Raw genomic sequence first — 72,089 nt, forward strand, 5'->3', positions numbered from 1 at the left:
TAAATGCTTCTGGATGGCAAATGCTCTGTTCAGTACACACGTTTTACTTTGAACACATAGGTATGCAGCATGCACACAACATGCATTCATCCTTTTTGGTTGAGTCCATGGTGATGGCCTGTGTCTTTCCGAGTTCTCCTCAAACACTTTGGCTTCCCTCTACAATGTTAGGCCTCTTATTAACCTTTGTCATGTCATGCACACATTGCTCAAGAGCTGTTGCCATATTGGATGTGATAACCTGTAGCGATCACATCCAATAACTCATGTGTTGTTTACATACAAATGATCACTGCTTTTTTTTTCACTGCTGTGCTGCTGGTTGCAGCAATCACCAGGGATAGAGAATCTTTTTTGTTGCCTTTCAGGTGATTTGGATAGAAGAGGAGCATCACATAAATGGTACTATCAGTTCTAAATTATTTGAAATTCAAGTATCTGTTTCAAACAATATTTGACTGTGAGGCTTGGTTACCGGTTGTTGCTGGTTCTCACTGGTTGTCACTAGTTGTTACCGCTTGCTGCTGGTGCAGCAGCACTGACAGCTAACATGGCGGTTAAATCGACACATTTTGCTGCACCCATTTTTAGTTTTAATTGTTTTATGTCAGCTTTTCAGCTCCACCTTCTCCACTTCTTCCACACTAAACTTTTTCTACAAGCTGCGTGAGCGCACACCAAAGGTAGGGGAGGTGCTCAGGTTCACTGTCATTGATCATAATCGATCGATAGTGAAAAGTCCCCGCTCAATGCACAAATATATACAATTATGAGATATTCATGAAGTATTTTTATTTTATTTTGCCATTTATATATGTTGGCACTAACAGTGCTCAAGACAATACTTAAGTCTCAAGACTGGTTCATTTGTCTAGAAGGAGACTATCTTACAGAAGCACGGTTCCTATAGTAGTGATGGGATTTCCGGCTCTTTCAGTTAGGCTCACTAAAAAGAGCCGGCTCTTTCGGCTCCGAACCGGCTCTTCAAGTTGTTTTGTTGCTTTAACCCTGATGCACCCGCCAGGGGGAGAGCGGCGGGGTCGGGGGGATGCGGGTCCCCCACGGAGGGAGGGAGGGAGGGAGGGAGGAGGTTGGGGTCGCGAGATCCCCCCCGATGGGATGGGGATGGGATGGGATGGCGGGCTCGGGGGATGCGGGTCCCCCGCGGAGGGAGGGAGGAGGTTGGGGTCGCGAGATCCCCCCCGATGGGATGGGGATGGGATGGGATAGGATGGGATGGGATGGCGGGGTCGGGGGATGCGGGTCCCCCGCGGAGGGAGGGAGGGAGGGAGGGAGGAGGTTGGGGTCGCGAGATCCCCCCCGATGGGATGGGGATGGGATGGGATGGGATGGCGGGCTCGGGGGATGCGGGTCCCCCGCCGAGGGAGGGAGGGAGGGAGGAGGTTGGGGTCGCGAGATCCCCCCCCCCCGATGGGATGGGGATGGGATGGGATGGGGATTGGATGGGATTGGAGAGAGAGAGAGAGAGAGAGAGAGAGAGAGAGAGAGAGAGAGAGAGAGAGAGAGAGAGAGAGATATATAAAGTCTTGTAAAAAGGTGGTCGAGAAACACCCCGGCGAAAGCAGAAGAAGACGAAGAAGAAGAAGAAGAAGATAATGTCACGCACTAGACCGTGGGAGCCAAAGAGCACTAAGGTCGGTACAGGCGGATCGCAATCGCCAGCGGTGTCCTCCTCCTCCTCCTCCTCCCGCTCACCATCACCGTCGCCATCGCCATCGCATTTGGCGTACGCTGCGCGGTCGGCTCCAGTGGCTCCGTTGTTGCGACCGGCCACGTTTCGCTATCGAGGGCTAGGGGTCGAGGAAGACCAAGAGCAGCGGCAGCAGCGGCAGCAGCGGCAGCAGCAGCAGCAGCAGCAGCAGCAGCAGCAGCAGCTACAGGAGAACTTGGAGGAGGACGAGAGCAAGGAAGAGGAGCAAGAGGCCGAGGGGGACGACAACGACGACCCGACGGCCCGAACGCTCGCAGACGAGGAGGAGGAGGAGAGCCACTCGGAGGATCAGGAGGACGAAAACGATGGGGTGGGTAGTTGCGAGGAAGACGATCGCGGTTACGAAATGGCGTCGCAACTCTGCCAGGACGGCGGCTCGCAAGGCGAGTCGAACCGCCGAGAGGGAGAGGAAGAAGAAGCAGGCGCCGACCCACCGGGGCGGGGGACTCGGGAGATTTGGCAAGAGGACGACGCCGGCCGCGCTGCAGGTGGCGTTCATGATCCTGGGCGCGATCGCGGCCGCGGCGCTGTCGGTGAAACTCGCGACGCTGATGTAGCCGACGATTACGACTACGACGATGACGAAGAAGACAAAGACTATGAAGAAGAAGAAGAAGAAGAGGAAGAAGAAGAAGAAGAAGAAGAAGACGTCCTCGCCGATGATGATGATGATGAAGAAGAAGAAAAAGAAGAAGACAAAGACTATGAAGAAGAAGAAGAAGACATCCTCGCCAATGATGATGAAGAAGAAGACAAAGACAATGAAGAAGAAGAAGAAGAAGAAGAAGAAAAAGAAGACATCCTCGCCAATGATGATGAAGAAGAAGAAGAAAAAGAAGAAGAAGAAGAAGAAGACAAAGACAAAGACTATGAAGAAGAAAAAGAAGACATCCTCGCCAATGATGATGAAGAAGAAGAAGAAGAAGAAGACGTCCTCGCTGATGATTATAACGATGACGATGAAGAAGACAAAGACTATGAAGAAGAAGAAGAAGAAGAAGAAGAAGAAGAAGAATTAGAATTAGAAGAAGAAGACGACGACCTCGACCCGCCGGGACGAGGCCCCACCGAAGAGGCCGTGGCGGCGGCGCGAGACGAGGCCTCCGCGTTCATGGCCTACTTCCCGCCGGAGATAGAGGACTCGGTGATCGCCATGACCAACCTGGAAGCGGGCAGGCGCAGGCCCGCCATCGACGGATGGAAGCCCATGGGCCGCGTCGAGTTCCGAGCCTACCTGGGGCTGCTCGTGCTCGCCGGCGTGTACAGGTCCCGGGGAGAGGCCTGCGAGAGCCTGTGGGACGCCGAGAGCGGCAGGTCCGTGTTCAGAGCCACGATGCCGCTCAAGACCTTTCGAGCCTACTCGAGCGCGCTGCGCTTCGACGACAGGGAGACCAGAAGGGCCGGGCGAGGCGAAGGCGAAGGCGAGGGCGATAGCTGCTACGACAAACTGGCCCCCATCAGAGCCGTGTGGGACGAGTGGTGCGCGAGGTTGCCCGCCATGTACCGCCCGGGACCGGAGGTCACCGTCGACGAGAGACTGGTGCCGTTCAGAGGTACGTACGTACGTACTATGTGGTGTGTGTGTGTGTGTGTGTGTGTGTGTGTGTGTGTGTGTGTGACTGGGGGAAGAGAGGAGGAATAGGAGCGGGAATGACGAAAACGGGCTAGCTCGCTGCTCTGTTGCATACTCGTGTTGGGTTCCGCGTTTGTGCTGCTTTCGCATGACTCTTTATGTCTATGAAGCTATGAAGCTATGAAGTCTATGACTCTTTATGTCTTTATGTCTATGAAGCTATGAAGCTATGAAGTCTATGACTCTTTATGTCTTTGTATCATCTATGAAGCGCCTTGAGGCGACTTTTGTTGTGATTTGGCGCTATATAAATAAAATTGAATTGAATTGAATGTCTTCTCCTTGCGTTTCTGCCCCAATCTCCCCCCACACTTTCCCACATCTCTCTCTCTCTCTCTCTCTCTCTCTCTCTCTCTCTCTCTCTCTCTCTCTCTCTCTCTCTCTCTCTCTCATCTCTCTCTCTCTCCATCCATCCATCAGGACGGTGTCCGTTCAGACAGTACATGCCCAGCAAGCCGGCCAGGTACGGGATCAAGATATGGGTGGCGTGCGACGCGCGTTCCAGCTACGCGTGGAAGATGCAAGTCTACACCGGCAAGCCCGACAAGCGCGGCCCTCCCGAAAAGCACCTGGCCACTCGAGTGGTCGTGGACCTCACCGAGGGACTGACTCCGGGACGCAACGTCACGTGCGACAACTTTTTCACCTCGCGCGAGCTCGCCGATAGGCTCTATCGCGAGAGAGGCCACACCGTGCTGGGCACTCTGCGGTCGAACAGACCCGAGATCCCCAGAGAGCTGCGCTGCGTCAAGGGCAGGGCCGTGGGCTCCGTCGAATCCGTGGTACTCGGCGGCTCCGCGGGACGAGGGGGAGGAAGAGGAGGACGAGAAGGAGGAGGAGGAGGAGGAGGAGGAGGAGGAGGGCCCGACACGATCATCCTCTCCTACGTGGCCAAGAAGAACAAGAACGTGCTGCTCCTCACCACAGCTCCTCGTTATTACCACCATCGCTCCGGCCCCGAGCCCCGGCCTAGCCGCCGCATCAGCAACAGCAGCAGCAACAGCAGCAGCAACAGCAGCGGCGGCAGCAGCAACAGAAGCGGCGCGAAACCGCCCTTGGTGCTGCATTACAACCGCACCAAGGGAGGAGTGGACAACCTGGACAAGGTCGTGAGCACGTACAGCTGCAGGAGAAAGACCCGCAGGTGGCCCGTGGCCCTTTTCCACAACATGGTCGACGTGACGGCCTACAACGCGTTCGTGCTGTGGAGGGAAATTCACCCCGACTGGATGCCGGGCAAGCTCAACAGACGACGGCTCTTCCTCGAGCGACTGGGCAAAGCGCTCGCGCGCCCCATGCTCGAAGCCAGGGCGGCTTTAGCGCGAGGACCGGGAGGAGGAGGAGGAGGAGGAGGAGGAGGAGGAGGAGGAGGCAGAGTCGCGGCCCGAGGCGCTACCGCCGAGGCAGCCTCTAACAACAACGCTACGCCACGCGACTCCTCTCCGGTCAAGAGGCGCAGGTGCCGCGTGTGTCCCAGGAGCAAAGACGTCAAGACCAAGATCCTGTGCCGCGAGTGCCGAGCGCACGTGTGTACAAACTGCGCCGTCACGTACTGTCCCAACTGCGCCGCTTCTTCTTCTTCTTCTTCCCGCGACGCCGCTCCCCGGACGCCACCGACGCCGTGATAACACAAGCGCCCCAACGGTGGTCCCCTAGCGACCCCACCCCACCTTATCATCATCATCATCATCATCATCATCATCATCATCATCATCATCATCATCACACAATATATGCCCCCGGGGGGGTCCTAGTGACCCCAAACTCATCATCATCATCATCATCATCATCACATATACCCCCCCGGGGGGGTCCTAGTGACCCCAAACCTATCATCATCATCATCATCATCATCATCATCATCATCATCATCATCACCACATATGCCCCCCCGGGGGGGTCCTAGTGACCCCAAACCTATCATCATCATCATCATCATCATCATCATCATCATCACATATGCCCCCCCGGGGGGGTCCTAGTGACCCCAAACCTATCATCATCATCATCATCACATATGCCCCCCCCGGGGGGGTCCTAGTGACCCCAAACCTATCATCATCATCATCATCATCACATATGCCCGAGGGGGTCGCTAGGACCCCCACCCTAATCATCATAAAACACACATACCCCCCCAGGGGGGTTACCAAGACCCCCCATCGCCACCACCACCATCATCAGGATCATCATCATCATCATCACACACACACACACACACACACACACACACACACACACACACACACACACACACACACACACTCATCATCATCATCACACACACACACACACACACACACACACACACACCTCGGGGGGTCACCACGACCCACGCCCCGAGAACAGGCGGGCGCACAAGGGTTAAGCGGAAACAAGCGCCTCGACGCCAAAGCTTTCCTCACGCTGTAAAAAAATATACAGCCACAGGGGGGCGTTTTAAAAACGCACCCCCCTGTCGTGGGCGGCCCTAATGGCATTACCCGCGCGAGCCTCGCCTTTCCTTCCAGGCAGAGATCCTCCTAGTTGAAATACCTGCGTTTTCGCGCAGGCTCTATGGCGCGCGGCCAGCGGAGGCCGCCTTTTTTCCGTCTCCGGGTATGTTGATATGATGCACGGCCGGCAGAGGCCGCCCTTACATCCTAGGGTATGTTGAATGTACACACTAACACAACGTACACAGAAGAAGGGACTAATGCAAGTGTGTATCAGCAACGCCGCGGAATGACAAATATAACATCTTACCATGTTTCCTATGTACTACGATTGCCGCTTTGTACATTGTGCCACAATAAACATGAATCACAAGAAACTTTCTATGTCATATATTGGCCATTGCTTCGCAGATAACACTTCTCTCGGTGACAGAGGCCCGCCAGATCCACTTCGTACTACTTCTGTTTGATTTGTAATATAAATAAATTACTTTAGACGTATTTGATTTCAATGTTTTTATTGTTATATTGGTTTATATTGGTTACACATTGATTATACATTGGTTACACATTTGGTTACACATTTGGTTACACATTTGGTTACACTGGGTTTAAGGGCGCCAGGTGTGCTTCTTGTAGATAGCTTCAGTGTTAAACAGAGTGTGTCCGGTTTCAGCTGTGTACCAGACGGAAACTTCAATTTCCATACGAACATCAGTAATGTCGACGGCTAGTGTACTCATAAGACGATCGCATTCATCGTTGATGTCCACGGTAAGTCCAGTTGCGGGGCCATTGATGGAATGTAGATCACTCCAATCCCCTAGGACAGATCTGATGCGGTATTTATAAGTGACATCCTTGCCGTCGATTAAACGCTCGTGAGATCGGGCTTCGAAAACACAAGTTCCAATTTCACAGCTGACGGTGGGGGCATCAGTTACAATTGCACAAGAAGGCTTGAACACGCCGCTGTATTTCACTCCTTCGCAGTCTATCTCAACATTGTACTTTTGAAAACTTTGAAAAACGTATGTTGAGCCATCATCGTCCTTGTAAGGGCATTTCTCCTTGTCGACAAATCACAGAATGAGCCTCTGAAGAGCCGTGTGTTCACATGTCACGGGTAACCCATACTCACATATTTAGTATGGTTAATACCATCTGTTAATACGATCTGTCAATGAGATATATTCGTAAGGTAATTATTGTCATTTTAGTGGTTTGTACTACATACACAGTCGGAGGTCAGAGACCGTGTGCAACATAGACACCAGGATTGTGCACTGTCTACTAGCGTGACAATGAACGCAGATGTGATCGATCGATTGTGTTCATGTGTGTGGAAACACAAACAATCTGTGGTTATTTCCAAGTGTTTATTTCAAACAGTTATACAGTATATTGTACACCGTGCATTGACAGGAGCATGCTTTACTTTCATTTAGTAGCACAAGCAAAATGTTAGTAACTTTTGTTGCAAAAGCATGATATCTTGTTGATACAAATCAAATGGTATCACGCCTGTATAGACTGCTTTAGTATTACCCTAAACTACAGCTCTGTCATCTGCCTAAAACCTTGGGTGGTTTGATATTGACGTTTTCATAGTTGCACATTAGATGGAGATTGTGCCCTTGTCCGCTTCTGCGTAGTTGAACAGCACCGCAACGTGACACTGTGTAGTACCCAGAAGGTCTCCGGTGGAAAATTCCGCCGTGCACTCCAGACCTTGCTGTGTAGACTTCATCGTACACCGACGGACTTCAGTCCCGCATGTGACCTTCAGTCTCGAAAGAGTGTCCTGTGTGGGTGGAAAGCATCGATACACACAGTGGATTCCACTACGGGCATCCCTGTGACATTGGAAACGTACAGGGTGTGTACAGGCCGCAGACCGAGATAGAACCCTGCTCCACTCGCTCCATAGTATGCCTGTGGTGTTCTGTTGCTGTCGGACGCGTGCTCTAATGGTGTAGTTTGAGGTCACAAGGTCTTGAATGTGAGCTACACAAAGCTTGCCATTCTCACATTGGACGGTATTCACCCCACTCGGCTCATCGGCACCTGTGACGGTCCATTCAATCTCCGCAGTGTAGTCCGCAGTCCAAATCGTGGAAAATGTGCTCAAAGTCACTTCGTCGAAACTCACGGACAGAGTGGGGCTGGCCATCTTTACTCCACATTGCGGATTCACGTGGCTGTTTGATTCTCGTATGCCACCTATATTAAGACGTACCTTGCAATTGTGTTGTAACGCATCAGGGCTCGTGAGTTGCACATCACACTTCACAGCCCCATAACGCCAGCTACTACTCCATCGGGTCCCATCGTCTTTGTCAAATTCAGGTATACATTGGTGCTCTTCCGTTCCACATATAACCTCCGATATCACTTTAGCCTGTGGCCTGTAGTCCAGATGATCTTGGGCATACCGGTGTATCACTGTTAGCCGCCTGCTACCATCCGTGATCAGATGAGACAACACAGGAGGCCTGCAGTTCAGTGGTGGACACGGAGATTTCCATGCGGTTTGAGCCAACACAGGTCCCACTAGGACAAGGCCAAGAGTAGCAATCACAGTAAACCAACGCATTGTATTGACAGTCGGTCGTAAGTGTGTGTAAGTTGGTGTAAAGACAAGGCTTATATCCTTGAGGAGTGTAGTACAGCAGAAGAGTATCCACCGACCTGCAGCACCGAGCCAGCCGACCTGCAGCACCGGAGCCGCCGACCTGCAGCACCGGAGCCACCGACCTGCAGCACCGAGCCAGCCGACCCAGAGCAGGAGCTTTTTTAACAGAACAGCACAGGGTAGCAGACTTGTGTTGTGTCTACAGTCATGTCCTTGGCAAATAAGCACATCGTAGCCGGTATTGTACGCCCCACAACCCCGGACGCCAAGCGGGCACTACCGCGGGCCGTGTACATGAAGCGTTTCCATGTAAGCAAATGGAAATGCGTACAGGATCAGCGAACCAAGACGCTGGCGGTGGTGCACGCATTGCTATGTATGGAGTACGTGTGCTGTGTAATACCAAAACGTTCACAGACTCGGTTTATAGTACGTACAAGACAAACTTTATTTGGTTTCATGTACAGTCTGGGGTAGTAACAACAGATGTGATCTTTCCGTGACCAACAGTGTACAATTATGTTCGGGAGATCACATTGACAAAATGGAGACATTCACTCAAACACAACCACCGTTCTGACTCCAGGGCTCTCCTGATCGGTGCTAGTACCAACGTGCACCCACACAGGTCCGTTAAGGTGAACCATGCCTGTTGCCGTTATGAAGACAGATGCATCTCCTCTGCATATCGTCAGCCCCCCACGGACCTGATCGGGGCTTCCCGCCCTGCGCGTCTTCACATTAGCTGGAGGTTGAAACCATTGTTCGCTCACAGGGTTAAGAGAAAACCAAAACTTGTCATATTGTAAATCCGGGGCGATGGGGCGTATGTAAAAGTCCACTATCATGGAGCCATCTACCTCATTGTTCACCCCAGTCTGTGGTTCGAGTTTCGTGTACCCAGGCCTTTCCATCACCTCTAGTTCTTCGGCCACCAATCTACCATTCGGTTCTATGAAGTTAGAGGCGATAATGCATACGCCGTGGTCGCGCCGATCGGGGTCCGCGCCGGCAGTGTAGACGACACAGGAGCGTTCGTCCTTGTTAAGGTGCACTCGCAGTTCATCACGTTTAGCTGGGCCTTTTGCAAGCGAGTCCAGGTTGTCGTTCACCACAACGTCGCCTTTTGCCGTAATGTGGTACGTGTCTCCCAAACGCACACTCCCACTGCATGTGGACACTACAATGTCGGTCGGCAATGAGGTGAGGTCACACCCGAGTGAACATGGGTAGGCTTCCGATTTACAGAGGTCGAGGTGGATTCCAAGCTCCACGCGTCCCTTGACGTTAATGTCATCTATAGGAGTATTGCAACCCGTACCTCTCGGGCATACTTTAACGAGGAACACATCACCATCGTATGTCTTGACAGGTACCGCGACCTTCGTGCCCATGGTTTCAGAACAATAGTAGCACTCACACAGGTCAGCAGCTGGCTTTATTCTTCATCGGCAACACAGCTGTGGGTCGGTGAGAACCAGATTTGCTGTGTGTGTGTGTGTGTGTGTGTGTGTGTGTGTGTGTGTGTGTGTGTAACATTGGCATTTGTTTACTCAGATCCAAGGCAGGCCAAACGTCTGTGTTACAACCTACATGCAAAAGACACACATTCACAATATACGGGTACACACGTCTGTTTTATTTCCAAGTGTTTCAGACTTTACAGCGTTTGCAGACCCAGTATCCATCATCCCTGCATTTGGCACAGGTGAATTTCTGACATGTCGCACAGGTAAACCTGCTGCGCTTCCTGTTGCAGCTCTCTTGCACCTGCATGGCACAATGGAAGATCTGTGCTGAGAGTCGAGGGAGGTGTGAATGTGTGGCATATTTTGTATAGATACGGCAGGCATTTCTGAAAGTTTTAACACAGAGGTTTGGCCTGCCTTGGATCTGAGCAACTCCGAGTGAGCAAATGTAAATGTGCCAGGCCTCAAGGATAATGGGTGGTTTGCACAACAAAAAAACCGGAGAAGAAACAAGCTGACGACCTGTGAAAATCTCAGCATGGGTGATTAACACTTCGGGACTTGCACCAGAAAATAAAAAAGCCAGTAATTCTAGGGGGTGTTGGGTTTAGGGAAGTTACGCAAATTTGAGCAGGTTAGTAAACCTAGTGTTGAAGCAGACCGTGTAATTGATTGTGATTTTTTTTCTCGAATACACACACAGGAGACCGCTTCGTCCAGTTCACACCAGTTCACACCAGTTCAAGCCCAGGATTCCGTCGAGCTTCACTTCGTTCAACACACAGGTAAGAGTGTTACCTTTCCCACGTTGTCAATCCGTAATGCAGCCAACACGTCTCTCCAGTTGTAATAGAATGTAGGTTTGAAGCAACCTCCGCATGCCATGTCACACACACGTGTGTGTGTGTGTGTGTGTGTGTGTGTGTGTGTGTGTGTGTGTGTGTGTGTGTGCACACACACACACACACACACAGGTCCAGCTGGCGGTGGCTCTAGGTACAGTGATTCTGAGCTCAGCATGCGTGACACAGAGCTCGACTGGTTGAACAGCAAACACAATATGCAAGCCGTAGGGCTTGCTCCATATGTGTTCGCGGTGTCGTTGTCACACCTCGCGACGTCGGCGTACGCTTGAGGTGATATCAACGCTCTCAGCGGCCGGCGTTTGCCGTCGGCTGCGCTGACCAGCATGCCTTTGCAGTTATGTGCGTTTGAACAAAATGGCAAACGTTGATCGTTTAACATTTGCAGTAACAGGTCTCTATTGTACGTGTGTCGAACGAGGGCTCTACCCGGTATAGCTCTCTCTGCGAGAGACGCCATCAGGGGCTTGGGGTTCTTAGCCAGCAGTTCCATTATGGTCAGCACCGGAGTGCAGCTTGTGCACAGAGCCGATCCCTGAGTGGAATCACACGCACACGGCTCGGACGCGGCGTGCGTGTCATGAAACAATACTTTGATGTCAGATGGAGAAATGTGTCTGCTTTGCGACACTTTGCGCAGTACACGATGTCTGATCTCCTGTCTATAACGGTCCACTTTGCTCACGTCGCAAACGCGCCGTGTGTCATCCGCCGGGCAGTCCGCCGCAGATCTCGTCTTTGGCCACAACGTGCACATTTCACGACGCTTGCCGCGTGTAGTCTCTCGTGAACATTTGACACAAGGCTCGCCCGCGCTACGCCCGGCCGAGCATCCAGTACAGAGCCAAAGACAGCACACTTTTTCCACAGCATCCTGAAAGGTCGAGCATATCCCGCACACAAAGCGCGACATGACCTCACACGACGTGAAGTGCGGCTGACTTAAGTACCATGTAGGATTGCCTCTTAAACACATGCTGCAAACTCTCACGTTGCAGGGACACCGAAGCTTGACGCCTGCTCTGTGTCTGTCTTTGCTGCTTTTCACCAAGGTCACCCGACACACTAGGCACTTCGAGTCATTGCTGTTGTGTTTTTTGTGTCCGGGTTTACCCAGTCGGCCGCTCCGCGTGTCTTTGTAGCTCGTCGTAGATACGCGCCTGTACAGGTTCGTAGCTTTGCACACAGACCTGACCAGAGCGTCTTTGCGTTTCGTCTCGCAATCTCTCAGCAGCTCTTCTGGAACCCGAGTCGCGGACAACGAAGCGTTTTCGATGGCGAACCGAGGGCTTTGCTGTGCTCTATTCAAAGCACTGTCGCTGGAGCCCATGCCTGTGATAGATGACATGGTCTACGTCCCCGGGGCGGAAGGCTTCCGTCTGACTGAAATGATGTCGGCGGCCCCGTGTTCAGATCACAGGTTCAACTTTGCTCACAGCGTACACGTACTGCTGCAGCGGACCTCCGGTTCGGCAAAGGTACGCTGTCCTTGTGATCAGCGTACAGACGGCAAAGCCGGTGATATAGTGCGACGAGTCGATCACGTGAGACACGACCGGGTCTCCGCGAGAGCAGCAGCATATCGAGCGCGATCCGGAGGCAGGCCGCTGTGGGCCTTCGAGATGAGCCAAGTCGTCACAGCGTACAGATGGATATTGAACCATCGCAGCACGGACTACACCAAGTGTTGCGACGCTGTGGTTGTGTATCAGATACAGAGATCCAAGTGGCTGCCTCCGGGGCTTTACGTGTACAGAAGAAGGCCTACGCACTTTGGCTGCACAGTGGACAGACCCGTAGCTGTGATTGAACAATTCAACCTTAACCGAACAGCCGTCGACCCCGAGCTGCCGAACGCCATAACGATTGACATGTTCCCGGGCTGCGATAACTACAGCGCCATGTACATTGTGACGCGCAAACAGAGTAGGCTCACGCCCGAGTACGGCAATAGGATATTCGGAGAGGCCGCAGCGTTGGGTATCGTGGAGTCGGTGCATCCACCCGGATACATGTCAGCCTCCGAGCGTTACGAAGTGGCCATCAGGACAGAGAGGATGTATGTGTTAGACCTACGGTGGAAGGCGTTCGACACCAGAACGAGATGCGTCCACGCCATACCCAGGATCAAAGGCATGAAAGCCATCTTATGGTCTAACCACAACGGCGATGTACAGAACACAGAATGCAAAGTGTTGAGTTGGCTCTTTGGCCACTCCAACGAATTGCCCTCGGACGTGCAGATGGTAGACTACACTGCCGAAACTCTCGGAGTCCGGTATATACTAGTGGACATGGACACATTCACCGGCGTTTTACCGCAGCCTCCTCGCGCCGGCATGTCGTTTTTCACACACACACATTTCACCGGCGATTTAGCCACAGCTACGGCCGCAATCGGCCACGTTACGGGCCCTAGAAGCAGGATGGGCTCGCCTTGTCAAGGTAAACCGCTCGACGTCTGGTACACGTTACCCTCAATGGGTTCGTGCCATCCAACGCCTTACACTTGTGGCGATAGATACGCAGACGTGAACATAACAGATGAGATGAAGGCAGACTTGATCGAATGGACACTCAAAACAGACGCCGCTGACTGTCAAGGCCTTGCCGTTCAGCACACACTGTATTACCACTGGGAGACCGCTCAGTACAAGATGATGTTGTGTCACACTGTACCAGACGCAGACACTTCGCTTAACATGTTCAGGCTTTGATCGTCGTATTGTGCGATACTCTAAGCTGTCTCCTTCGTTTGGAAATTTGTGTGTGTGTGTGTGTATGTGTGTGTGTGTGTGTGTGAATAAATTGCCACTGCTGGGGCTACCATCAGACAAAGACTGAGGTAGTACACCATCAGGCAAAGACTGGGGTAGCACTATACACTATTTATAAAGCACACTATCATCTAGTCCATACTGTTTCACGCTTTGTATTTCAGGACAGTGTCATGGCTCAACAGGATTATGGTGTTACAGAGTGGAAGCGCATTGCCAAAGCGCTGCATTCTGGAGCCTTGCACAACGACGTGACTTTCGAAACGACCCAAGACGCTCTCAACCATCTGTACTATTACCAGGAGTCATACGCCGCGGTCAGCGGCCATGACCATGGACAGTATCGTGATTTCTGCTACATTCATAAAGACAAACCGTGTCGCACTCATCAATGTCAACTTAAATTGAGTGTGTTTTTTCCCGGGGTAGCCACTGACAATCGATGCGCATTGTGCAATGGCGTGACAATGGCCCCGACCGCCGACGGAACCGTCGCCTACGGGATCGAGAACAGAAGACCGTGGTGTGAGATGTCGGATTTGGAACAGTTGTCTCTGAAACACTTGGAACACTTAGCTGTGTACCACACGCCATATTTTGTGATGTTGTTTCTGGGGTCAGTGAAGAACAAACGACACGTGTTACACAGCGATCAGGCGAGCAGGCAGGAACTGGTGCTTGTCATCTACAGCAAGTACGGGCACGGAGAGACGCCATTGACCTTTCACGATAGACAGAATAAGGATATCACTTTCCTAAAGCTGTGGTGGAGATACACGAACCGACAAAGCTCTAAGGTACTGAATCTCAAGATCCCTTATTATCTTGAAATGCCCAACACCACAACCCACGGCACGTGGAACCCTGTACACGACAAATTTGCAGATAGAACACCGGAACCCCTCTACTCGTTTGTCAAGAGTGCGTGCATATGCCGCGACGTGTGGTGCGAGGACGACGCGTACAACGCTCCGCTATGTTCGTCTCCGACATTACAAAGCGTCGCACGTGCAAACGACAACTCTGTCGTGTATTCGCTACAGACACCCGTGCCTAAGCTTCACATCAATACAGTCTTGGACGCCACTGTGACAACGTACAACACCAGAGATTGGGAGTCCTTAGGTATGTCGCTGCCGTGTTGCAAACCGCTCGCCCCCAGGCTGGACTCGCTGGTGTTGGAGGAGTCTGTGGACTGCACCGTGCTGTCGCTGCGTGCAATTGTATCACTACACGAGATCTGGATTCCTCTCGAGTCGTGGCTGTCGCCGGAACACTGTAACGACAATCCCATTCTACCCGTGACCAGGCACAGGGTTGCCGCGGGCGTGTTGGGCTGCTTCAGAGATATCTACGAGAAAAACACAGTGCCTCCCAGGCAACTGTATGCTACCCACCGAGACTTGATCAAGACGTTGCTAGTGAACACGCGCACGTGGGACGTCGTGTCTCTATTACCCTATGTCTGTATGAATAAGATGTACAGGGCAGTAAACAGTGCGGCGGACGAGACGAGCCTGAGGAAGGCCTGTTGTGGGATAATGGTGCAGATATTGCTACCCCTCACCGGTGATGTCGAGAGTGCAGTGGACAGTTGGTGGAGTAGTGACGCGTCGGACAGTGCCGATACTATCGAGTCGCAGTTCTTACTCTTGTGCAAAGAAGGCTTCCGTGATCTGAGCACTTGGGACGCGTTACAACCCGAATCGTTTGGCGTCCGATGCATGTCGATAGTGGACGGCGGCTATGTCTGGCTGGGCGACAGCGTGACGGACGACAGCGTTATGAGAGATCGGCTGTCGGAGATCGGCCTGACCGAACCTGTCCGCGTCACCGTCATCGAGATACCACCGAAGCAAACCGTGCCATCTGAAGGATCTCTCACCGCGCCGATCCACAGGCCTGGCACAAGAGTGCTAGAATGTTTCAGAGGACTGGCAAGTGCACTCACAGTGAATGCTATGTGTGTGTCTATGCCCAACGACATGATAATACGCCGACATGAATTCCGTCGTAGCCAAGCTAGTAATAATGCCTACCACGGACCCGGTAAGAGGCCCTTGGCTCCTGACAGCGGCAGCGATCCGCAGGACAACGGCAGCGCTCGACCTAAAATGTCTTATGTTGAAACGCACACCGATGAGCCCATCATCATAGAGCTAATGAACTTTCCCCATAACAACGACACCCACAACATCACATTTCCAAGTATAGGGGACAACGTTGTCCCGAGCGAGCCATGCCATTCCATCAGCTTTTCATTCGACAGCCGCTTGTTTGACACTGGGACCTCGCTGGCGGACGTCGATGATTTAAACGCTGGATATCCGCTGATGGCACACATCGAGGATCTCGATACTATAGACGCTTCCACGCTGATGCTGCACAACGCCACAAATCATTCCTACGACATCGTTGCTCCAATGCTGAACATGGAGGTAGACGGCGAGGAGGTAGACGCCGAGGAGGTAGACAGCGAGGAGGTAGACGGCGAGGAGGTAGACCCCTACGATGTAACCTCTTTTGATGTCAACACCATGATCTCGAGCTTGTTTCCCAATGTAGCGGCCGACAAAATGCATGTTAGAAATGGCGAAGACTGTGACATATTGGCTTTGAGTAACACAGACAAACGCAAGAAGCAAACGGTGGCGCCACAGTGTGAGCAGATGGGTGGTTGCGATGACACGCCAGCGGGTCCGAGTCATGGAGACGACCAGCCAACCCAGGCCGTACATGACGTCCGACTCGAGAGCCCTGTGAGCGGTGACAGTGCACGGCGCGCCCAAAGAAATCCACTGCCGACAGACGACGCATCGGCGATCGAACTACCTGACAGTGTCCTGTACCCAAGCGAATACACATCGGACGAGCCAGAAGTACTGCGTGCTACAACCGAAGCCGATCTGAGGTTCTTAGATAAAGTGCCAAAATGGAGGTCTAACGGAGTGCAGTACAGTCACCTGAACGATGCACGCTACGGGACGACGCACTCGCCCTACTTCACAATGGCTTTCACGACAGCCTTCGAGATCCAGAAACACAAAGGCTATGCCACTAAGCTAATGCTAAGGAAAACCCCCGACACGCCTCAAACCAACCCCACCGTGGGCTTAGAGAAAGTCGTTTGCACGCACGGTTGCGATGCCAACGCTCAGCAGGCGTCCGATGTTTACAGAACAGCTGTCGAGGATATCAACTCGAACTACATTATGGGCATATACGTATGTTCTAGACTGACGAGAAAATTTACCCGTCCGAAGGAATTCACCTACACACGATCGGATATACCATCGGTGACAATAAACTGCAAGACGGGCGCTAGGGTATACTACGCAGTAGATCTATCGAAGCCACCCGAGCGGGGGTTTCGCTACGTGTGTCTACACGTCAACGAATTCCCGATCGGCATGAGAATAGATTCCATTCTCGACATCAAGAGCACAGAAGCCTTGTACTTGGGCCACGTACTGACTACACAGAACGTCGCCGGGCTTTTGATCCACAGGATTTTCTCCGAAGACGCAGAGTTATTGGAGACTGTACTGGACATGCACACGCGGTTGCAGATACACCCGTTTGTGGCAAGGACATTCGCCTTGCACCTCATGAAGATGCCCTTCACGGACACAGGCGTCACCGGGGCCTTTGTCGGGGAGCATGTGGGCGAATGGAATTTAGGGAGTCCAGACGGATTGGCAAATATGACCGACAGCCAAAAGTGTACGCTGGCGTACCACGTCACCACTTGTCTTATCAAAGCACAAATCCTCACAATGAGTATACTCGGGTTTCCCCTGTTGAGACTACACCCTGGTAGGATATGGAGAGACGGCGCGCGCTTCAAAGTGGATTTGCTGGCATGTCTGCTCGATCACATCACGTCCAAACTGATTTCGCAGGTCTGCGTGCGCAAGAACGCGAAAGAGGACTTTGACAGTCCCATTGCGCCAGTGCCGGGTGGTGTGCGTGCCATCACCGACACGCTCAGAACGTTAGACCTCGACCGATTTGTACCTCAGTGGGAAAACCTGCCCGACGATTACGAAAACGACGTTCCCGATGGCGACATAGAGGTTTTCTATAGTATGTATGAGCAGTTAACACAGCAAGACGTGCGGGACGTGCACATATTGTCTCTCCTGGGTGAATGCGAAACATATCAGCCTTTCACTGTACCGACGGCAAACTGCCGGTCTGCACCGTTTGCGCCGTTTCATGTGCAAATACACAATCAGTACGTCAAGTGGAACAAGGTCATAATAGTCGAACCGGTACAGGCAGCGGACGCTCTGCCACTGCCTACGTTGATCCCACAACATTCATCGAAAAATAAACAACGTTCTTCTTTGACCACACGGCGTCGTTCTTCGACCACAACGAGGATTCCTGCACGTGAGCCCAACGAAACCGCTCCTGCTCAAAGACAGCTTCCTGCGCCAAGACCATCCAAAAGCAGAGCCCCCCGCAGGTCAATTTCTACACCGACCCCAGCCGTGTCACAAGCACGAGCATCCCGCCAGAGAGCAGATGCCGTGTCGCTACCACGAACACCACCTTCCCTCGAAACAGAGCAACCTCCCCAACCCGCATCGCCCGTCCCTGACACTGAGCGCAATCATAGCTACGTGCACGCATTGAACTGCGGTGTTGACTATATGAACACACGTCACAGTGTTTATTACGACTGATTTGTCTCCCTGTTCACTTTGACCAGTACATGTATATATGAATGCCAATTTATGCGCGTGCACGCCTGTGTGTTTGCTTTAATGCTTTAATGAGTGCCACAACTAGTCCCTGCTGCACTGGGTTTCATTTGCTATATATATATATATATATCCACAAGTGATTTTTATTCTTGTCAATGTGAAAATGAACATGTTCATCTCTGTACATAGGGCAAGGGTTCTTTATTATACACACACAGATTACATTTGCTGTATGTCTACGAGTGCTTGGTTTTTTTTTTTATTGTACATTCAAGGACCGCTCAGGGCATTGTTGCCCTAATAATAGGTTGGAAATGATTATTGTCAATGTGGAAATAAACATGTTCATCGCTGTACAGAGGGTATGAGTTCTTTGTTATGAACAGAGAGTTTTTCCCGTGGGCTAATAAGATGAAATGTACTTCATCCACCGAAAGCCATCTCTCCGGTGTCATAAGCAGAGTGTACAAAGCATTTTCACCGTCGACTTTATTGTCATTAAGGTACACTGTAAATTCTCGGTTCTGCGCTCTTTGCGCAAAGATATGAGCCGCCGTTTTTCGTACCAATATATCTCGTGCCTCGAATGAACATTCTGGCCCCAGGTCCAATAACACCGAAGCGGTGTGAAATCCACAGTACCCGTCGCTTTTCACCGGTTTCACTGCAATGTCATTCAAGCGAAGATATTCCTTCAAGGTGTCACCCACGGGTATCGATCCCCGTGGTGTAGGTTGATCGCTGATGACACACCAACCGCGCTGGGTCAAATGCAACGCACCGTGGGGCCGGTTTACATAGTACGGATTGAACACGTTGTATTCGCTTCCGTGCGCGATCACTTGGATGTTCAGCCCAAACATACCTCCGACTATAGCCGTTATAGGGACAAACTCACGCTCTCTGTCGCAGATTTCACGCAGTTGCACAATATCGTTGCACACCGAAAGCGTACTGTGTTGACTTGGGAGTCTTTTCACTATCAAATGTACCATAACTGCGAGCGTTTCTGGTGTCCTGGGCTCGCTAGTAGCATGGGACCGTTTAGTCGTGAGCACCCATAACGCTTGTATCAACCATGGATAAATGTTGTCGGCGTTCACGTCGTGGTGGTCCTTGGACCCCCGTACACTGTATGATGTCCGACCTATGTTTGTCATGCAGGGATTGTTTATCACGGGATCGTCATTTACTGTGTACTCCTCTTTGTTCGCAGGGGCCAGCTTCGCCAAGAACGCGTCCTCCTCGTCAAACCCCAGATTCTCGACGCTGTCGACCACAAGTCCCTTGCATACACAGTGTTGTCTTGGTACGACGCCCTGGGACACACTAAGGTTAGCTACACCCATTGTCAACATGTCCACCTCGACGTCAACATCGTGTTGATGTGTAGTCTCCTCGCCGGTGGTTGTATTTGAATTTGTCGTCTCGTCGATCGGCTTGTCCGGTGTCGACACGAGACCCTCGTCGACTGATTCTGCAACATCCGTGAAAGTAGTGTCACCGTCCTCCAGTGTGCCACGGAGCGATTCTTCTGTGTCACCGTGGTCCGTACTACTACTGTACACGAATAGCGAATCGCACCACAAATCAAAGTCTCGGACGGTGCCGTCCACCAGCGACGTCGCCACGGGTCTAATTGTGTCTGCGCTCAGTTTGCCCTTAATGCTGCTGTGAAGACCGTACGCTATGTTACCCAGGTACTCGAACTTAGGCCCCGTAGTAGCATCGGCCTCGCGTCGACTGGCTCGACCGTGATGTTCGGCAAACCAACGGTCTCTGCTTTCTATAGCCATCTTCACGGTTGCCGGTAGCAGGGCCGTGCGACGTACGTAAGGCAGCTGTGTCAGCATCTCGGGCACGTAAAGCTGCACCAGTCTGAGGCGGGTGTGTTCGGCGAGCATGTCCCGAAACACCAAGCGCGTGGCCTTTGACATTTCCCCGCTCCTGTACTCCACGACTGAGTCGGCCGCGTCGGAAATGTCAAACGTGCGACACAGGCACTTGTCGGCGTCGGACCCCGACTGTAACAACTTGCTCCGTAACGTCGGGTGAGCGTATATAGCCGATAGATACACCATGAGATACCAAGCCGCGAAATATAACAGTCCTCCCGAAGTAACGCAGACCAAGTCGCACGCAAGAGCCGAGGCGACGGCCTGGCTAGACCGAGACAGCGCCGTGACCCCGCACGCGGCAAAGCTCAGCGCTAAAGTCGAGCTCAAGAGGCGATCGCACGAGCTATCGCCTCGACCTGCAAAGCAGGGCACGAGTCCGCGGTGAAGCGCTTCGACGATCGCCCCTCTGTCGCTCTCCGTCATCACCCCCAACGACACGAGATTCCCCAGTGGACCTAAGAAGTAAACGTCGTAGTGTTTGCGATCCACGTGCCAACACGGGCCTGCTGTCATGGGCAGGAACCGTTGCAGCGTGCGTTCGGGTAGGCCTCTCCAGCCCCTGGCCAACAGTTCAAGTAAGTACGCCGGGCTCGGGGCGACCGGAATGGCCAGCGCTCTAAATAACTGGTAACAAGCCCTGGTGGAATTCACAAACACGGGCCACAACTCCGTCGTGTAGCATTTTCTCCCAGGCGGCTCGAACGTCAGTTGATCTATCGCGTTTTCCGCGACTCTGGGGAAACACAACAGAATGGCTAAAGTCACGTCCTCCGGGTCTTGCGCTCTGGCTTCCATGGCAATCGGAGCCACGTCCATCACATCCACTGCAGTGGATATGTCGGCGTATAACTCTTCCGTTACCTTATCTGTGCGACGCGACAGCTTCTCGCCAGTGGAGTATCTAGCGTTTGCGCGTATTTTACTCTCGAGCTCGTGGTCGGGTTCGTACGCTTGACTGGACGACGACGGCGGCGGCGGCAGCGGCGATTCGTCGGACATCTCGCGTGCTCTCGTAGATACGTGGTCATTTGCGAACATAACCACCAGGGCCTCTGCGTCCTGTTGCTCTCGAGGCTTGTACACATGGTATCCCACGGAATGCGCCACCGTAGCCAGGGCCCAGTTTTTTAAGTTTTCATCATCGGACCCGGGGCACTCTCCAAAGTTTATGCCGTACAGAATCCAACATAATTCTATCACGGCTTCGTTTCGCACAAGCCAATCGCCTTCCCCAGACGCTTCTACGGCGGCACACTCTATTAGAAACGCACAGGAGGCCAGAAGACGAGCTCTGCACAGTCGACACTTTACCTTCGCTATAGCAACCTCTGCTACGCGGACAGCATGCACAGCGGACCAAGGCGTGTAACCCGACAGTCTCATTGAGCGGAGCACGAGGCGTGTGATCGCCGTGTGCTCGTTGCCGCACGCGTCTCCACAATCACGCAGATGCGTGAACATCGGGCATCCTCTGGCGTCTTTGGCAACGCATTTGTAGTCGTAGAATTCTTGCGCCCAACCTAACTTGAGATCGTTGTTAGTGTCCAGTGTGTCCTTGCGTTCCTTCACCCAGCTCGATCGCAAGATCACATGCAGCACGGGAGCCAGCATGGCATCGCATGCGAACGCACCGAACAAATCCACGGCCCAGGATAAATTGTCAGTGTCCGCCAAGTAGTCGCGAATCAAGCCTAGCAATCCGTCGTCGTTCTTCTGCTCTATCACCATTCTGTTAAGCTCGGGCAGAGCGATGCATGCCAAATACGCGCCCCGTAGCCGTAGAATCGAACGCAAGCATTCCTCGGGCGATGACAACCAGGTGCCGTTGGGTGGTATGTCTTGTAGATGTATGTCCCCTTTCAATTCAACCACAGTGCTGTCCGCCACGTACCACACGGCCGTGGTGGATGACTTCGCCACTGCCTCACCAGAAGCGTGCTCGCTGATCCCCGCATCTACGTAGGGTACCATGGCTCCGGCTGTGGCTTGGTCCAACGACACGCATATCGCCCCACCTTTCCATTCGTAAAACCCTTGTCGTATCGGTTCTTTGCATACTTCACAATCCACATCATCATCATCATCATCATCCTCCTTTGGCCCTTTAGGTATATCCAACACCAAGTAGTCACACTGACTGTCCATGATATCGTTGCCTTAAACAATCACATATACAACAGAGGGGTTATTAGTACATGTCGGTAACGTGATCTCCAGTACCGCTCGCACTTCCACTCACAGGGCGCGTTTCCACTGCGGCATTTCGGTCAGTGGAATTGAACGCAACCCTGAGTTTTCACCAATTTGCGTATCTGACACACAAGCAAATGTCTCTCGTGTAACAGCGTCTTGGCAGAGAGCGATCCCACACCAACTAACGTGTCTAGTACAGCGAGGTCGCTCCGAACGTCCAAGTACAGGTCAGACATGTGAGAATCCGAGGCGCATTGTTTCGCATCCAGGTCCAGTCTCTGTCGCATGTCTTCCAGCAGTACTTCGAGATCCTCTTTGTGAACACCCTGGTCCCGGGGAACGCGTGTCAATTTGAGGTTCAGAGCGTTCAGTTTCTCAGCGCAGTAATCAGCCACAGAGCGCGGCGCCAGGCGCTTCGACCTGTCGATTATGCGGCGTATGTACGCTCTGGCTTCACACCAGGGTTCTCCGTGTTCAACACCGGGTCTTCCCTCGGTGTAATTCAACAGTTCCATCACCGTGATGTCTTTGGACACCTTCGCGCACATTTCGCGCCAAACTTGTATGTATCGCACATACAGATCAGCGTATCTGTCTAATATCAACCTGAGCGCATCTGCGTCGTTGTAGCAGATGTTCAGGGCATCGTGTACCGCGGCGATGTCAGCCGTCGTAGACTCGCCGTAGGACTTTGGCGAGCAGGCAGCTCTCGTCGCGGATAAGCGTACCATTTCTCGAACTAGGTTATTGCGACCTAAGGCCGCCTGCACCATGTAGTACAGACGCTCATCGCTACAGTCTACTTTGAGCTCGGGGTATCTCTCCAAGACTTTCTTGAAACCCGCCATGAGTTCTGAAACGGTTTTCGTGTAGTTGTCTAACGTCCTCCTGTACTTTTCAGCCGATGATTTGCAGTGAGCATCGTAGGCCTTACACCGGTGGCACGCTACTTCGTCGTTTGACTTGCGCTCTCTGTGGTAGCTAGAGGTGTTATGTAAATCGGCTGGTGGCCACTTAGCAGGCTGCCACGCGATCTCAACGTCCCGATCCACACTTTTGTCCGGCTGATGATGCAGTTCGGATGGCGAGATGGTCATGGTTACGTCGCTGTCGCTGTCATCAAAATTGAGAAACGGTCCGCTTGCGTTTGGCTGCCCGTGTGATTCAGCTGAACTCATATCATCATCGTCATCATAATCATAATCACAATCATCACCAACATCAACATCATGAGCAGACCCTTGGTTGCTAAATGTCATAGACTCTTCGCATTCCGGCGATTGTCCGTCTGTTATTGACACTGCGGTTTCCTCAACCGCTAATTTGTATTTATGAAACACAGCATCAATTGCACTAGACAGCAAGGGTCGCAGCGACCCGGAGTAGTCGAAATCAGCATGTCGCTTCCAAAGAGAAGCGGAGACGCCCGTAGGTTCGGTCATGATGGTAGCGATAACCTGCCGGAGGACACGAAACACAACTCTGTGATCATTCACAACGGCAGACCCCACAAACGGCCGCCTCGTATGCATGATAAATACATAACGTATGTGTACACGTGCCTAAAGCGAGGCAAGCTACAGCTTGTCGACAAAGAGTTGTCACATTTGTTTGGACCAAATAACACCGTGTACCCTAAGCTAGATCCCATCTGGATGGCGAGGTTTCTAACTAGATGCAAAATATTTTACGATGACTATGTCAGCAAACACATACGCTCGTCTAGCTCCGTGCTCTCTAGCGACGAATTGCTGCTGTACGAAGCGAGAACGGCCCGCAGCACCCACACCGTGGCGGATGACCGCGGGCGCATTGTGCGACTTCACAACTTTGCAGATCCTTACGAAACCAGAGAATTATCGTGTGAAGAATGCGCTCGTTTTGAGGAGAGCACAGTCCTGTTTGACAATGCGGCGTTTGTGAAGCGTGCCGATCGAGCGGTTTTGTCTCTGGTCCTATGTGACGGCTCGCATCGGTCCCTTCACGAGCCGTCTGTCGGTATCTCGTGGGATGCGTATTTCACAGTGAAGGAAAAAGACATACGTGGATTGGAAATGGATTCTGAGTTCGTGTACACCGCAGACGGCGTGTGTCTGTATATGATGGTGGCCTCGTGGAACACGTCGGTGTGTTTGGTGTTTGACAGCTCTTGTCGAACCGATACAATTCGGACACTGTGCGCTTTGGCCCTAGGCGATCCGGAGCTCGGGAGCGCTTTCACGCTGCGGTGCAACATACCAGAAGGAGTACGAGATTTGGACCTGAGAAGCATACAACCGTTGCGGGCTGCCGACAACACCCTAGTTAAGCCAAACATAGGGCACGTCGATCAATGTCGGCGTGGGGATGCGTCGAGTGTACAGAGAGGCCTTATGTGTTTAGAGGAAATGGTCAGGGTGCCGGCGGGATTCTCGATCGTAGCCGAAAACGAGCTAGTTGTAGTGTTGAGACACATACTACGAGACGCTGTCATCGTCGTGCCCAAGGACACTTGTTTGGAAACGAACCGGACCGCAGACTGCCCTGATTCTGTCGTACCCGAGGGTTGTGTAACGGAATGGTTTTCGTGCAATTACTCTTCGTTTGTGATACGCAGAGGAGTCACGGGCGTGCCTCCGCTTGCTATATCCACTGCGCAGATGAGCGGTGACGCTCCCACGTGTACCAACGGCACATCGGCTAAAGTGGCAACGCTACGCGTGTTCCCAGCTACACCTTCCAATCGTGTAGCACCAACAACACGCCGTGGGTTTCGCGGTTATGCGTTTGACCACGCGGTGTGCCTGTTGCCAGGCTCTATGTCAATTGTAACCCAGAAACGATTGGAGATTCCCAGTTGCATTGCTATCATGTATTCAATTCTTGCGTTCAGAGGCCTGACTCTGAACGACAACACAGAGTTGTCAAACACTCCGACTGGTCTTCTCTTTGCCTGGAATGTAGAGTTAGACGAAGCTAAAGTTATCACGGCGACTTATCTGTCGTTATCCGACTCGTTTGTCCTGCCTACCGACAGTACGTTTGAACTAAGGGTGGAATCGCACGGGAGCTTGATGAAACTACGCAAGATGCTATCCGCTAACCCCAGGCCTTTGGTTTCGACCGTGAGACTGCATGTGCCGGGTACCGAAAGACCAATGGCACCTGACATAGAGCAAGGTTTGCTCGACGCACAAGAAGCACTGTACTTTGAAGGCAAAGAAAACGGAGACGCTACTACTACTACTACTACTACTACTACTACTACTACTACTACTACTACTACTACAACGGCCGAACACGCTCAGGGGGCAACGGATCGCGATGAGGACAGAGCGTCGGATCGCGTTCTACCTTTGACAACAACAAAGCTGAGATTTGGATCGCACATGATTCCGACGGGACACTGTGTGTTATTTGGCCATGGTGTTGATGACAGCAAGTGCTTTGCACGTGTGACCGTTGGTGTACGCACATTGGGTCTTTTGAACGTAAAGATATTGAGAGCGTGTGGGGTGTTTCACAAGAAGCACGGGAGCGGGAGAGCTGTGCTCCACATACCTCGGACAAAGGGGGTCGTTCCAAGACCCAAATGGCTGGGTGAAGACACGGTGTTAAGCGACGACCTGTGTGTGATCGAACTCAACGGGAGTCGCGCCGACGGCCTACCGGCTCCGTTGATGGAGCAAACGGGTTTCTTCTTTCAACTAAATTATTCCCCGTCATCCCCGTACGAGCGGGCGCAACAGACCGCATCGGAATGCCCGCCGGAGGTGACGATGTCCAGGATCGAACAAGCTATATGCAGCGACACCGCCAGAGGCTACGAGGAACAAAGACTCGTACGCCTATTCAAGTCTGCGCACGCGAAATACGAACAATGTCTATTTGACGTAGAGACGGAAGAATGCGACGATCCGTCGGCGTGTCGACGAGAGACGATGTCATGGATCGTGGCGGCTAAGAGACGAAAACCTCCGGGGGTACGCGAGGAGAAAGCCGTCATAGGAGACGGTGAGTTTTTCCCTTTGATCCACGTCGCCGTGGACTCGGACCGCGACAGGATCGAGGAAGAGGAGCTGCTATCGTCTCCTCTAGCCGAATACAAACTCCACCTGTCCCGTAAGTCCCAACCGGGACGGCACGCGATGGCCCGAGCCGACAGATCCGTGGGCGAGTGCGGTTGCGCGTACGAGGCCTGTTTGGACGAGGCCGTGTTACTCGGACACTGCGTCAGGGTGACCGAAACGGCGGGCGCTAAAAGGAACTTCGACGTCAGTGCGTGTTTGACGTGTTTCTACAGATCGGTGCATCCCTGCGTGCCCGACATGAGAGTAGGGGACATCGTGCTCGATTACGAATTCGTGGTGCACGGTAGAGGCCGGCTTCATCCAGTGTATGCGCTTCTTAGTCATTTGGCTCAGAGTTGCAGGGTCAACTGCCTTCCCTCGTATAGACTGATAATCCTGAGTAGGCACAGGGGGGCGTCGGTATGGACCAGGGGCACGGACGAGACAAACTCTCGCATGTTGCGAGCCAACACGGTGGGCGCTTTCCTATGTGCCCAAGATCACAGATTGGCCACGCTACTCGCGAGATGTTGCAACCCGACGCCTTTGCTCTGCTCGGAATTCTACAACGGCTGCGGCCTATTGCCTCGCGGGGACGAAGAAGAGCTGCTTCGGGCAGCGTATTCCAGAACCCTAGGACCGGTGTTTGAATTTGAACAGGTCGACGCTTTCCCGGGGAAAGTCACCACTAGCTTGGGCGCGTGGCGTTTTCTGCGACTGACGACGACATCCTCAGATGTCAAGCGGTTCCCGGGTATAACTGTTGTGGACGGCCACACCGTGGCGTTCGCCTCGGAGTCGCCGTTGTTCTACCTCAAAGGCGAGGGTCCTTTGGTGCAACACTTGGAATCGGTCGCGGTGATAGTGGACAGTAGCTCGCAGTACAGGACGGACGTACTGAGAAACGAGACACCCGACTGGCCAGATCCTACTGTCATACAAGACCCCATAAGACGTAGGCCTAAACACGCCGTCCTCGACGAGATGTTCATGCGGAACGGTTACAGGGACCCGTTGGAGGTATCTAGTGTGGAGCGAAGAGCGTGGTCTTCGCTCGTATGCGCGCAATGGACTTTTGTCAAGCGCCGCGACCGCGGCGGTGTGGAACGCGACTGGGAAAACGAGTATCCTGTATCTCAGAGCCTAGTCAGCGTAGGACCTAAGGACTCAGGCGTTGCTGCTATCAGATGGCTATGCGGAGCGCCACCTGAGCGTTTTTGCAACGGAGTGGCAGCAACGTTGCAATCCGAGGGCAGCGCGCTGGATCGCATCGAGTTACATTCCGAGATGGCTCGGCTCAAAGACCCGCTCGTGTGGCGAGGCTTCGACATCTTGTGTTCGCGCGTGATGGCCTGTCCTGCCGAAAAGCTGTGGTCCACGGGTCTCTGTACAGTATCGAACCACGCGCTGGATGCGTTCGACGAAAGATCCACGGTTCCCGCGGCGCACCTCGTAACGATAGTACACTCGAACGAATGGTACGCCCGTCCTTTGGGCACCGGCGACACGGCCGTCGAGTCTAGCCTTCTGTTTTCTGACGCGCAGGTTTGTTCAGCCGCGGAATTCGTTCACGCTTTGGCTCGTGTGATGCTTTCCGGGACCGTGCACGAAGAACTGGAGATTAGGTGCTTTCGCCAGGGAGTTTACGCGTACATTCAACGCTCTGTGGCTTGGTTCGCCAGAGCCGCGGGGCCGTTTAGGTCCCGTAACGTGACCGTGTTTACACCAGAAGCCGAGCGTGACACCAAGCCGTGGACGCATACCCTCCCCGCGGCGGTGGATGTTTTGAAGTCCAGCAGAAGCAGTTACATCGTATCTTGTACGTCTCAGTGCGCCGAGAGATCGGACGTGAAAGCGATGCTCGCTAACGGTGTGGCAACCGAGAGGGTGAACAGCTTCGGTAACCTAGTGTTGCACGCGGATCGCAAAAGCGTACAGCTCTCACGGCAACAGAGAGAAGCCGGACTGCATGTAGCTGTCGAGACTCTCTACTGTGACAACGCATCGCACGGCGCCGAAACCGGCGACGACTTGGACCGAGTGTACATTTACTGCGATCGTTCACTGAAGCGTTTTTGTGAATTCCACAATGTGCCTAAGGGGATACGGGGACCTGAACTGTGGGCCAGACCTATACCCTGGTCTAAGACCAACCCGTCGGCTTTTTGTTTCAAAGTATCTCAGTTGAAATACAGATGGGAGTCTGGGCTCGATGAGCCCACGCAGGTTCCCGTTCGCGACGCCGGCGCTGTCCATTCTCAGTACGAGACGCAAATACACAGGTGGCAACGGTGCGCCTCGGACGGCATGCTCGTCCCCAAAAAAGCTAGGTTTTGGTATTCGGTAGATCACAAAAGATCTTTCGCGAGAACGACTGAGCGCTCTTCGGTCAGCGAAGGCGAATCGTGTGAAAGCGAGGACTCCGACGGTCGCCCTCGGGCAGACCCGAGGCCCGAGGACTCGGATTCGGTGACGTTGGGCTGCGAGTGGTACGACGAGGCTGCAGCTGGTGTGCTGGTACTCAACTCTCACATTGCCATCGAGTTTACATACGCTACCCCTGCCACCGAGGGACACGTGTTCTTCGACCCCGTCCACAACAAGGATTACGCGGGAGTAGTGCAGTTGCAGGAGGACGGGAAGTTGATCAAGTTCTACAAGCCGTACAACTACAGATCTCTCACCTGCGACTTGTACACCGTTCTGATGTACGGATGCGGGCTAACGCCGGTGTTTGCGAAGGAGAGTGGGATCGCGCACTCGGATGCCGCGGCTGACAATGTGCTGAATCTAGCCCTGTGCGCCGTGGCGGTATCCCATCACATAACACCAATGGCCCGCACCCCGTGCAGAACCGTCGCAGTTGTTACGCCGGGAGGTCGCGAGCAAGCCCTAGCAATCGCCAGAGACATTAACCGTGTCGTCGTGGTGACAACGCCTCGTATTAAGCAAAGGGGAATAATTGCGGCGTACTCCTTCAAGCGGCTACCCGAAACGCTAGAGACTGAATTCAGAAACGTGGCTCTCCCTAGTAGGGCTATAACGGCAAGGTTCAGCAACTGTCCGTGCCCCACGGATTTCCTATGCCGTGTCGGCGTGTCTCTGTACAGCAAACTGATGCAACATTGGCCGCATCTCGCCAAACGAGGTGACGTGAAACACCCTACGAGTTCGCGAGACCCGAGATGGATGGGCCTGAGTTTGTGTCTCGCCGAGTGGGAGAGGAAACTGTCGATAGCGGACAAGTTGGCTCCGGGGGCGATAGAGTGTGCGCTTCGAACGCTCCGTCGACCACGCTAGAGCTTTACGACATGGCCTGTCGAGGCAGAATAACGGGAACGATCGACCCCAGGCTGATAGATTTCACCTCGTCCTACAGCGAACCCAAGTCCTCCGCGCGTACTCCGGAGCAACCGACGGATAAACAAGTCGGCGAGTACACGCTGTGGCTTACGATCCAAGCGCTAGAGAGATCTCACTTCATGCTGTCGAATCAAGCTCAACCGATCACGTTGTCGGCGGCCGTGGACGTCTACAGAGCTTTACTGCGGGACTTTGTGACTTGCTCTATAGAGGAGACCGTGGCAACGCTGGACCTGTTACAGGGCTTTTTCATAATAATGCTACGGTATCCGTTCATGCCAGAACTGTCGGTGGACACCAAAGAGTGCCCCGAGTGCTATTTTGAAACCGAGATCACGATGGACTCGTGGGAGCAAGTCAGGAGGCAGATTTCCTGTTGTCACTTCACGCTCAGACACGAACACATACCTTACGCGCGGGACGAGGCGCGACAAGCGAACGTGAATTTTCACATCGACGGAAACGGCGAAATGTGCCGCCTGGGACCTCGTAGAACCATGTTCATAAATCAGGGAGCCGACGAGGGCGAGCGCGTCGCGAACCCGGGCAAGTTCGTCGAGCAGATAGCGATGCTTAAGAGACGAGACGAAACGATTAAACAGAAGACGATGGGCAAAGAAATATTCCATCAGCTTTGCTTGCACACTCGAACTCTCCGGGAACTCGAGACGCCTCGGTATCTGAGCGCCTATCCCATCGCGTCGCTGTACAGGTTTTACGGCTCGCTGAACAGAAGCAGACAGAGAGCGCAGCTGCTCTCGGACCACTACGCACTGACACCCGTGGACAGGACCGCGGTGTCCGTGAAAACGGAGGACCTCCGCATGAATCTAAAGTCCATCTCGACGACCGGCAACAACGACAAGCTACTGTCGTACGTGTGCATGGCGATGATAGGACCCCTGCGTAGATACAACCCCAGGTACGGATGCGTGGCCGACAGAGTCGTGCTATTCAAACACCTGACGGCGTCCGGCTTTCCCGTGGAAAGCGCCTCGATGCTGGTGAAGAACGTGCTATCGGTGAAGCGCTCGCTCATGGTCGAGTCGACCCTGGACGCGGCCCTGGAGTTGCAATTGCGAAAAACGCTAAATCCTACAAACTATAACAGAAAGGTGTCGGCTCTAATCTGGTTATTCTCGCACATCGCGGCGTATTGCACGCTTCGTCAGCTGGACCATGGACACGTGCGCATGGGGGACTCGCCCGACGAGATGGACGCCGACGGAATCTACGTGTTCGACCAAGACCACGTCGGGATTAGAGTGTCCGGCGGAACGCCGGCCGCAGCAGCAGGCGATCGACGCTCAGTGCCCTGGGCCTCGGCCTACATGCCCTTCTCACGCATTCTGGAACTGCTTGCGTTGCGGGATTGCGCTAAAGAAAGACTTTGTTGACAAGATATCGATGTCAGAACCCGAACATTGTTACGATACACTCGTTCAATGCGGCTACATGCCTCTGACCGTTTTGGTGAACATGAGATGGAAACGAGACGTGTTGGAGAAACACAACGCGGCGCTGGCGGAAGACCACGCCGTTCACATCGAAGACCTTAGGCGCGAGTACGAAGAATCGAGACAGTCGAGACGGAGGCGCAAACCTTCGACCGAGCGAATGAAAAACACCGTGAAGTGGAAAAGGCCGGTGTCGGCTGCCAAAACGCCTAGAAGACGGCCAAAGAAGAGGACGGGCCGATGCGGCCCGTGAGCCCCACGGATTTTGCCGTTGTGCATACCACCCCAATATGTATACATACTGTGTGCATGTCTAAGGGTGGAATTGTTGTTTGTTGTACTGTATAACATGTATATGAACATGTATATGAATCTAATGGTGATGACAATAAAGACAACAAAGAAAGTAAAAGACACCAGTCTGTGTTCATGACACGATGCTTTATTTTTTTTGCTCACTCGCTCACACATCGGGTAAACATCATAACGTAACATGACATTACATAACATACGGCGTGAACTCTAACACGGCGTGTGTAGGTCGAGCATCCGACGCGTAACTGTCACTTTCTGTCCAACTCGCTCGCCCTCGTCCTCGTAGTATCCTCCGTAACACGGGCCTTTTCGTTTTCTCGACGAGAGCCTTTTGGTTTGCCGCTCGGTAGCACGGTCGGAGACGGATCCTTTCTCCGCGGTCTCCTCCGTGTGCTGTGAGCGTGGGTCGTTGCATTGTCCGCCATCTGCGAGGTCTCTGTCGTCCATCTCTTGCTGTAATACTGCGTTTGAAATGTACGTATCCAAGATCGCGCTGACCGCGGTAGGTAGCCTCTTTCGCTTGTCCGGGTTCGTCAGATGCACTCTCTTGGCGAACGCCGCGTCGTTGGCGTGACGATGCACGTGCGTGGATAAAGTGGACCACTGATTGTGCTTAGTTGTAGTTTTGTCAAAGAACATGATCACCAGATTTCTGTTGTCGAACATAGTACCCAATACACGATGCTTTAAATACGGGAAAAGGCAGAGGGAGACCATGGCCACCATCGTGTAGAACCCGGTGCGACTTGCGTGCTTGTCATTGTATTTGCCGGCCAGTTTTCTCATGAACCGGTTGATTTTACCTTCTTTGCAATCGAAGAGAGTCGACACGGCCACGGCGTTGCCGAACGCCGCGTCGCGAATTACGCTCAGATGTTCCCTCGAGCACCTCAGCGGAAAGGCAGACCTAAATGCTACCTCTTTGGCAAGGGACAGGGTAATGGCCATCCAGGGCGAGCACAACACTCCGATAGAGGTGCTGGTTGACCCTCTATCGTAATGTACATGGCGGTACTCGTCGGAAAACTCCCGGGTCAATAGCGTGGCGAAAAGCGCCACCGTCACCGGCAACGAAGCCGTCAAAATCATCTGGTTCAGGTCCGTGTTACGAGGCGGCGCTGTGTTCTGTCCGGACGTGTACTCCAGGCCTCCGTATCCCAATTCCAGGCTGAGGTCCCTGGACGGCATGTGGTACGAGGCTCTGAATTCCACTTGCGGTTTGCGGAACACCAGCAGTTGTTCGACGGGGCACTCTGGCGGAGGCAACCTCTTACGTTTCGTCCAGTCCACCATGTCGCGCACCAAGGTACACCCCGGGCCGGAGCACACGTGTCTACTACAGTGATCGTGACACACGTGTCCTAGGGCCTCGCTGCTGCTGAACGTGCATGCGTTTTCGACGCAATAGCTCACCCACTGGGGATCGTCTATTAACCCCATAGGTAGGAGATTCGCACCCGGATCCCTCGATCCCATCGCCGTCTTCTGTGTGTCTGCCCTTCTTTTTCCTGTCCTTTTTTTTCCTCCTGTCTTGTGTCACGATTCCTCTGTGACCGTTGCATGCACGTTCGCCGCGATTGCGATGACGCGCAGTTGGTTCTGATCGCACTTTGTCCGTGTGTTTTTGTGCTTTCGTTACAGGCGAGTAGGGGCCAGAGCGCCGATCTGATCTTGGTAGACGAGGTGGGATTCGTCAGCTCCAAAGTGCTACTAGCCGTTCTCCCCAATATAGCGTTCAGGGGACGTAAACAAGTGCACATCACCAGTCACGTCAACAACACCCCTTGGTTGAATAAAGTAGCAGACATCCGAGGGGACGACGGGGAACCCGCCTATCACGTTGTATCGCAGAGCTTCAAATGTAAACACCACGCCAGGGACCCGGACTCCACCTGCGTTTGCATGGGAATCTACTGTCCACAGCACATTTCCGTAGACAGCCATCTGAAGCAACTGATGAACATAATTGTGCCTAGGGGCTTCGAGAGCGAGGTGACGGGTAGCAGCAGCACGTCCTCTTCGGACACCAAGAGCGACACGACTACTCCGTTCGAGGCTTGTATCATAAACAAGTTCCTATCCAGCAACTGCGTGGAGTTGGAACGCATGGTCCAGAGTAGCGTGGCCAGGGCCTACATATGCATGGACCCCACGTTCGGCGGAGGCTCCAAGTCCTGCGCCGGAGTGTGCTGCGCCGTGGAGCTAAGCGGCGGACAATTGGCGGTGAGTGCGGTCGTCTGCTGACAAGCCCGACACGAGCAGTTCGTCGAACACGTAGTCGTAATCCACCTTAGCCCGTTGTTGTTGTCGTCGTCGCGAGTCTCCCTGTGTGTCGCCCTGAGGCAAGTCGTCCGCGTGGAGGTCTAGCAGTGTACAAATGTAAGCGGTCACCCTGGCCTCCGATTGTAACGTCAGCGAGGTTTCGGTATCCGCAGTAGAGCACGACACCATGTCCATCACCTGAGCCCACGTTCCGCACGTACACTCTAAACCTGCCAATCTCATCATCCACCCCGTGATGGCGGTGGAAATGATTACGTGCAGATCGCGTCGCCCCCGCTCTCCCTGACTTTGTAACACAGCCATGTATCTCAGAGCACCGCCGCGGATGCCTTCTACGGACGCGAAAGACGCCAATGTCATATTGTCGTAACTGAGAAAATTACATTGGGCTATGCAAACGTGCACGAACCGCTTAGGCACTCTGTTGCCCAACGCCAGGGTTATAACGTCCGACAGCGTACAAGGCACGGTGGGCCTGACGAGCTCCGCGGCGTGACGGTGCTGCGCCTTGTACGTAGACGCCAATTTGTCGATCACTAGGATCCTGGCAGGGGAGTACGAGACCAGTTGAGCATACATGGTCTTAAGTTGTCCCAAGTCCATGTTAGAGTAGAACGTCATGTTGCGGCGGTAGGCGGTGAACACGATCATGAATTCGTAGTGCGATATCACATAGTCCCACGGAGCAGCGAGCAACTGGCGGATGTCTCTTCTGCACATCTCACACGTATCGCAAAACATTGTGTGTCCGCAATCTACTCAGACCGACAATGATGTGTGTGTCGATGTCCTTTTCTTTTTTTTTCTTTGCCCTTACAGGTGGTGGGCTTAGAGGAGTTGGAAATAGCGGACCTGGATCAAGTGACTCGCGTGTACTCGGCTCTGCTGTGCGCTCACGTCAGGCTATTGAAGGTGCTCATGCCCAGAGTCATGTGGAAGGAAGTTCCTGTGGTTATAGTATTCGAACAAAACACGTACGTCAACGCACTCGTGGACGTGAAGAACCTGATGGAACAATCGCTGTTGGGTTCGGGGTCTTTGATCAAATTCTACAGCAAATGGTCTCACGTCAACAACAAATACATGCTCGGGAAACACGTCAGCGCCAAGACCAAACTCGACATGGTGCTCAGCGCGGTCTCCGGCATATGCAAGGGTGCGCTTTGTTACTGCGACACCGTGATGTCTCTAGGCTGGGCCGTGCTTTCCGAGGCCACGAAGAAGACCAACGCTGTAGAAATGACTATGGGCTACACCAAGGGTGCCGGTTCCAGCAACCGAATGGGTTCGACTATGAACGTGGGCATGTACAAGCGATCTCGCAGGGGTGGCAATCTCCCCACAGCTATCACCTCGAGCGTGCTGGAGTCGCACGATGTGATATCGTTACCGGATCACAGGTTGACGGACAAAATGCACGCGGAGCAGGGCAAGTTGCTACTGGGTAAACTGAGAGAGGAAATGTCCATGGTCACCATAACAAAATCACAGAAGGGCTTGGATGTCGTGAGCACGGGCGGCAAAAGGTCCGTGGACGGTCAGTACACCAGAGACGACATGATTTCAGCTTTCCTTTTGTTGTGTCACACCAGAGAAGAGTTACAACAAGGGGGCGAAATGGTCCGTGTGCAGGGCGAAGTGTATTACAGGTGAACGATAGACTGTGTGAACCTTTTGTTGTTGTAGAGTATAGGAACCACACTGCCTAATTCATATGTCACATCGAAATAAAACGCTCGTTGAGCACATCGGTCGGTCTTGTTGTGTGGTTTGTTTTTTTTGTTTGTTTTTTTTTTTTTTTTTTGCTTGTGTGTCTGACTGTAGGTCGGGGATCCGAACTACCCCAACCCCGAACTACCTAGGTCGGGGTTGGGGAGGGGAGGGGGATTATTAAGACTCATATATTCCGAACGGCAAAGACAGGAGCCACAAGTATCACACGTTAACAATAACCTCGGTGAATCGACAGGGAACGATATGGCAACGTTACGCCTTTCGTGTTTTTGCCGTGTTGCGATGTTACTGTGCGCCTTGTCCCTAGCTACGGCTCTCATTACAACAGGTATGTAGTCACTTGCAATGTTTAAGTGCAATGGCCTGTATTGCACACTCTTGCCTTTGCTTTGCTTGAACGCTGTCCATTGCACGCCAAAAGTAAGGTTGTCACCTTTCGATCGTACCCCGCTGTGTGACTACTCAAATGTTTTTTCTTGCCATCAGATCCCAAACACGTAAGCGCGACGAGCGGACAAGATGTCGCTCTTCACTGTGAGGGTCTGAGGCGTACCAACGGCAACCTGATCGCATTGTGGACAAAGGAAGGACACGCCGATGACAGTTACGTGTTTCACGTTTGGAATAAGCGTTTAAGGGAGACCAATCAACACGCAGACTTCCACGGCAGAGTGCGGCTGATGGACCCATCCATGAACAACGGAAACGTTTCTGTGATTGTAAGGAACGTCAGTGTGGCTGACACAGGGTTGTACTCGTGTATGGTTCTGACAGGTGAACTCAGAGACCCCACAAAGCTTGAATGCCTTATCGTCCTCACAGTCACAGAACACGGCGAGTCCACAATGGACGAAGAGCTCACGATCTCAACAGAGATCCCGCTCCATTTCGACCCCACGACCGAAGGACACGGCGAGTCCACAATGCACGGAGAACGCACAGAGATCCCGCGTCATGTCATGCCCACAACAGCAGCACACGGCGTGTCCGCAATGCACGGAGAGCTCACGGTCTCAACAGAGATCCCGCGCAATTTCGACCCCACGACCGAAGGACACGGCGAGTCCACAATGAATGGGGAGCTCACGGTCTCAACAGAGATCCCGCGTCATGTCATGCCCACAACAGCAGCACACGGCATGCCCGCAATGCACGGAGAGCTCACGGTCTCAACAGAGATCCCGCGCAATTTCGACCCCACGACCGAAGGACACGGCGAGTCCACAATGAACGGGGAGCTCACAGAGATCCCGCGTCATGTCATTCCCACAACCGCAGGACACAGCGAGTCCGCAATGCACGGAGATGGTGCATATTCGTGTTCTACGCTATCCACACGAGGCTCCGTTGTGATAGCCTCCCTGAGCATGTTGGCGTTCATCCTGGCGGTCTAATGTTTTTGCAAATGTAACATAATATAGGCTTGCTACAGGAGCAGCTTGCTTGAAAGTATGGCAATTGTGTTATCACCAACCGCAGGACACAGCGAGTCCGCAATGCTTTCCTTGTGTCACACCAGAGAAGAGTTACAACAAGGGGGCGAAATGGTCCGTGTGCAGGGCGAAGTGTATTACAGGTGAACGATAGACTGTGTGAACCTTTTGTTGTTGTAGAGTATAGGAACCACACTGGCTAATTCATATGTCACATCGAAATAAAACGCTCGTTGAGCACATCGGTCGGTCTTGTTGTGTGGTTTTTTTTTGTTTTGTTTTTTTGCTTGTGTGTCTGACTGTAGGTCGGGGATCCGACTCACCTAGGTCGGGGATCCGAACTACCTAGGTCGGGGTTGGGGAGGGGAGGGGGAGTATTTAGACTCATATAGTCCGAACGGCACAGACAGTAATAGGAGCCACAAGTATCACACGTTAACAATAACCTCGGTGAATCGACAGCGAACGATATGGCAACGTTACGCCTTTCGTGCTTTTGGATGTTGCTGTGCGCCTTGTCCCTAGCTACGGCTCTCAACACAACAGGTATGTAGTCACTTGCAACGTTTAATGGCCTGCATTGCACACTCTTGCCTTTGCTTTACGTGAACACTGTCCATTGCACGCCCAAAGTAACACCTTTCGATCGTACCCCGCTGTGTGACTACTCGAATGTTTTTTTTTTTCTTGCCATCAGATCCCAAACACGTAAGCGCGACGAGCGGACAAGATGTCGCTCTTCACTGTGAGAGTCTGAGGCGTACCAACGACAACCTGATCGCATTGTGGACGAAGGAAGGATACACCGATGACAGATACGTGTTTCACGTTTGGAATAAGCGTTTAAATGAGACCAAGCAACACGCAAAGGAGACCAAGCAACACGCAGACTTCCACGGCAGAGTGCGGCTGATGGACCCATCCATGAACAACGGAAACGTTTCTGTGATTGTAAGGAACGTCAGTGTGGCTGACACAGGGTTGTACTCGTGTACGGTTCGGACAGGTGAATCCAGAGACCCCACAGAGCTTGAATGCCTTATCGTCCTCACAGTCACAGAACACGGCGAGTCCACAATGGACGAAGAGCTCACGGTCTCAACAGAGATCCCATGGTATTTCGACACCACGACCGCAGCACACGGCGAGACCACAATGCACGGAGATGGTGCATATTCGCGTTCTACGCTATCCACACGAGGCTCCGTTGTGATAGCCTCCCTGAGCATGTTGGCGTTCATCCTGGCGGTCTAATGTTTTTGCAAATGTAACATAATATAGGCTTGCTACAGGAGCAGCTTGCTTGAAAGTATGACAATTGTGTTATCACCATTCATTCTGTATCATGTGTTTAACGCATACTATTTGGAAATAAACAGTATTATGTGTTTTTTGTGCTCCCACGATCACTGTGTTCTGTGTCAGTCGGTCGACGACTTACCCCCTTATTCTCACAAACACACTGGGGGGAGGGGGGGTCCATAGCTACATTACCCGGCCGACCTGGCTACATTACTCGGCCGACCTGGCTACATTACCCGGCCGACCCGGAGTATAAGACAATCCACCCAAGAAACAAAGTCTCATCCAACACAGCTTCTCGAGTTACACCTCGTACACAAGCTATGGCTGTGCACCATTACCTGACCATCTGGAACCTTGGACATTTGTGCGATCGGTTTAAAAACACGTCTTTCGCGACCTTCTTGGGCATGACGCGTCACCACGCTCTGCATCAATACGGTGAAGAATTTGCCGATCGCCATCAAAGATTGTGTAACCAACTTAGAAGCGTGTTGTATTCAAAACGACTTATGGATACAACGCACGAGAACTCTTTGCAAGCGTGGAACAAAGTCCAGGGCCGGACGACTGAGGCTACCTGCATTGAGACTACGTCTGCACTGGCTCAAGAGACAGGGGGCTATCCCACAGAAGGGGTCGTTTCACCCATGGCGCAGCTTGCCGTGTCGCCAGTGCCACCCAGAGCTCCGGTTAAAAGTCGTCTCGGGCTGAGACGTCGAGACCGGTCCGATTTGAAGCGTGCGGGCGGCAAGGACCGTATTCGCAGAAACCTGTCGTACGAGTTTGAAGCTGTGAATATGTACTATACGCCACGCAGGAATAAGCAGTACACCTCGAAGGGGACTCGGGTTCCTGTCAAAGCCAGACTGGGAGCCCCAGTGAAACTTCGTGAACCAAGTATGTCTCACCGATGTGTGAGACGAAGACTTGAGTTGAGAAGAAGACTGGACTTTACTTGTACAATGCAAGACAACTAATGTATAAAGATATTGTAACAAGTGCATATGACAGTTATTTGACTGACAACAAATGTACGACGATATTGTACCAACTGCGGCACGTAATAAAATTTTTTTATTGTCAACATTTAAACAGCAGTGCGATTCTGTTTGTTAGTGTTCGAGTAAACATTGGGTCAAATGATTCACACATACACAAAGAAAAGATTTTATACATTTTATTCAGCAATACCATCAAAAATAGTGACTGTTAAACAGAGACGCGTAGATACATGCAGCAGGTACAAATGGGAGGCATCGAGATACCAAACGCAGCCTCAACGCACGACCCAGAGACAAGCACAGTAGTATTATTATGAATCACAGCATCTCCAAATAGGACGCTTGCAGTCCCTTGCAGGCCGTGTAACAGTGTCTACAGTCACTTCTCTGCGCTGGCTGTGTCGATCCGCTAGTAAAACAGTGGTCTGTTGTTGGGCGATCCTGCACTGTGCTTGTAGAAACAGTCCGGCCCAAACACACAGTTGCCTTTGAGAAAATATTTGCATGTTATTTTGGACAGAATACTCGTCTTGTAGAGGCTGATGATCTCGTTCTTTTCGTCCTGATCTGTCACCCAGCATTTAGACGGTATGAAGTAAAAGGACACAGTCCGACATTCAGGGCATCCCTTCGCCGCGTTGTATGACACAACATCTGTCTTTCTTCTCCAGGTTCGTATACAGTGCAGGCAGAAGCAATGTTGGCAGTTTGGTAAGATGGCAAAGACGCGCTCCGAGGGATTCTGTTTGGTAAGTATGACGTCCATGCACACACCACATGTTCTGGCCAGGCTTTCGTGTACGTGGTGCTCAGACTTGACATACATTCCTTCACTGAAACGACCAACCTCGACCTTATTTCCTTGCAAAGCCATAGTTGTTTGACATTAGAGCTGCTTCTGTATATGTGTGTGTGTGTGTGTGTGTGTGTTTGTATTTATACTGTTCTCTCTGTGTGTGTGTGTGCGTGTGTGTGCGTGAGGTAGAGAGAGCTCTAATCGTCATCGCTCTCCGCGGCGGACCGATAAGCTCCTCCGGAGCGACGCTGCACGTGGGGTCGTTTCCCAACAATAGCACAGGGCTTCTTTGGTGGGATCTCAGGGTTGACCTTGTGCGTCGAGGTGAGTTGTCTGTTACGTTCGGCTGCTGTTTGTTCGTGTGCTAGAGTATGCCGAAGTGGGACGTCGCCGGGGTTATAGAGTTGCTGGTGTCGATGATGTTGTTGCGGTGTAATATCACGGAGCGTCAAGTGTTCCTGAGCATGTGTAGCGGTATACCTCTGTTCGTGTTGATGGGTACTATTCACCTGTGTCATTCCACTAGGTTGAGGCTGTTGCTGCTGGCGCACGCCGGGAACGCTCTGGTGTGCGATCATCATCGGAGGAGCGGAGGGGAAATTCGTGGATGTCACAGATTGCATCCAAGACGTTGGGATGTCCGTAAGATGCAGCGTGTGCTCTTTGTGAACTCTGCCAGCCGAACCGTGCTCCGCTGCGCTGACACAGTAACGGAAAAGGAGATATATGTAATATCTAGCCAGTTTCCTCGCGTCTACTGCAATACACTGAGGGATATCCGGAGGGTGGGATCCAGCGCTCTTATATTCCATCGCATGCAGGGATTCTAAGTCGGATTTCGGGACGTACAACCCATCTACCTTTGTCCACATGTCCCTTAGAAGCTGTAGGCCCATCTGAAGTGTCCTCACATCCCTGAACGAGGCGGCGTGCAGGTAGCCCGTGGCAGGCGAGCCGCTCATCACCAAACACTCAAACAGGTTGGCTGTCGCTGTACCCGAAAACGTGATCTCTCTGCGAGAGTTCATATTTATTTACCTGTCGAGAGAGAGAAAGGACGGAAGATTAATCTGAATTCGCTGTATTTCAACGTCCGACCCGCAGCTCTGCCAATGGCCGCCCCTGCGCGCTCCGGCAGGGGCAAACGATACTGCGACTTGCTTTTGGATCTGGTCGAAAAATACAGTCCGTTTCACGTGAGGACGTTTCGTTATAATGATCTACAAGGGATACTGTCTGTCGTCTCGGAGACCGGCCGAAGCGGATTCGTGCCAGGTCCCAGTTGCGACACGGTGGCCGAACTGGAAAGATATATACGAGAGGAAGATCGGAGCGATGTGCAGCTGTTAGCCATACAGGAGATAGCCGTACAGGAAGAGGTTAAAATCAGCAAGCAAACAAAATACCTCCTGGTGTACATAATAAATGCGATATCCAGTAAGTACAACTCTGTGGTGGTGTTTCTCATGACTAACCCTAAGATTACGGCCCCGTACTCTAAGAATGTCAGCGACCTACTGGACAATACAAACCGGCTGATCAAAACAAACACCAGACGCACTTCGTTCCTACCCACGTTCACCGCGCAACCATACCAACAGATACATCCGAGGATCCAGGGCGATCACCCGATACTCCACGTGCATCGACCACAAAGCTACAGTTCACCCGCGAAAGAAAGAAAGCGCTCCAGCTCGCTAGACAGTTTCCATAGAGAGTACGTCGACGTTGCTGACTGTGAAGCTACTACGGTAAACCCTTGGTCCGTGTACAGCGGACTACCCAGTAACCTGCAGTGTTCCATTGACATTCAGCAGTCAATGCAAGATCCCAGTATGCTGTTGGGCCGAGGCGGGTTCGGCATCATCGTGGAAACCTCCAACGTGCAAGTTGCAAAAGTTAACATGTTCCCAGAAATGGCAGACTGGAGCCTGCCGTTTATAGAGGATCAGTTTTACCGATACGCGCACATCGCCACTCAAGTGGAAGAAATCGCCATAGGCGTTTCGATGAAGCACCCAAACATACTACGTACCTTTGGAGGATATTGGTGCGACATACCGCAGTATCCGTTAGGCGGCAGGGCCGTGATCGTGATGGAGAGAGCCCTATTCTCCTTACAGGAATTCATGGCCAGGATGAACAACCTGCAGAGGCCCGAATCGAGCACCTCCACCGACAGCGCCGTGCACCTGGCGCTGATACCCATTGTGGAATTGGATACATTGAGAGGACTGGAGTACCTACACGCGAGACATGTTCAACACCGAGACCTGACGTACAGAAATATCCTCGTGTGCCATCAACCCAATAGAAAACCGGTGGAGCTGTCGTTTAAGATCAGCGACTTCGGCACAGCCTGCAACTACTCGACTCCAGACCAGCAACGGGGCAATCGAGTGCACACGGCCCCCGAAGTGCTTTGGTGCCTAAATTCCACCACGGCCAGCGATGTGTTCAGCTGGTATTGTGTCATGTGGGAACTGTACACGGGATCCCCGTTGATAGAATACAGGCGTGCTCAGACGCCGTCCGAATTCTGTAAGAAGACCTACGGGGATAGCCTCTCTAAACTCGTCGGCGTGTACACGCCTTCAGACCCCACGACTGCATTTCAAAGCAACTACATGAAAGCGTACGACGGCGCGACGCTGTACGGCAAGTACGGACACTCTAGGCCCACCACCGCAACCATTGGGCGTACGCTGGGTGAAATGGGCCGCAATATTCGAGACAAAGCTTTCGTTAACATGGGCGTGCTTTGCATCACCTTGTTTCCCCAAGAACGTAGCACGCCCGGCGAGTTGTTGAAATTGAACCGTTACACGTATTTGAACGATGACGTATCACACGCCACCTCGCCGGTTCACGTAATCCCCAGTAATATGCAGGTCGGCCAGTACAGAGCGACGGATGCCATCGTAGCAAACGACTGTGTCCCCGACCAGTTCCGCATACTAGTGCAAGAAAAGAAGCTTGGGGTGTATACACACACGAGCAAAAGGTACTACGGCATAGACTTGATACGCTTATCGCCGGATTTACAACCCAGTCCGTGGTATAGAGAAAAAGAAACAGCGCTGTCCGATTGCGTCAGAAAGGCATGCTCCGAAAAGCGTAGAGCTGGCGAATCGCTGGAAAGTACTCTGGAGACGCTCTGTGCTGCAGATGCCGACCGCGTAGGGGCGTTTCGTCCGTGTGCAAAACGAACACAGGCCGCCGCGCAGCCGGGTGCGGTGCCCGGCTTTCACAATGTCACGGCGGACGCTGCCCTTAGCGGCCAACAGCCGAGCGATGAAACGGGGGGGCGAGCGCCTACGGGTGTCGTTGCCGCGGAGGACGCGCTTACCCGGGCACCCTCGGTCCCACAGGTGCCAGCTGCGTACAATGTAGCCGCTGCGGGAAACCGTCAGTCGACTAGGCCGTCTCTCAGTCAACCCAGTCGCGTCAAATGCCTTGTTCGTACTAAGCAGACCAAAGGCGAGTCCGACGTCACCATGGTCATTGTCACGAACCCCACGGAGGACGACGTTGCGTGTTTCCAACGCGACGTCGTGGAAAGAGCATGTCGGCTGACAAAAGAACATCCCTCATTGTTTGCCGGACCTAGGGAATCTGTGTACAAGCAAGCTAAGGCTCATGGGCTATACGTGTTTCAATACGGTCAGTTCTTTAGATCCACCAAGATGATCAACTGGGTGTTGCAACAGGGAGAATCCTTTTATCCGTGCTTGATGCAAGTTCTCTTGACATTGAAAGCTGCCGCCGAGAACAACGTGCTACCTACGAACATGGCAACCGAGCACCTACTACTCGGCCGAGGGGCTGTGATGATCGACATAGTGGGTTATCTGAGCGCTCACTTTCCCCAGCCGGACCATCAACAGTTGCTAGGTGCCCACAGCCCGAGAATTACATCTGTGTGTTTGGAACTACTTAGTAAGCACGAGCCGGGATCTCCCGCTGTGCCATTTCTAGAGAAATGTCAGTCTTCTTTTTCAAATAGCCAAGACATAGAGCGTTTGGTCACAGAGTTGAGCCAGCGGAATGTTGCCAGCGCTATCACAAGAGTTCAGCCCGTTGTGTCATCGCTAGCGCGCACGCACTTTACGTTCAGAGAATATTTGTCCGACGTACCAAATTGGGTAGGCTCGAGGGTCGGCGAGGCCAACTTGAATAAATGTACAGCTAAGGTTCTGGTGTGCGGAAACCCGACCCGTCTTCCGTTCACGAGGTTTTCTAAGACCGCGTGCCGCCCGGACTCGGCCCCCGGCGCGGCTGATGCGACACTTCACCACAGCGGACTCGTCAAAGACCTTGTGCGAAACATTGTCTTGAGAGTAAAGGCTAAGGCGCTATGGGATAACGCGCTCGCAGTTACCACTCTGGACTGCACTCAGGGTCTTACTAAGATCACACTAAGACCTAGTGCACTTTCAGGAGTGCCAAGCTTGGACGAGCTGAGGCGAGATATGTTTGAGTCCCTCGATCTACTATGCCTGTACACTCACGACAGGGCAGCGCTATTGGATTGGGCTCCCGTTATGAAAATCACAAAACATGTCACGTTGACTCCCCTGTCAAACTTCAGCTCGTATCACTTCAAGATAATTATACTACTAGTGCATATTGATGCAAAGGAGACTACCAAAGGAGCAATCAAGACACTGGACGAACTGTTTAGGGGTGTGCCACTTTACTGCACGACGGACTATTGAGCATTGTCTGCCGCGCGCAGCACGCAAGGATAAACAACATGAGAGGGCTGATCAACGTTGGGTCTCACTGCGCCGTAAACAGTGTATTGCAGTGTCTGTATGTCACAGATGACTTTAGGATCACGTTGACCAGATCTGATGACGACGATGATGATGTTGTTGTTGTCGATGATGTCGACGACGCCGACTGCGATAGAGCCAGCTACAGCACCGTGACGAGCGAACTGACGAGTGTCTTACGGGACATGGACCGTAACACTCCGGGAATGCCGCCGTGCGATCCGAATTCACTTGTGGACGCGCTAATTCGATACAGTGGCATGACATACGAGGTTCAACAAGATGCCGATTCGGTGTTTAAGTGCGTGCTAAACGCACTGGCGGACGACGGCGACCCTCGATGCAAACAAGCATCTGACCTGTGGACTATACGGAAACGACAATCGGCAAAGTGTTCAACGTGTAACGCGGAATGCGTCTCGCACCATGCGGCGAACAACGTGATTGTATATATTGGGGAAAACGAGCCAAGTAAGCTACAGGACTACATGGACGACTACTCTGAGTCCTTTAGAGTGTCCGACTACCACTGTGGCACCTGTCAAGAGGAGACGGAGCTGAACGTCAATACGGATATCACAGAGCTACCCGCGGTCCTGTGTTTCACCCTTGCCAGAGGGCAGCGGTGTGTGCAACGCGGAGAGCTTATGGTCAACGCCAGTGCGATCGACGTACCAGAAGAACTAGACTGTAGCAGGATGTCTGCAACTTCACAGCCTACAAAGTACGAACTGTACGGTATGATAACTCACACAGGCCCCTATGAGTTCGGTCATTACGCAGCCTTTGTGAAAAAGATGTCCAAGTGGTATTTTGTTGACGGCGATGTTGTGAAACAGTGCCCTGTATTACCCTTATCGTACTACAACCTGCCTGCTCATTTGTATATGTTAATGTACAGAAGAATCTAAGTGCACCCCAGCGGGTTGTTGGTTTGTGATTGTACAGTCTGTATGTGTTCACTTTGAGATGTATGTCTGTCATGTATATTATTGAATGTGTTATACGGATGCAAAATAAACATGCGATAAAACAAGACAGCGTGTGTAATGTTTATTTGCAACTACAGTCAACAGGCGAAATCCAAACGTATTTATTTTGTATCCACCACAGTTAGGTCAGTCACATGAAAACTCTTACTGTCGGCCCAGTGTTACACATTGGACAAACCCTGGTAGAACAACCGCAGGTTGCATGGCCACATATCATTATGTACACCCTAGGCTTATTGCACTCTACGCAGACAATGTCCGGCTGGACACTGCTCGTGTCCACCGCACGACAAAAAGTCCATTCCGCTTTGCACAGAAAACACGAGCGCTTCTTCGTCACCCTGACGCCCTGGTCGATGCATGCCGAGCAGCACATGTGTCCGCAGCTCAACATGCACATTGGCTTCCTTTCGTAACAGCAACAACACGCCGGCAGATCAGCCCCGCGAGATCCTGCAGCCGCATCCGAGTCCGAGCGTTCTCCAGCGTCTGCGCCAATTACACCCGGCGGACCACCAGGCCCGTTCGCTTGCAAGCGACCTGGATTCTGGGTAACAAATGTCAACCGGCGTTCATGTTCAAGGTCCGGCGAGGCGAAGCCCTCCCATGGTGATCGATGATGCGGCTCCCGGACTACAGGTTGCATTCGGCCCACACCCACGCTGGGAGCTCCCCTGCATCGAGCCATCTCTTCTGCGGTCAAGGCGTCAGTGTACTTAGGTTGTGTTTTCATAGAGTCCCACAACCACGGTACATGCGCCTCCTCGTACCTTACAATACGTGCACCGAATGTAATCGCGGAGTCACTTAAGAGTTCTCCACGGCTGACAAAATAGGGCCAGTTATTGTCAGATACGTCCTGGGCGAAGGCGCTTGCAAGTGATGTCGTTGCGATCGGCTCGTTCGGGGCGTGAGATGTTATCCAGCCTTCAAAACGTGCCTTTAGTCGCAACGAGTATTGCTCGAATTTATCTGCAGGGATCACCGCATGTATCAGAGTTAAAGTCGTTTCAATGATCCTACGATCCAGGGTACGCAGACGCCATTTGCTCACGCGATAACGTCGCACGTATGAACTAACAGGAGGCGCTTGTCTCACATCAGGCCTCCCTCTGCGGACAACGCCGGCGATTATGTGGATCTCTACAGAAGACATGGCTGTATCTGGGATGCCAGCTTCAGCGATACCTTTACCGGCAATGTCAAACACCCCAAAGCAAGCGTTTGTGTGGCCTCTCAGGTTGTGTCGTATAAACCACGGGACAGTTGTATTGTAGGTTTGCGGCCCGTGCCGTAGGTCGGCCGGTGCCGTAGGTCGGCCGGTGCCGTAGCCAGGTCGGCGAGCTTGACACCCCGAGGCACAGTTTAAGTGGACTTCACGCATGAGCACAAATACAGCTACACCGTAGGCTTGAGTTTGACAAGATGGAGCCGATTGCTAACATTTCACACCGTACCATCGTGCGGTACAATGAGACAATCAGGCCCCTGCTCAGCCGTACACATAGCTGTGACCGAAACGCAGCATACAACAGCAGTGCCGTGTACGTGCCTGTTATCCATGGGGTGGTGATGTTACTGGGCTTGTTTGCGAACTCGTACATGTTGCTGATACTTCATTCGAAAAATGGAAGGAGGAAGAGGCCTGCTAACATCGATGTGTATTTTACCCAATTGGGGATCTGTGACATATGCACTCTGCTCACTCTGCCTGTGTGGCTTACCCAAAGTGTGTTACACGGCCGCTGGATATTCGGATACGCAATGTGTAAAGTCTTTAAAGGCCTGACCACGGTATGTGCTAACATCGTAGCTACTACAGTACGTTTGACGTGACACCGTGACTTGGACATGTGTAACACTCACTGTGTTTTCTTTTTTTTTTTTACCCACAGCTCTTTTTCCAGTACGGGGTGTGCCTGTTGGTCTTCGTGAACGTCAACAGATATATGAAGATTGTACACAATAGAGGAATGAGCGCGTCCCGCAGAAGCAGAAGCCTAGTGAGTGCTATATGCGGATGCATACCCGCTGTATCTGCTACGGTGGACATGTTTTACTGGCAGACTATTCGGTTATCCCCAACGTCTCCCATAATGTTTTGTTACAACGCCATGCCACCTATGATGAAGGACCTCAGTTTTTGGCTTAGGATGACCGTGTCTTTTCTTTTGCCTACAGTTGCTATCATATACTGTAACAGCATGATTGTACACACTGTAAAGAATCACATACAAAATACCGTGCTGGGCAAGCGCGTAACACGCACATACAGAAGGGCGAAGATATTGCCGATGGTCACTGTTGCATCGTTCGTGTGCTGTTGGACACCGTGGCTCGTCAGTGTGCTGTACTTTCGTTCACATAGACATTGCAACGTAGCTACAGTGTTGAACATTTGCACGGGTGTCGGTCATTTATATTGCCTGTCAAACCCTGTGTTGTATATATTCGTCAAGCGAAGGTCCAACGGTACTCTGCGTGCTATGAGCAAAAGTACCAGTTTCTAGCTACCAGGGAAGCGGTGTAAATGTGTACATGTTCTTTGTGTAAATAAATTCACCGAAAGCTTTATTCTGACTTTTTTCTTGAATCTAATTGCTTTTTGAGGTATGTTGGTCTTCTACACATTCCTGTCCTTCTTCTTTGTCCTGCACCGCACACTAGCTAAAAAGAAACAAACTAGATGTGTATAGTAAGGAAGCAGCGACACTTTATTTCATGGAAAGTATATACAACGACAACAACAAGACACTTTATTTCATGGAAAGTATATACAACAACAACATGTACGTGCACAGACACATTCTAATCACAAGATCTGTGTTTCTTGGACGATCCCCGTTTCGATCCGTGAGATCTCTCCCGTTGCGAAGAGTGGTGCGATGGCGTCTGTTTTCTTTTTTGTGAACGTTTACCCTGTGGTGCAGCATGCGAACATTGCGTTGGGTCACTACAATCCTCTCTCTGTCCACCGTGTGTAAGAGGTGTGTGTCTCCGCAACGCAAGCGCCGTTCTACCGTCGTCTGGGTCCCCACGACAAGGCCCCGAGCGTCGATAATCGCTGACCATTGTGATCATGGTCGCAGCGTAATCTCGTTTCAACATGTCGACCGTAAAAATGTCATCTTTGAAAACGTGATTGAACACATCACACGCATCCTTCCACTCCCAATCTTCTTCCAATTCGAAGAGGTAGTCCCTGTCCACTGTATCGTTCGTCAGAAGCACTTGATCCTGATGATACGTAGTCCTAGTTTTGCAAAACGAACTCATGTTCTTAACCGGTACACCCGCGTAGTCTCCGGAATACACCGTCAACCTCGGTCCGTGGAACGTGTGCCGCGGGCCCACGTTGGCTTCTTTGAGGTGGCTTTCGTTGTAAGCCAGGTGGGGAGCCTCCTCGCCCAGCGCTTCGAGTAAAACAGCTCCGTAATACAAAGGCGCCGAGCACTGAAACGTCTCGCCGCCCAGCACACATCTGTGGAAGGTTAGCTCGTCCAATGCCTTCACACCGGCTGTAGCTTCCAACACCAGCGAGCGAAGCGGGTCCTCTGTGAAGTCTAGCGTGAATGACAACCTAGGACACTGCGGAGGTCGCTCGTTCGCGTTCTCGTAACACTGACCCATAGCATTCTCCCATTCCTCCTCGTCGGCGCTCTGCTCGTAAGACTCCACCATACCCGAGGTGACTTGAGACCAGAATCCAGCATGAGAATCGGGGGCGTAGGTCGCTAACATGTCATACAGCATTTCAAGGGACAACGTGACAGTGCTCACTTTTTTATTCACCTTCGCCCGACCTCTCTTCACGTGCGAGGGAAGCTGGCTATGGGACAATCTGTACGTGCACAATTTACGCGTCTTCACCTCGCTGTCGACAGCAGACCTAGCCGGCACTTTACACGTCGAACACAACATGAGCATCTCGTGCGCAGTGCCATTGTCGTCCTTGTTGTGCTCCGCCGAGAAAAACATGTCCTCTATCCCCGAAACAGACAGGCTGCCGTTTTTGATAGTCGTCTTGAGTTTCTGTTCGTACACCTGTGTTAAAACGTATCCCAACACCTTACACGCAAACCTTCCCTGCGAGTCGAGGGCGCGAGGACATATATCCGGCAGACAGGCCGCCGTGCACAGTTTGTACACGGCGTTGGTCTCTAAGCATATTTGTCCGAAGGACAGCTTGTTCAGCGCTCGCAGTCTGTTTTCGTTCAGCGTCCTTGTGAACGATTCGCAATCCGGGTAGTCGGCCTTATCGGGAATACGAGTCCAGGGAGGGATCCAAATGTCAAACACAAAATGACAGGCCAGCTTCATCGCCTCCGCGAACACCAGCTGGTTTATGCAGAAAGCAACCCTCCGGCCCACCATCCCAGCGCACTCGATGTGCGTCTCGTAAAACGCGGCGACGCACGCGTCTCTAGCGCTGTCAAACCGGACTCCGAATTGCACGACCTCGGAGTCCGCGATCATCGTAGCAGACTGTATTAGATTCTGTCTGTATAGGCAAAGCGCTGCGATGCGATCCATCTTCCGCTTCTCCACCACATCCCTAATTTGTACAGTGCTTCGAGTGCGACTGACCTCTTTAGGATGTTCAGATTCCATTATCAGACACCTGTCCGCCCAGGCGTCGCTCATGAACCCCATGGTGTTTGTGTTCCACACAAACCCGCAGTTGTGAACAGCTTGGAACTTCACCGTGGCAATTTTGCCTGTCATGGGGTCTTTGGTCACGACGTCGCTTTCTAGGGTGCTGGTGTCCAACAGATTTTTGAACGTGTTGGGGATGACGTTTGATTCTCTGTCGATCGATTTGGTGTTTTTCTCGTGTGTTATGTGAGCGTCGTCTATCATCACCACACAAGCGTTCCTCTTCTGCTTGTACTTGAAGGCCTGCATCGTGAACGAAGTTAGCCTCTCGATGCAATTCCTCACCGCGCGAAATTGATGCTCCAGCACGTTGTTAGCGTAACTTTTACCTTCCCCGGGACCGGTGATGTTCAACAGCATGATACGTTCGATGGTGTATCTGGGTGCGGTGTTTGTTATGATGTAATTAAAGGTGGTCGACGCTTGAAACAGTCTAGTTATTGCCAAGGTGTCACAGAACAGGTGTTTAACCACTGCCGCGTCGTACACCTTTACGCTGGCGTACTCCCGTTGGCCGTCGTCGCAGACTGTCCTGCATAGCTGTGAATGTATGTCCGGCAGGTGGTGTCCGAGAGACAAAGATGCGTTGCCTCGACTCCCATCTACAACTTCGTGTAAACCCATGTATATTGCATCTCGTTCGCCAAAGTGCCGTCTTGTCAAGATTGTAAAGACCATATCCGCTATGAGCTCAAACTGATCCCTGTCACCGTACTCCTGTTTCATTTCTTTGCTCATACGCTCGACTTTACCCAACTGTGGGAACAAGTGTGCAAAACAGTAGCTGTGATCGTTTTTGCTTGTGACAAATGGGTGCGTTTCTGCGTGATTGTAGTAGCAGGCATACGCCGCGTAACATTGTCCTCGGCACGGCATGTTGTCGCCACTCCCGCGGCTACAGTCGCAGCGTCCGCTGTCTAACATGCGCGCGAGATGTAGAGTTCTGCGCTGGGTGCGTATTTTGCGCAACCCGACATCCACGACACTCCTGTTCACCGGTACGTGTTTGTGAAGCATGCTTCGAGTGAACAAGTCTGGGGTGTCAGAATCTATGAGGCTGTCCAGGGTGTATCTAAACACAATCAGTCCTCGCGAGTCGACTCGCGATTGCGATCCCCGCGCCAGATCGCGGGTGAAGGCCTTGAGTTTCTCCACGTGTGTCACATCGCCAGGCACATCTGGATTATATGTTGACATGACGCTTTGTTCGAGCCACCGCGTTGGTCCTAAACTAGCCATCAGTGCTCTGAACAACGTCTGGCCTTCGCCTCGCAGGCAAATGTCCGTCATCGTAGATATCGATGTCTCGAGGGTCTTAAGCTTCAAACGAGTTATGCTCTGCGGCAACACCACTGCAGTTTTCCCAGACTGACACACCGGTGTGTACAAAGATCCCTGTAATTCTTTAACTGTTTTCTTGTCCAACTGTTTAGAGTTCAACGCGTCCGAGACAATGTCCACCCAATGGAATATGGCTGACAATTCAGCTTTCTCATCCTTCATCGCTACCATTGCATTGTTTAGCGAGGAGAGTTTCTTCCTGACCAGCTGCAGTCTCATGAAGGCGCTGAAGGCTTGTTTGTGCAGCTCCTCGTCGTCGTCGTCCTCGTCGTCCTCGTCGTCCGATTGCACATCGGCCACGTCGTCCTGGCCAAACACGTCTATACCAGCGTCCATGTCAAGTAGATCCAGTAGATAATTACTAGGTGTGTATCCCACCTGCGAGGAGTCGGGTTGCACTTGCGTACTGCCGTCTCCACTTGATACTTCGTTGTCATTGTCCATATTTAGAATAAAACAAAACAATCTTCCGTGAGCGTTATCCTCTCGGATAGGTGGCGACATGGACACGAAGTCCGGGTCCTCTAGTGTGACTTGAAGCACTGTACCTTTGCAACAATACGTGAGATATAGAAGCAGTTGGAACGTAGCTCTATCGGCGGTGGACAACGCAGAGAAGGACAGTTCGTCCGACGGACTGTCGTGTACGACATCATTGGAAACCGATAGAAATAAAGCTTTCCTTTTCCGGGGCACAGTGACATTGTCAATCACAGCAGTGTCCCTGTCAATATCAGGCAGGTAACATTGTCCAGTACTAAGCACGACCTTGGGCCTGTCGACCATGATATCGGAATGTACCGATAAAACTAACTAACTAGCTGCTGCTACTACTACTACTACTACTACTACTACTACTACTACTACTACTACTACTACTACTACTACTACACAGTATGGACCATTGCCATCTTGTAAATATTACTCGTAGTCCTGGCTGCGTGCAGTAGCTAGGAACTTCACCAGTAAGATGCGTGAGTGACTAGATTTTGTGGCTTCACAGCTATGATTCTATCAGTCATGTTCTTGGTTGTCTACGAGGTTTATTGGTCTAACAGGGTATTGGTTAACAGAATTATACAACAACACAACGGGTTGGGAAGGTTGTGATACAGGTCGGGGGCTTTGGTGCTACAGGTCGGGAAGGTTGGAACTGTAGGTCGGGAAGGTTGGAACTGCAGGTCGGGAACGATGGAACTGCAGGTCGGGAACGATGGAACTACAGGTCGGGAGCTTTGGAACTACAGGTCGGGAAGGTTGGAACTGTAGGTCGGGAAGGTTGGAACTGTAGGTCGGGAACGATGGAACTGCAGGTCGGGAACGATGGAACTACAGGTCGGGAGCTTTGGAACTACAGGTCGGGAACGATGGAACTACAGGTCGGGAGCTTTGGAACTACAGGTCGGGAAGGTTGGAACTGTAGGTCGGGAACGATGGAACTGCAGGTCGGGAACGATGGAACTACAGGTCGGGAGCTTTGGAACTACAGGTCGGGAACGATGGAACTACAGGTCGGGAGCTTTGGAACTACAGGTCGGGAAGGTTGGAACTGTAGGTCGGGAACGATGGAACTGCAGGTCGGGAACGATGGAACTACAGGTCGGGAGCTTTGGAACTACAGGTCGGGAGCTTTGGAACTACAGGTCGGGAGCTTTGGAACTACAGGTCGGGAAGGTTGGAACTGTAGGTCGGGAACGATGGAACTGCAGGTCGGGAACGATGGAACTACAGGTCGGGAGCTTTGGAACTACAGGTCGGGAACGATGGAACTACAGGTCGGGAGCTTTGGAACTACAGGTCGGGAAGGTTGGAACTGTAGGTCGGGAACGATGGAACTACAGGTCGGGAGCTTTGGAACTACAGGTCGGGAACGATGGAACTGCAGGTCGGGAACGATGGAACTACAGGTCGGGAGCTTTGGAACTACAGGTCGGGAAGGTTGGAACTGTAGGTCGGGAAGGTTGGAACTGTAGGTCGGGAACGATGGAACTGCAGGTCGGGAGCTTTGGAACTACAGGTCGGGAGCTTTGGAACTACAGGTCGGGAGCTTTGGAACTACAGGTCGGGCACTTTGCAATTGGTGTACTGTGAACATAATACAACTTTCACAAGTAGTCGTCTCTTGTGTGTTTTACATAGTGTTATGGAATATAGTTCTCAGGGTAGGGTGTAACACTCGTGCATTTTGACCACCAGATTACTCTAAGCTATGTGTTGATGTTCCAGGAACAACATAATTTGGACCTGTGTATTCTCCGGAAGGCGTTGTGTATCCAAAGAGAAATACAGATCCTTAGTTTATGTGTGCACACCGTGCTTAAGAGGATCTCAGCTCGTTTTCACTAGGGAACATGGCAGAGTACTATGCACCATACCAATGGCGTCAAGAAAACGACAGCGAACGGTGTGGACCCGTACGACCACCAGGAATATCCTCTGTTTTTCGGAACGTGCAGCGGCGACGAGAATACGAGAATAATAAGACACATCGCATATACAACAATGAAAGCCGACCATGCGGTCCCACGAGCTCAGGTTTGAGAGAATCGACAACTGTGAATCGCACCCATTCACGGCAGGAATACTACACCCCAGCTAAACAGAGACGATACAACGTGGAAAGCAACCAAACCGTTTCGTCTAGATACCAAGGGCAACAACCACAAGAAAAGCACCGTCAGCGCCTTACGTCCCGGGATACCAATACCACACCTATGTCAAATTCTAGGACTGGGTATAAACAGAAGCGTCTGGATGTCACACCAAGTCGCTTAAACAATAAGCTCGCGGGACAAGACAGGAATCGGAGCAATAGGCAGAAGGACACCTCATACCTACCCGCTAAGGCTGCTCAACCACATCACGACAAACCAAAGCCTCTCCGGGTTAAAGGAAAGCCCATCACCTTACAACGTGCGCCTCTCAGTTCTACTGGGCGCGATGCACAAGACATCAGACGCCGCGCTATCGGCCAAGAGCAGCCTCGCAGTTCACACACTGTGCCCACCCAACCGTCTCAATCGACGAGACAACCGAGTCCGAAGCAAACGCCACCGCGAGTGAAAAGTAACAACAGTGTGAAAAGACCGTGGAGGAATGCTAAACTCACTCGCACCCCCGACTCAGAAGACTGCGACTCTGACGAAGACAACAATGCCGGGTTGACACGCAGCACGGAGTATAATTATGGAGCTGCGCCTCAGGAGGAAGAGAACACAGAGATCCAAAGACACTCTTTGACGAACGGCCGAGCACTCCAGGAGGGCAATGCCGATGATGCCTCATCATCCGATTCCAGTGCGAGTGATGCAGAATCGCATCACTCCGGGTCGTCCGGCTCGAGTTCATCTGGATCGAGCGCGACGCCGTCTGCTTCGTCGTCATCGGACTCATCGGACTCATCGGACTCGGAAGACGAGGTGGCATTACCCGAAGAACATAAATCAAACAGTCAGCGCGCAGCCTCCACGAAAAAGGCCAGTCTTACTACCGCCGCTGTTGCAGCCACCAAAGGGTCTTCTCCAACCGTGGCAACGACATCAAGACAGGTTCATGGTATTGGAAAAGGATCATCTGGGACACGTACGCGGGAGCATGTCGGCGTCTTGCCGCGCAAACAAATGTCTAATCAACGCAACACCCACCGCAAGCCTCAAAGCGGCAGCAACAGCGCACTCGCTTCAGAGCAGAGCACACGGCCAACCATCACGACCCAAACTAAGGTCACATCTCCAGCAAAACCAGGTGAAACGCACAGCCGTTCCACTCCTCCTGGCCCTCGAACGGCGATGCAAACGCCGCACCACAAGCATAGGGCTCGCGGGCAGGCAGCGAGAACGACTCCTCAATGGAAACGCAAGCCTGGTGTCGTGAACGGTCAGGAAGTACCCAATGGTGAAAAACCCAAGCTTGATACACAACAAACAACGCCAGACCTTCGTGTTTTATCCAACAACCAGGCGCAAGATATTAAATGTCGGTGGGTCGCCTCAGTACAAGTAGAAGAATCCAGCCAAAAGGCCGCTGAGGCAGCCCTAAAGGAAATCAGTTCGAATCTGCGCTCCCCCGCCAAGCCTATGGAAGCGGAGCCCCTAGAAACAATCGAAACAATCGAAACAACCGACGCGTGCCGGCATCTGACATCCATTACCGAGCCTAGAGAAGAGGAAACAATCGAAACAAGCGACGCGTGCCGGCATCTGGCATCCATTACCGAGCCTAGAGAAGAGGAGCCCCTATGCCCGACCGAAGCAAGCTCACAGTTGTTGCCCTTTGATGACTCCGATTCTACTGTGGCCGTGGTGAGCCTACAGTGTATGAGAGACATGTGTAACACTACTATAAAGAAGAACACAAGCGACGAGCCCGCAGAACAGCCGCCGCAAGACGAGGTGCCAAAATACCAAAACCACAGCGAGTTGCCTCACGAGTCGCCTGACGAAACCGTCGACGATATCCTTCGGTACCTAGATGTTGTACCGGCCCCAGCGACAGCAGACAATGTTGTTTTATATCAGGGTGCAATGCAACAACAACACAGCACCAGCCCAAGATTAATTGGCAGCAAGAGAAGCAGGGAGACAACCGAGGTTCCTGCGGCAAGGTAAGTGTACTATATCATCTACATGGCGAGGGTCCCACAGTCTGTGTGTACATCGCCAATCGTCTTTCTAAAGCACTCACATCTAATTTGTACACTGTGTTTGTGTACAAAATAGGTTCGCGGACATGGAGACAGCCCAAGAGTCTGCAGATTACGTGAATGCATTCAATGGTGACGACGACCTTGGGTTTGCCCCGGCGAGAGCGTGGACGGACAATGGCAACAGAAGCAACAATGAGCAAAACGTACCAAATCCCAACTATGTGTTGTCATCGACATCATCACATAACGGAGAAGCCGTCACAGGCCATGGGTACTATAGCAACTCTAGTGTTTCAGATCGCAAAGACGATCTGAGCTATACCGAAGAACACGCGATGCTAGCACACGCAGCAGATACATTATCCTGCGAACGCGTGTCGCCTGTTAGTACGCCAGCTGTAGCTCCGCCGCAGCCGCCGACACTGCACGTAAACCCAGAAGACGGAGAATACCGCGAAGCACTCAAGTCTATACTAGAAGACGGAGAATACCGCGAAACACTCAAGTCTATACTTGAGATAGTTTCCAACGCTGTGAAATGTACAGTGTGTCAATGTGCATTTAACGCCACTGTGCTCTGTGTCGACTACACGATTAAGCTAAACAGACCCCTGCAGTGTGCCTGCGGGTGTGTCATATGCTCTGTGTGCTACACGAAACACAAAGGGTGTGCCATACACAAAGTGCAGTCGAGGCGCGCTATTGTCAATGTCACTGTCAACCAGCTAGCTAGCGTGGCACACGTGCAGTGTAATCTAGAGCTAGACCAAACGGCTGCTTTCAGGACCGAAGGGGACGAAGGTGTGCGTACGATCATGCATCTGCATTGCAGTGCTCCGACTGTGGACGAACTGAGAAATGGTTGGTTCTGCACACACACACACACACACACACACACACACACACACACACACACACACACACACACACACACACACACACACACACTGCATGGTTTCACAAGAGCACACTACGCTCACTTGAACATTTTTTTTTGTCTTCCAGCTTTCGAGAGATTAATCAACAACCGAGACGAGATGGCTTTCAAGTACTGGCTGAACTCGCCCATGCCGGAGGCGATGGCCTACAGATTTGTGTGCATGCCGCACATTCCGGGCTTTTGGGATCACATCGCCATGGGTTGCCACACGCCTAACACGCAACTCATGTTGTCGCCCGATGTGTACACGCCACAACTGTTCGATGTGAACATGGGCGGTCTGCATTTCCACTGGTGCTGTTTTGTGTTTGTTGACCAGACTATACTGGCCGTGTGGTGCTCAGGACAAACCAACACTGGTTTGGCAGAAGTTCTGCCTATCACAGACAGAAGGGACCAGAGAGTACGCCAGTTGACGTCGTCTAATGCGTTCAACTCTATGCTATATTATCTACACAGATGGATCCGCGTACACTACGGTAAAGGTGATGCTGATGTCGTTGAGGTTGTGTTTGACTGTATGCCTTCCGAGAGCTCAACCTTTGCGCATTTCATCTCTATGCTGGCAGCTAAAAGTTTAGCCTTGTCCGTGTTCTCGCCTGCGATTACACAACGCAGGGCGCAGACAGATTTGCATTACACCATCGACCACAGATACCCAGAGCAACTATTCAGTCAACCTCCAAATGATTTTGACGGGGGTGCAACCTCCAAATGATTTTGACGGGGGTGTCAAAATTGACATCAGACAAGAGTTTGGATGTCACCACGACGTGGAAATACAATCGAAGCTTTACTTTACTTCTAACGACCACAGGGTATACACTTGACACTTTCGTGTAACATAAGTGTTGTAAAACCATGAAGCTAAGTCTTTCTCACTGTACTTTTATATTTATATTTATTTATTTATATATATATATATATTCGTGTTTTTATATGGTTTTTGATATACATGCACAACATGTGTTGTAAACCATAAAGTCTTTCTTACCAATGTGTATCTGGTATAATTGATGAAGACAAATGCTACACTGAAGGGAATGTGTCTCGCCATAAAGTCTTTCTTACCAATGTGTATCTGGTATAATTGATGAAGACAAATGCTACACTGAAGGGAATGTGTCTCGCCATAAAGTCTTTCTTACCAATGTGTATCTGGTATAATTGATGAAGACAAATGCTACACTGAAGGGAATGTGTCTCGCCATAAAGTCTTTCTTACCAATGTGTATCTGGTATAATTGATGAAGACAAATGCTACACTGAAGGGAATGTGTCTCGCCATAAAGTCTTTCTTACCAATGTGTATCTGGTATAATTGATGAAGACAAATGCTACACTGAAGGGAATGTGTCTCGCCATAAAGTCTTTCTTACCAATGTGTATCTGGTATAATTGATGAAGACAAATGCTACACTGAAGGGAATGTGTCTCGCCATAAAGTCTTTCTTACCAATGTGTATCTGGTATAATTGATGAAGACAAATGCTACACTGAAGGGAATGTGTCTCGCTTGGTGCCTAAAGCGTTATGTGCAAAAACGCGCATGCTACTGGTATTGTGTCTCTTATTGTAATCGCTTTTGTTTATATACACATGTATATAGTACATTCTGGTTTGCTGTGTAATCAAAGCGTAATCTACAAACGGGTGAGTTTGCCCATGGCAAGACAAATAAAATGACGATAATATCAATAAACAGTTACTCTGAACTTCAACAAAACATCACGTCTCCTGTCGTCTGTACAACAAGCAACTGCTGTAGCCCCGACAGCTCCGTGCTGCAGGTCGTCGGCGGGCTCTGTGCTACAGGTCGGCGGCAGGCTCTGTGCTGCAGGTCGGCGGGCTCCGTGCTGCAGGTCGGCGGGCTCCGTGCTGCAGGTCGGCGGGCTCCGTGCTGTAGCCCGGACAGCTCAAAGCAGGCTTTATGTTGCATCTGAATTCAGTGTAGCTTCACAGCAGTCAGAACTCCTTCTCGTGTTCTGACATGGAACTATCATGGCATTTCCGCATATCTTATTACCTGAACAAAGAACCGTCCGCTTTTCGGTGGTTGGTGAAAACGCTCAGCGAAGACACTGAGTTCGTGTACGAAACCCGACAACATCAAGAGATCAAACGCGTCTTGGAGAAATACAACAAGACCGACGGGCACCCGGAGTGTCTGATCGTACTCCTTTGTCGGCATTTATGCTGCGATGTGACGAGAGAAACAATCGAAGCTTCGTTCCGAGCTATGAATCCCGACGCGCTGACAAACGACAAGCATTACAATGCGACATGTCCAACCCAACTGGTTCTGGAGGACGTCGACCACGTTCACGCCCAGCGCATGCTTTGCCAGTTGATGTGTGAACTCAGCGGCAGTGAAATCCGTAGGGTTAAAATGCTTCTTGCTTGGAACATTTTGGATAGTCGCGATTGTCTGCACATTCCATATGGTTGGATGGAAGAAAAGAGCATCTACGAACTGGCCCCCAAGATTTTAAACTACTGTAAAAAATATTACAAGTGTGTCATGTTTGCAATCCTGAACCTTTTGGACCGTAGGGATCTGCTGGTCTACCTGGGGATCTCTTCTGAAACGGTGTTGGCCTTGTGAAAAGGCACCACTGATTGTATGTTGTACCGCTCCTATGTATCTGTGCATACATCTCATTACTAATGATGCTTTTTAATAAAAACAAGCTCTTATACACATTGACGCTCCTTGTGCAAGACTGTGATTTTTGTCTAATACCACCACACATTACACGACCAACCATGAGCGGTCACAACGATTATAGCCCATATTGGTGGTGGACGGAGAACGAGGACTGGCTTAAGGTCACAGTTATAGCGGCTCCGGTCTTCATTGTCTTGGGGTTGGCACTGATCAGCTACAAACTGTACGAAAGACGAACCCCTTCGTACATTTACAAACCGGGGGATGGCACCGCAGTATACAACGCCGTGTACAAACCCACCACCTGTGCAATGGACGACGAGTGCTGTGACGGTGGGCACTCGGTCGTCGTTGGGCCACAGAGTCCATCGGTTATGACCGTGGTAACCGAGCAAGAGGAATCACTGCTGAAACATCATCATCGCAAGACGGTCCAAGACTGACACTGCTGGACCGTGTGTCTGTCGCCACACTTTTTGGTTAGAAGCAGCATTTGTGACACAGGAGGTCCGAGGAGCCCCGGGTCGCGGAACAAGCCTTCTTTGTACTTTTGTGCAGTTTTTTTTTATTATGAGTATGTGCAAAAGAAGAAGACAACAATGTAATGTGAAAATGTTTTTGTCTTTATTTCATGTCTAACACAAAAATTATATACGAGTTCTATGAAACCTGACGATTCGCCTGTGTCTATTTCTTTCGACGCAAAGCGTACACATGCAGTACGCACCATACACAAGAAGTAGGACGGACACCATCATTACAAGTATCATAGACCATGTACACCACATATCCCGGCGATGAGTACACGTCGTACTGTTGTTCAGCATGGTGTATGCGGCTGGATTGCTAGATGAGCTTGTGTCTGTAAAGCCAAAGGAGAGTGTTCCCAGCCGACGCTTGTTTAGCCGCTCCTTTAGAGTCTCCCGTGCCTGTGGTGAGGAAACACAAAAGTTTCACAGAGAATTACTACACTTGTTACCGCCATTTATGTTATGGATATGACATGCAATCCCACGCCTGCCCACCGTGTTGCCCACCGTGTAGTCGTGTACGAACGCGATCAGACGTGGCATCTACTGCACAGTCGGCATCACTTGCGTGGACGTCCAAGGGTATAGTAAGTTGACATTGACATGCGTAGCGACGAGGACCCTCAGTGAAGACAAAGTTATATTTGGGCAATGGCCAATTGGTCTGCTGGCAGATTTCCTGTTGAAAGAGGCAATACGATGTGTTATATGTACAGCATATTTGCAATTGTAACGTTATGTGTGTAAATACACACAAGCAGCCTGACACACCTGCAGTTGTCCAATGTGATTATCAGACTGTTGAGGGTAGTGTTCCTTTGACCGAGGTGTCTCTGTGCAGTCGTCGGGGTCGGGTTGACTTTCTTCACACTCGGATGCTTCTAGGTCAGTCCGTTTTCGTTTATTATCGAGTACCGTGTACTCATGGAAGGGGTTGCTACACTTGCGTGCGTTGTCGTCGATTTGCTCTTGAAAAGGTTCGGTAGCCTTGGACGCCGTTTGCCGGTCGATCCTGTCCTGTAGTAACGCATAGAGCGCTTTAGCTGCTGTGCGTTTGGCCTCTTTCTTTCTCGAACCACGGCCCGTGGCCTTGAGATCTGCAGCGTTCTCCACGTGTACGTTGACAACGTGGACCAGTCTGTGTTTCACACCGGTCACACTTTCCCTATACACAAGTTTAAGACGCATGCGAGCTGCGCGCATTTGTAATGTGGAAATCCAGTCGACGTCCATGATTCACAAAGGCCGTAGTTAATTAAATGTGTAGCACTGAGAAATTGCAAACGCTACAAGGAGCACGAGGCCTAGTTGAGCGGGTTGCGGTCTGGGAGTGACACACTAACTTGGTGACTTTTACTCTGCGCCCAGCAACAAAGCTGCTGTGAGCAAAACAAGAAGTGCTGTAGGTCGGGAACGTTGGAACTACAGGTCGGGAACGTTGGAACTACAGGTCGGGGACGTTGGAACTGCAGGTCGGGAACGTTGGAACTACAGGTCGGGAACGTTGGAACTGCAGGTCGGGGACGTTGGAACTACAGGTCGGGAAGGTTGGAACTGCAGGTCGGGAACGTTGGAGCTGCAGGTCGGGGACGTTGGAACTACAGGTCGGGAACGTTGGAACTGCAGGTCGGGAACGTTGGAGCTGCAGGTCGGGGACGTTGGAACGAACTACAGGTCGGGAACGTTGGAACTGCAGGTCGGGAACGTTGGAGCTGCAGGTCGGGGACGTTGGAGCTGCAGGTCGGGAACGTTGGTGCTGTGGGTCGGACAGGCATTTCACGTCACCGTGTGGAGTGTTTTGTCGTGACTCAGAGACATTTCACAAGAGTTGAAGATAAGGAGAGAGCTTATCCCACACAGCAATTGGAAACATCTCGGTTGGAGCGAGAACATAAAGCAGGGGCATTGCTTTCCCTTGTACATCAGAGCACTCACACACGGGACGAATATGCAGTTCGTGGTGACCGACAAGCCTGCCTGGTACTCAGATGAACAAAAGGACAGTCGGGCGTTCACGTGCACCGACACCGTTGGTTTATTCGACCAGGTAGCCGAAGCCATGACAGTGAAAGAGTCTATGTTATCCGAGAAAAGCAAAGCGTTTCAACACAAGACGACACGGAAAATCGTCAGAGACATGGTGATCGAAGACATCGGCCGTTTCAAACAAAACCCTTCCAAGTCGCTTTTGACTGCTTTGATGGATATTATGGACTTGCGAGCCGATGGCTTAGAATGTATGTCAACCGAAGACAGGGCCGGTATGAAACAGCTAATGTTGGCTTTGAAAAACTACACCCTCTTTTACATACCCTCTACAGCGTTGAAGTCCGTCGCAGAGGACCGCGTTGTCATACCGGTCGTGACAATGTGGTCCCAAACGGACAAGGAGTTAGAGCTACGGTTCTGTGACAAGCCCAGATCGATGTTGGGCACGTACACGGTGAATTTGATGAGCGGGAGCGCTGCTTATTTCATGCAGCAGGTCCTAATCGTGCCGGGTGTCCAAAGCTTAAACCTGTTAAAGGACATAACGGGCGATAGATATGAGTTCTGGGACATGTCTCTAGAAGTCCCCACTCATCCGGATGCTCTCACTCCATCGTTCAAGCACATACAACCGATGCAGTTGTTACGCAGCGGAGAGGACAATGACAGAACGTCTGCTACGCAGACGTGTGGGGAAACCGGAGACACCATTGCTGATGTGGAACCCATGTGTTGTGTACTGGACACTGAGTCAGCTGACCTGCAAGTCAGTAAACGACCGGGAAGCGTGGACTGTTTCTCGGACGTGGACGTGATATGCGATCTGTCGAGATTCACGTGTCACGCCGGCGTGGCCAAAACTGTGTACTTCAGACGCACGGCACGCGTGGTGGGCCGTAAGCGAGGTAACATGACACCGGTGGTTTCGTTGCGCGACCAGCAGAAGGACAAGCGAACGTTATACATATCTACCACCGCACGCTTTTGCAGGGCCTTGAAACACTCCTGCGTAAAAGGTAGCGGAGAGCTGCTGCAGTGTTGCTACACACTGCTAAACGAGCTCAGCGGCAGAGAGACTTTCCTGGCCGGACCCGAGTTGCATCAGGACATAACCAATCCTGCGCTTACCGCGTTCCTAAAACGGGTGAGCCCTCCCGCCAGCAACTGGTGTAACTACACCCCAAAACACGTGGCCTGCGCGATCGAAGAGCCGATAATGTGCGAGATAGTGGATCTGGGCATCAAGCTAATGGACGACAGGGTGCCCAATGCGTTTGCTGTTGCAGAGCTGTTACTGTGTAATACGCAAAAAGCCAACCAGTACGTTCGAGCCTACGAGTGCTACAACGAAGACGGCGCGTATCGCGCGCAGATTCATAGGAACAACATTGCTTTACTGCAGCAACAGTTCAAGGAAGACTGGCGCGCCCTGGCCAGCATCGACAGGCGGATTAGAGCGTCGAACAGCGGTGTCATCAACAAAGCGCAAAGGCATGCAACGAGAGACCTGTTCAGGAACTTGGGCACCCACAACATAAACGACACCTTTAAGAAGTGGCAACAGCTGATAAAAGACACACCGGCTCCGAAAGACACTGCTAGAGGCAGAGATTATAGCAACATGAAAGTGCTCTTCCACAACCTGAGGGTGTACCACAACAAAATTAACAAGCTGAAGAAGAACACCAAGACCGCCGACGATATCGACGACGACGACAACGACGACAACAGCAACACGCCGCCGGACGACGGTAACTCCAACCGCAAAGCGTCGAACGTCTCAGTCGGATCTGCCTCGCCTAGGTCAGAAAAAGCGTCGAGACGCGACGTCGACGTCGCAACCGGACCGGTATCACCGTCCCAAAAACCCTGGTGCTTTTCTATGATCGTGCCTGACAACCCCCCTTTGGGCACGTGGGTCAGAAACATAGGGACTCTATTACAAAGCGCAGCTTGGTTGTACGCAGATAACACAAGACGAGAAGCTGTGTGCAGCGTTCTCGGCTTGGAGAAAACGCTGCTGCACGAGAAATACAGTTTGGTGTTGGAACAATGGGTGTCTAGCAATCCCATCGTGGTAGAACAGCTGAACGCCCACGGTTTACAAGATAAACTGAGTTTGGCTCTGATCGACCGCTTGGGCGCCATATCGACCAAAAACTGGATAAGCAAAATCAAACGAGCTTTCACGCGTGCACCCGCAACAAAGGCCACAATTTCATCCGAGGCAAGAAAAGGCAAACGAGCTTTTGCGCGTACGCTCGCAACAAAGACCACGCTGGTGGACCGTGATCAGTGCAACAAGAAAAGCAGAGCCAACAAAACGTCCCGCTCCAACGCTGACAGAGAAGAATTGCTTTGCCAGGAAGCAATGAGCTGCGAGGATGACGCCGATGAGGAATCTGGCCAGGACGAAGAAGAAGGGGAGTACGATTACACAGCGGCCCAAGGCGAAGAGTTGCTGGCCACGGAGGAGTATGACAAGGATGAATTGTCGGGCAGATACGATGATGACAAGCGTCTAGATCAATACGACTTGGAGGACGACTTCATTGACGACAGGAGCGAGGACGATTACAGCATCGTAGAGAGTGACTCTGACGCTTGCGGCCCTGTGAAACAGATAGCCTTCGGTCGAATTGACCGCCGCCGTCGCGCTGACGACTCTGACGCTGAGTCGGACCACGACATCCCCGAACACTCTGGTGTGCATAAAGGCGCGTTATTTTCCTCTGACTCCGAGGAGGAGGAGGAGGAACCCGCCCCGGCGAGAATAGAAAAGCGACGACGCAAACACCACGGCGATGAAGATGACACTGATGGTGACGATCGACCGACGACAAGTGCAAAGTTCACTAGCAAGTCGCCCGCAAAGTCTCCTACAAAGTCACCACCTAGAAAGGTAAAGGAAACGCCGATTGATCGCTTAAGCCGTAAGACAACAACCAGCAGGAAGAAGCAGCACAAGGGCGATCGAGCGAAAGGTCCAGGCAAGCGTCGGAGAAAGTCACCTTCTTTTCATTCGGATTCGGACGCCAGTAATCCCGAGAGCAAGTGCAAGTCTCCAAAGATTAAACGCCCAAGACTGAGCTCAAGCACGGACGACGGGTCCAGTGCGTGTAAGTCTCCAGAGATTAAACGCCGAAGAACGAGCGCCCCTACAGAATACGAGTACATCGAAGACGAGTACATCGACCACGCTGCTGTGGATTCACATCGCCCTGCGGAAGACCCAGTGGCACCCGTAGAGTCCGACGGTGATCTAGAGGACAGCGTGGACTTTTGTGGACACATCGTTGCTATGTGAGCCGGGTCGAGGTGTGTAACTACAAACGCCGATTGCCCCTGTGACACCGTGGCCACTATGTCAGCCGTGCGCAGAAAAGAAAAACCGTGCCCTGGTCCTCAAAGTAGCGTCATGATCAAATATTTAGAGTCGCTGGCAAAAGCAATCGATGTCAGCCAAACACTGCAACCTTGCTCTGACCGACCACCCCTCGCAACACATTCTGATCATGGCGAGCCCGCCGCGAAACGTACCCGTGTGAGCAATAGCAAAGGTACACTGTTGAAATATTTTGACAAGAAATGACATTCGTTTGTAGGCCATGTTATGTATTCAACACACGTGGATCATTGTACCGCTGTGAAACTGTGTATGTTTGTTGCCATGTCACAATGCTCTTTGCTCTTTGTGTGTATTTGAAACAATGAAAAAATAATAAACGAACACGATCACTTTGCTCAGTGTGATATGTTATTTATTATACATATAACCACTATATGTTACACCTAAAGCACTATATGTTACACCTAAAGCCCCCACTCCTACTCCAAAATAACAAGGTGGCCGACCTACGGCACCGGCCGACTTAGTCAGCCGACCTGGATACATTATGCAGCCTACCCAGCCACATTATTCAGCCACATTATTCAGCCTACCCGGCTACATTATCCGGCCGACCAGGCTACATTACCCGGCCGACCAGGCTACATTACCCAGCTGACCTGGCTACATTACCCAGCCGACCTGGTGGCTACATTACCCAGCCGACCTGGCTACAGCGACCGACTGGGATTTACACACAAGTTGCTCCATAATCCAGATACACCAGCGGCTAGTAGACGGCATCAGCCTTATACAGCCGTCGCACGAGTAGCCGATTGAGATAAGTAGCCAGCTGAGACACAGTAGCCGACCGGGAACGAGTAGTCATCACAAGCTTTCTAAGGCTAAGCTTGGATCGCGAACATGAGCCTAGAGAAACTCGAAGCGTACAGGCACGACATAGCCGAGTGCTACGAATCGTTATCCGACATAGTTGAGGACGCCTCGGAAGCGTTCCAAGGCTACCGCTTGGAGTGCAAGTTACTCTCCACCCCGAACCTAGTGAGGAAAACCCGTACGATCATCGATCACTGTTTGGAGAACGAAGAGCGGGCCGCTAAGTTTCTTCGTATAGTGCAGACTAACAACAAGGAGTTGTACGAGAGCATGGAAAAGCACGGGACAAAAGGTCCCCCAGGTACTATAACTCGTAAGATGACACGTTACACGCTGACTTTTAAACGTTAAATGCTAAGTCGCCCTGTCTGTTGCTTTCCACTAGAGCGAACCAAAGCCACTCACACCTTAACGGAGGACGCGCAGTCAGCGCTTGGAAGCGGGCTCGACCGAGTATCGAAAGCCCTCGCCGACTACAGCTTCTTACCCAAAGTCACCGAGATCCTGGCAGCCGTGGACCACATGTTCGCAGAACGCGTGATACTGACAGAAGAATACGAAGACTTTGACGTCGTGTTCCGCAGGGGCAATTCACGGCTGCTGGATATTCAGTTTACGTGCTACAAGTGGCAGACAGTTTATCAACATGATAGAGAATACATAATTGATGCGTGTGAAAATGCAATGCTGGACATGATTCGCATGCTGCTCCATAATCCGGATATACCAGCGGTTACTAAACACAGCATTAGCCTTATACTGCTCTCACACAACATGCACATATACGGCCTGGATGACTGGGAGGCGAGCACGGTTTGCATGCGGATCGACTGACTGCTGAATAAGAGTACGGAAAACGTGACCCTGAAAGTGTGTGTGATGTTTGCTGTTATTAGCTGCCTTTGTAAAGCATTTCGAGTGTTGTACGTTGGAATTGATGATTGTGAAATAAACAGAAATTACACACACACAAGTCATAGGCTCGGTTTATTCCCAATTTTATTAGCACACAGATACATACCACCCCCCCCATGTACATAAACACACAACTTTCATACGTAGCACAACGCAGCCACCCCAAAACTTACGCCGTTTCGGCAAAAGTCATAACACTGTTCTCGTCTACACGGAAACCATAAGCTTCGCTTCCTTTTGGATGCGTCAAGCTCCACAGGTCGTACACATATTTCATGGTTCTGAACGTCAGCGACGATCGCGTCGGAGTCCAACTGGCTTGCGTTTTGTCAGGGATCTTAGCCATGAAAGCCAATGTCTTATAAAGAACGTGGTACTGTTCCAAAGATGCGGCGCGATCTTCGTTATCCCACGCAGCCTTTAGATCGTCACACCAGCTCGCGAACCGATCGTTCGCACCAACCTTTAGAAGCCCCTTGGGTCCGAGTCCTCGGAACGTGCGGGTGTAATCCGTACCGAACAGGATAAGAAGGACGAGGAGTTTATGTTTTAGCCGCCGGTACTTCGCGACGTCTTGCTTGACGCGAACGTACAGATGAGAGCCCATTTTGGTCAGTCGCAGGTACCTGCCGTGACTGAAGCGAGGCACCTTGCCTTCCATGTACAGCTTGCTAAGTTTTTTCATGCGTTCGAGTAGTCGCTTTGAGCTCGCGACACACGCGTCGTCCTCCGCAGTGAGCTCTCCCCCACATCGTTTGTTATTCACAGCAGAGCCCTCAGAGGCCACGGCGTCGTGACATGCGGGTAACAACTCAAAAGTGTCAACGAATGCCGATTTCGATTTCAACCCCCGCGGACCCACCACGGCAAGGCGTGCTAGTATCTTGCGCGCAACTTCGGCTTTATCCGTTGCATTTAACTTGAACACTCTGGTGAGAAATTCGCCGTACACGGAGCCTCGTATTCCACTCAGATAGAAATACCTAGCTAATCGTTGCGGCAACGTGGAGTCTTGGTCTTTGTCCGCCACGAGACTTTCCCACTCTCCGTGCAGGAGCTCGAGCTCTTCTTCCCCGAGGTGATCGTCGTCTTCCGCAATGTCGTACAGCGCACGGAATCTGGGCCTGCGGGCTTCGAAGTCCGCGTCAGTTATCCGTAAACCGCCAACCGTGGGCGCCTCCGCGAGCAGGTCGCCAAACGCGGAGCTGTGCATCGGTCGATTGCTGTCGTAGCTCGTGTTGGCCAACCGCAGTGTGAGCCCTTCGCGCCCGCAAGCCGTGAGCACGGCTATCACGTCTGAGTCTGCCGTGCATACCAGAACAGTGCCCGGAAGAGCGTTGGCCAGTTCTACCATCAGAGTATCGGCCTCTGTGCTCGAGCTCTTCCGGCACGCGCCGTCCAGAAACACGAGGTGTCCCTCCAGAGGTCGATTCGCAAACGACGCCACGTACGCCCCGTGGACTCCGGGCGGTCTGGCTACGGTTCCGATGCCGTCGACTTCATTTTTCAGATGCAACACCACGTCTTCGTTGTTAGATTCACACAAGATGTCACGGGAAGAACCCCAGTCCCGTCCGGTGACCAGAAACACTGCCTTTTTTGCCACGTTGGTGTCGCGTAGCAGTTTCAAGGTGAGATAGTCTATAGCGTCCGCGTTCCGTCTACAGAAATCCAGGTGGGGCGCAAGCGGGTAGCGGTCTCTGGTTTCTCTAACCGCCGGCTTTTGCGCTCCCCGTCCGTCCTTTACCAGAATCAGACACTCTGACGTCCATCTGTCTCGATTGTAATGTTCCGCCAGTGTTCTTGCCATGTTTTCGATGGACGCTAGCCGATCTCCTTCCACGTAGTCGCTAGCCTTGACCTTAAATCTCATTATCAAATGGTCGATTAACATCCAGTCGTATCGTTCCGTGGGTCGCTCTATCACATCGAACGGCGATAGATGGGGATTCGCGAGCATAACGTGCAGCGCCTGGTTCTTCAGTCCCATTGTCAGACGTCCTATCAACTCGTCGCGGCCTGACTGGCGTTATTATAGCAGCCGCACTCACGGGCACACACATGGGCACACTCACGGGCACACACATGGGCACACACACACACACACACACACACACACACACACACACACACACACACACACTTCAGTGATCAGGCACGCTTTGTGTCGGCTGCTGCGGAGGCTGTTGGTCGGAGTGCACTTTGTCGAGTTTAAGTTTCTTCTTTTCTTCGTTGAAACATATGTTCCTGTGGCTTAGATCTCCCGGGTTGACTTGTGAGCAAAGGTCCTCCGTGTACATAGTATCGCTTCTGTTATATGACCTCATGTGCACACAAGTAGGAGCTAGACAGTTGAGAACCTGTGTGCAGAAACATGTCAGCCAAGGGAAATTACGCCTCATGCTTTTCGATACGGTGGGCTTGGTACAGCTCCGTATTCTAACCAAATTCGTCCCGGGTCTCACTATGACCAAGTGGGCGGCGGAGCGCTGAGCCGCGCTGGGGTAGGTGACGGAAAACATCACCCACGTCAGCCACAGCTGGGTGTTATAACGCCATAGCGTCGCTTTATCTAGAACGTCGTTATGCCTGGTCTTGAGCTCTAGCAACGCCACTGTGTTTGTGACCGTGTCGTACGCAACCATGTCGATTTCGGTGTAGAACCCCCAGTCTGGCTGTATGCCCTTACACCCGGCTACACAGCGGTTATGGTACGTGTACCGCTTTTTTGCACCCGAGCAGCGGTCGGGGGACGGTATGCCGGCCACTCGTAAGCCTCCGCAAATCGGACGCAGGTGCAAGGCCTCTAGTTGCGTGAGGATAAGTTGGGAAACTGGACCGACCTGGGGTTTGGTTTTTTTCCCGTTGAATACATCTTTGCAATCCGCGTCCACCGCCACTCCGATGTGCGTTGACATACGTGTTTTATCCCACACCCGTCTACACGCCGCTACGCTAGGGACTTTGCTATACGTAAATATCCGCAGCACACCAGCCTGAAACTCTGAAGCCTTGCTCTCGGAGACGTTCAGTTGTTTGATGTAGTCGACGACCCAGTCCAACTTACTTTCGGGGTTGCTGTGTCGGTCTTGCAGCGCTCGTGTGAACACGTCCATGTTTATCAGGTTATGGTTTCCTCGCCTTCTCTGCTGAGCCATAGAGTCCAGCGTTCTCGTTATGCCTTGCACTTTGTACCACCGATGGTCATTCGTCGACTTCGCGTGCAGGCAGCCTGACACGGTCTTGAATTCGATCGTCGCGTTTCCTAACATCGTCGCGCAGAGCAAAACTAACAGCGGCCAGTTCGGCAAAGCGTTGCGTATCGGCCGACATGGTGTACTAATAGTCAGTAGATACTAAAAAAAAAAAACCCCGCACGTTCGCCAGACACGTTACACGCAACGACGATGAACCGCAAGAGAATGCCCGCGTTAAAGTCGCTCGTGTCGAACGGCAAAGACATGTTCGCGGCAAAATTTGCGCCCGTGTCGGGCGCCGCAGCCTCGTCCATGGCGCGATTCACAGGCCGCCTCGGAAGCTCGATTGCTGTCATAACATCTCTCATCGTGGGTTTCCTGACGCTACCAAATAACATCATGTATTTCCTCGACCATAAGCATTCGTCCAAGCTGACGTACGACAACGACGACGACAGTAACCAAGAGCACAGATACGCTTACATTCACGCTGGGATTGCTCTGGTCGTCCTAGGGTGCCTTGCCATGGTGGTGAGCATAGTGCTAAGTTACTTCGCCGCAATCAGCAAACGGAAGGTCGACGCTTCGGCCGCCACTTCTACCAACCCTGTCACACGGAGCACCATGACTGTGTACGCGTGCTTGGCGATGATGAACGTGGAACTGTTTATGGCCGTGATCGCAGGGTGCATGGAGTTGCTATATCGTCCCCTCACCAGTAACGAGCATAGGTCGCATAACGTCGAATGTGCTATTGCGGTGTTCAACATCATCATATACGCGATGTACGTGGTCACCATGATACTTACGGCATCCGTACTGCGAGGGAAACACGAAAAAGAACACAGTGACTCTGACCCCTCGGATATGACGGACGTTGTGACCAACATGGCAGTGCCGCGGGAATATGTCACCAGAAATTCAAACCTGTACAATTCACCAACTGGTTATATGATGTAGTGCTATTCTGTTGTTGTTGTTGTAGTGTGCAAAAAAAAACAGCAATAAAGATTCACGCCTGTGTAGGATACCAAAGTCTCTTTTTATTGTTGTTGGTTTAATATCAATCACAGTGTTGTAGATCAAGTTCAAATTGTAAAATGTCCAAAGACACACCAAAGACAAAGATC

General features: G+C 51.8%; 2 protein-coding genes across 2 annotated transcripts; both read left to right on the forward strand.

The window, feature by feature from the left end:
- The first annotated feature begins 1,549 nt into the window (after window positions 1–1,549).
- On the forward strand, window positions 1,550–5,218 carry LOC113018273 (uncharacterized). Its single transcript, XM_026161331.2, has 2 exons — window positions 1,550–3,285; window positions 3,786–5,218. Exons 1-2 carry the CDS (start codon window positions 1,617–1,619, stop codon window positions 4,988–4,990), a joined length of 2,874 nt encoding a protein of 957 aa, XP_026017116.2. The 5' UTR covers window positions 1,550–1,616; the 3' UTR covers window positions 4,991–5,218.
- A 5,371-nt stretch (window positions 5,219–10,589) lies between these two features.
- Window positions 10,590–36,011, forward strand: LOC145421344 (uncharacterized). The gene is made up of 4 exons (XM_080291564.1): window positions 10,590–10,689; window positions 19,473–19,590; window positions 33,173–33,754; window positions 34,634–36,011. Exons 3-4 carry the CDS (start codon window positions 33,434–33,436, stop codon window positions 35,465–35,467), a joined length of 1,155 nt encoding a protein of 384 aa, XP_080147690.1. The 5' UTR covers window positions 10,590–10,689; window positions 19,473–19,590; window positions 33,173–33,433; the 3' UTR covers window positions 35,468–36,011.
- The last annotated feature ends 36,078 nt before the right edge of the window (window positions 36,012–72,089 follow it).

Source organism: Astatotilapia calliptera, chromosome 17 (assembly GCF_964374335.1).
Source record: "Astatotilapia calliptera chromosome 17, fAstCal68.1, whole genome shotgun sequence".
Taxonomy (NCBI): Eukaryota; Metazoa; Chordata; class Actinopteri; order Cichliformes; family Cichlidae; genus Astatotilapia; species Astatotilapia calliptera.

What these genes read in the sequence shown, in the direction of transcription:
- LOC113018273 (XM_026161331.2), top strand. Translation starts at nt 1,617, where the DNA reads ATGTCACGCACTAGACCGTGGGAGCCAAAGAGCACTAAGGTCGGTACA. An exon ending in GAGACTGGTGCCGTTCAGAG is followed by an intron (nt 3,286 to 3,785) that starts GTACGTACGTAC and finishes TCCATCCATCAG; the next exon opens with GACGGTGTCCGTTCAGACAG.
- LOC145421344 (XM_080291564.1), top strand. Translation starts at nt 33,434, where the DNA reads ATGGGAATCTACTGTCCACAGCACATTTCCGTAGACAGCCATCTGAAG. An exon ending in TAAGCGGCGGACAATTGGCG is followed by an intron (nt 33,755 to 34,633) that starts GTGAGTGCGGTC and finishes TTGCCCTTACAG; the next exon opens with GTGGTGGGCTTAGAGGAGTT.